We start from the raw sequence: 62,881 nt of genomic DNA, 5'->3' as shown, positions 1-62,881 counted from the left end.
TGACACTCGGCTTGTCCCACTTCAGGCATCTGACACTCGGCTTGTCCCACTTCAGGCATCTGACACTCGGCTTGTCCCACTTCAGGCATCTGACACTCGGCTTGTCCCACTTCAGGCATCTGACACTCGGCTTGTAGTACTTGCTGCCGTATCCAAACCGCTGACATTTGAAACACCTGAATTTGATATAAATACTCTTACTTCATAATAAAAGTAACTAGCGGTGAGCATCTCTACGATCTCATCCTCCGTCATTAAACGGAGCTCAAGCGCGAAGATGGTGCCTTTAGTGGTGTTTCGGGCATAGTGCTAGGAGACTTCTACTCCTTTGCCACAAAATTCAGCTTTTTTAGCAGAGCGCTGGTCTGTGCGCAGGAATTATTTTCGTGGGCAATCCGTATACTGGTGCTTCAATTATTAACCGCATTATTATCAACTGCGGCTTTACGTTTCGGCCACCTATGTTTCGTGCAGTCTTTGGTGTAGAACGTTGCATCGGGTGTTAGGATGTGGGATGAATGAATCGCTCGGAATATGTAATATCTTGAAATATTGGCAATGGTAGTGTGTGTAGTGTCTGCACAGGTTCGGAGCATTTCTGGTTTCATGTGTCTTGGTTTTTAAGCGCAATTGTTCGGTTCACCTTGCTGAGCCTTGTTCTCCTGTGTTCATAAGCACGGCTTGAAAAGTCGAGTGTTGACAGTGCAACTAATGATTGCTTTACAACGTTGTTTTAAACAGCACTTCGTGGTATCTGGAAGGCCTTTAACTCAGCACTACAGTTTCGAACTTAAAATCCCTCGCAAAGCATCGCAAGCATGCATGGCATCCTTGATTGCTCGCCAAGCCGTTCGCTTCTTACGCTGCGAGCTGTCGCGGGTTCAAGCTTGCACTCCATGCAGTGCTCGTAATGCCTATATGATACCAGGATTATGGCGGGATGATTATGTGCAGAAGCGCACTTTCTGGACGGAATTGCAAGTGCCGCTTGGACGCATACAAGCTGACTGTATTTGTATCGCATAGTTATTCACAAATTTGGCATTGCACGCACTCACCGATTTGTGTCTTCAAAATTAGGTTAAGCCTCATCCACTACCTATGGATTACGGATGAAAAACACTTTTTGTTGTCACGATGTAACGTGACATTTTGTAGCCCTGATACGTTCTGTGGGTGATATGCAGGTTGTTTCCTAAAAGAAGTCGCGTTTTATTTCCCGCAAAGTCTCTACGGAAAACATGGTCTACACTTCAGACATCATGTGAACAAAAACCGTCGACTATTTTATCATTGCAGACTGCATTTTGCATGCTGTCTTGATTGAACACAGACCAAAAATCAAGAGTGCACGTTTACCCTCCTGACAGAAACGATCAACCTTACCGAAAGAGAATTCAAAGATCACTGATGTGTTTCTCCAACTAGAAAAGCTGCTTAAGCTAAAGAAACCAATTATTAATGTCGAGACTGCGGCGAGCCGACTTGCTGGTCAGTCCGGATGTCCCACCACTGAATTGGAAGGGTTCGAAAAAATATCTGGTGGCATCAGGGGTTTCTCTTTCTAAAATCAGCTGTGGGAAGGGGCTGAGTTGATAAGGTTGACCTGATTAATCCCTAAAATGATACGTGGTCCCCAATTTTGGCTACTTTGGTTTGCGTCCCAGATGTCAAAATGAGAAACAACTTGAGGTTGTTTCGTTTGGTTTTAATGGAGCGGATCGCCGTGGACCAGACAGTCGTCCAGCCAGTCGCTCGCCCGCAGCAGGTCCACCTGTGGGGCATCCTGGACCACCACGGGCTCACCTGGAGTACTTGCCACCGTTCGACGGGTGTGGAATCACTGGTGACCACCGCTGTCACTGATCGTGTTTTGGCATCTACTTGGCAGATGTACGGCATAAATCGCGATTGTGCTACAAAAAATTGCCACTTTTGAGGGAAACACGAATTAACTTTTACCTACGCCACACCGTGCCCTTAAAAGTTGCCACATTTCGCAGCAAATTGTTTTTTGCCCCATTGCAGGTGTTATATATGCAGCACAAGACAAAACAAACAAAACATTTGAAGGCTTGACATGATAAAAACATCAGGCTGCTACAGCATGCTGTGAGGCACGAGACGGAGGAGCAGCCAAAAAGGGGCTCCCCTTAGCCCGGATTTCCTTCTATTTCACCATAGATGGCTCCTGACAGTAAGTCAGTCAGCGTGACGCTTACCCACCGAGCTTTTGGTCACTCCCTTAAGAAAATCCTTGCTTCGCCTCTGGTACAAAATGAACATGATACATGTAATTAGGTGTCCAGGCACCCAGTGCACAAATAGTTAGACCATTCCTCCACATTTCTTGGCTAAGCATTCTCTTTTTGCTCATATGCCTTGAGGAGCTCAGGGAGGCACTGTGGGGAGGGTGCAAGTAAACATAGGAGTTCCCCCCCCAAAAGTATATGAAGTATGCCCCTGTATGACACAACCAGTGAGCTTAAAGCCTCAAACCGCCGGACGGCAACTTACAAGCGCCTCAACCGTCCCCAACCGCGCCTACGCGCTGCGCCCAGCTTGGTGCTCTGGCCCCGGCCCGGCCGCGACAGGGCGGTCGCATGCTCGGGCCGGTCGAGCCGTCACTGGTCACGCAGAAGTGAGCTGGCCGTTCACCGTAATGGGATTAGGACGTGCACCATCCGTGCCGAACGTGGCCACGCCCTGGTCTGGCTACGACGTGCACCATCCGCGCCGAACGCGGCCACGCCCTGGTCTGGCTACAACCTGCTGCCGACATGTCAGGGCGGTGCGATATCGAACGGACGGCTCGATTCCGGGGCTCCCGCACGCGCCTTCCCCCTAATGCGCCGTATACGCGCGGATTATGCGTGCGAAGGGAGACGTCCTGGCTCGTGTAGGCTTTTGAAAGTGCGACGTCACCGTTGCTGGAACTTGTGGAAGGCAGCCAATGCCGTATGCAATGTTGTGCATGTTTATTTCTCCGGCGTGGATCATTCAAAGAGATTGTGTCTGTTAATACAGCTTGGGTCAGGAGGGGGACCCGTTGCAGCATGCTTTTCCGATGAATTTGGTGCATTTCCTTTGCAAGGAGTGTTCAATTTGCGCTGCAATGTTTCATCTAGTACACACGCTGTTTGAGGCGAGCACGTGGTATGTGCATTTTCATTTCGACAGCGCTTTGTTCCTTAGCACTACGACGGAAGAAAAGCGCGAGCTCAGAATATCAGCTGCGTGAGATTTCTTGTGATCGAAAAGCTGGTTTTTACCAGCAGGTACTGCGGATCACTCTAGACAAATCTTCCTGTTATCATATTTTGATCGTTAGTCGTGAAATCTGCTCTCTTAGTCGAGGAAGAGCGGCTTCTACGAGACAATGAATTCATGTAATTGGGATTTTGTCTGTATATATATATATATATATATATATATATATATATATATAGCCAAGATCAAGATATAAATATATACATATATTAATCAACCAGTAGAAGCGCGTGTTTGCAAATGCTTCAGCAGTTGTAGGTGTTTGACTTGTTCTTGGACAATGTATCGCCTGTTAAAAAATTGTTGTGAAGATCTGCAGCATGATCATTCGCATTGCTTGTGCTACTAATTTAGCCGTTGTCTTTCGTTTGGGAGCAGTTTGGCGAAGCCCAGCAGCAGTGGGGTAACGGGTAGGTAATTTCCGCAATGGCGATAGAGAGCTGATTGCAGTGAAATATGTGTCAAGGAATTTTCCCCGCGATACACGAGCATGGCTCTTACATCTCTGGCGTGCTTTGGCTGTACAGTTAGAGGCAATTGCTGGAGGCGGATGTGGGTGTGTGCATGTGTGGGTGGGTGTGTAGGTGTGGGTGTGGGTGTGGGTGTGGGTGTGGGTGTGTGGATGAGTTTGCTGGTGTCCTGTGACACGCATGGTGGTATTCGGAATTATATTAAGTTTATGTGGCTCAGTAAAGGAGAGAGTGTACGCCTGGCTTTGAACGGATGGCCAGAACGTTTAGAAAACCAAAACATTTGTTGCATTGCTTGCAGGCATTGCATGCCAATTCAGATGCCCTGTGGACGCTGCACTAATCCCTGTAAACAGCTGGAGCTGCAGCGAAATGAATCACGCCCCGTGTATGGTGTGATGGGTTGAGCGCAGATCTCAAGTCCTGCATTGCTTACTAATGTTGCCAAAATTCTAACCGGGTCTGAGTTCCCTAAATTCAGGTCATTGGGGAGTGTAAATAGTAAAATTTTAATTCATGTAAGCTCTTAAATTGCATGTCCACATTTTAAACGTATGTGCTGAATAAATGTGTTTTTGGCTTCAGCCGTGGCAAAGGCAGAGGGGCGCAGATAGCACATGCTCCCTCCCCCTCGGTCCTGAGGTTTTGAGGGCCCCTTCGAGCCCATGGGACTGGCAATTAATGGTCTATTTGAGGACCGGAAGGACCCGAGGGACTGAACGGAGGTCGCATTAAGAGCCCTCGGGCCCTCAAATGTTTATCAGAGAGCCCTTTACGCCGATCGGAAGCCCGCTGAGTCGATGAGGGCTTCTGTCAGTTAAACACTGCCGGTACTGAGCGATCGCCTTCGTTTCGGTCGTGGCCTGAGGACCCAGTTTCCAAGGACAGACAAGTCAGGGGCCCCAGCTTACATAAGGCAGGGCCCCTCTGTCAGTGGGGGCCCCTATGTCAGTGGGGCCCTGTGTCAATGGGGGCCCCTGTATTAATGAGCAGCCCCTGTGTCAGCCAGGGCCGCAGAGTATGGTTAGCAGGGACCCTGCATTAGCAAGAGGCTCGATTCAGCCAGGGACAGTGTTCGAGGGGACCAGAAGAGGGGCCAGAAGGGCCTTTGGGACCGAAAATGAGGGACCCGATTTGAGGGTCCGAATCGCCCCAATAGCGCAAACGGCCGGCTGGAGGTCATAATAAGAGGCCCAGGCATGCGGGCCGGGTCCTTAAAGGCCTGTCAGAGAACCATGTGTGCCGACCGGGCCCCCCGAGTCGCTGAGGGCCTCTGTGTTTGTCAGGCATCACCAGAAGCGAACAGTCTCCGTGTATCATTGGGTCTTGAGGCCCACTTCCTAACCTGGGACAAGGCCGGGGCCCGCGATTTACGTTGGTCGGGGCTATGGATCGATAAGGGGTCATTTCATGTCTGTCAGAGGCCCGGAATACTAAAGGATGAAATAATTGCTTGGACACTTTTCTTCGTCTAGTGGGTGAGTATTAAAACAAAAACTAATGGGTTAGTGTCGATGGTAACGCACCAGAACCAGATGATGGCGGAGTGTTTAAACCATCCAGTTAAAGGCGTTTTGGCTTCTTTTTCAAAGTGATAAGTCTGGGCTGCGGCGTGGTTTCGCAAAATGTGTTTTGGGAGCTAATCAGCGAAAAATAGTTCGACCTCCCCTCAAAATGCGTTAGATATTTTCATTCCCAGTTAAGGCCCACTTTCCTCTCAAAGTTGAGAGGCTTCAGCGCCCAAATAAGCAGGAAACGACACCCTTAATGATGGGCAGCAAGCTGTCATATGCTTAAAGAGGTTATTCTGCCTCGTTATATGTTTACTTGTGTTAAAATTCTTCTTTGAGCGCAAAACGCATTTTTGCCATCCAAATCCGCGAAAAAACACAAGAAACGATCCTGACTGATTATTTCCAGAAAATACTTAAACCCGCCAAGTCTCCACGCGGATTTGTCCTGAACTAGACGTTAAATAGGCACTTTAATGCTCTTTTAACATCGTGAATTATTTTCACTTTATTTAGTTGAAAAAGTTATACTTCTTGCAAAATAAAAACCATGCTCTCCTCTTCTCTCTAAAAAAATGCTGACCTGGGCATTAAGCACAGGGTGCTCTCTAGACCGTTTAAAAAAAAAATGTAGCACCGTCAATTAATTATTGGATAGCGCTTCGTCATGGATACCTTACCGTTATCAAAATCATGTCGCTACGTTGTTTTTTAGCATTTCGTTCCCCGAATATGCATGATTTTGTTATTTCCTGTTTAACGTGATCTATCCGTCGCTTTCAGAACCAGCTTCTATCAGAATGGCAGAAGGAAAGCCAATGGAAGGCTGTGGTCAGTGCGTCAAGTACCTTCTATTTATTTCCAACTTTCTAATCCTGGTGAGTGCTACGTGCGCGCATTTCGTCAGTCTGGTGCAAGATTGCCTGATATTGTGGCGAATACGAGCCGTTGGCCTCAGTGCCCGACCCCGCCACGCACCAGGGCATCGAGGTTTAAGTGCCTTTAAGGCACTCTTCAATTTTGAAGATCGGCAGTGCAGCGTAGTGTTTAAAGTAAAGCCAGAACTCGTGCTTTCAAATCAAGTGTTTATTAATCGTTATGTGTGACCTCAAAACAGGTGGAGAGACCATCCAGTGAAAGTCGGAGGATCGACAACACATCGAGAGTGAAATGGAGCGCAGGCAGAACAGGAATGTCGCAAAATGCATGTGGTTTCAGGTCATTGACCCTCTGTCGGTCGCCTTTGGCCCGCTGTTCACCACAGGATTTACTGTGGTGGCCTCGGGCAAGGAAATGTATTCTATGTTTCCTGCCTGCTGCGATGGTGAATGGGATTCACGAGGTCTGTTCTTGGACACAGATGGTATTTGCGTCTCGCGAGATGTTTCAGGTTGTTTTACTTTGATTTAACGTGTACAGCGAGAATTGTCCATTAGGAAGAATCTACGTTACGTTTAATAATTTTGCTATTTAACCAGTCTCGAGTTGTGCGTTGCGGGCTTTGTAAAGTATGCTTAGACATCTGCTTAATGTATGCTTAATATTTAGAGGCAACTACCATATGAGAGGGGAGGGAGATGGACAGAAGAGAGGCAAATAGGGGCTATCCATTTTTCCTATTCATGATCTTGGTACTCACCGTCCGAAGTCATGTGCCGCGGCGGGTGACGGCAGGCAGCTGGATGTGGGACAGCTCGGTGTGCCGTGCACCAGCAGCCGCTGAAGGGTCTGACTTTCCCTGCCGCCGACAGCTGGATGTGGGACAGCTCGGTGTGCCGTGCACCAGCTGCCGCTGAAGGGTCTGACTTTCCCTGCCGCCGACAGCTGGATGTGGGACAGCTCGGTGTGCCGTGCACCAGCTGCCGCTGAAGGGTCTGACTTTCCCTGCCGCCGACAGCTGGATGTGGGACAGCTCGGTGTGCCGTGCACCAGCTGCCGCTGAAGGGTCTGACTTTCCCTGCCGCCGACAGCTGGATGTGGGACAGCTCGGTGTGCCGTGCACCAGCTGCCGCTGAAGGGTCTGACTTTCCTCGCCGCTCGGACAGCTTGGCGGGGCGGCCATGCTGGCGGTCGGCATCTGGACGGTGGTGGACAAGTCCGAGTTTGAGAAGCTGTTCGGCACCGACCTGTACGCCTCGTCAGCCTACATCTTCATCCCCAGCGGTGTTGTGGTAGTGCTCATCTCGTTGCTCGGCTGCGTCGGCGCCGTCAAGGAGGTCCGCTGCATGCTGTTTTCGGTAAGCAGGTCCTCAAACGCTGGCTGCTGCGGATTGTCGATGATCCGAAGCACAATTGCTGGCCTTGTAAAATATAAAAGCTGGAGCATTTTACCATTCCGAGCATCTGGTTTTAGTGACGAGGCTTTTTGAAGCAGACTTGATGGCCAGACAGTTTCGGTGTTGTTGCATCAGCAATATATCAATGCCGAGTGGCACTACTGAAAGTTTTCGCTTGGAGGGGGACGGTAAAACGCATCAGCACTCATTCTCCGCGGTTAGCCCGTGACAACCTGCTGAATACTCGCCGTTGTCCGCAGTACTTCACGATCCTGCTCGTGATGTTCGTGGTGCTGTTAGTGGGCGGCATCGTCAGTTACGTGTTTAAGCAACGCGTGCAGGATACGATTGAAGCACAGATGATGGTTTCCCTGGACGAGTACGAGACGAAGCCGGCCATCAAGGACGCCTGGGATGCGGCACAGACAACGGTATGTCAGGTGTGGAGGACGTGCCTGGTCTGACCTGGTTCATAATGGAACCCGGCCGTTCTGCTGTGTCGCGATCTTGGATGTCTGGAATCTCCATGGCTGCTCGTGCGCAGTATTATTTCTGAACAAAGAAGCAAACATTGCTTGGCCTTGGCTGCCTCCCAAAGAAATAAATCTTCGGTGAAATGTATGGATTCTAACAGATTTTAATCGCTTCAAACTAAAAGCACCCTATATGCAACAGGGATTAGGGGCTCTTGTTCGCCACAGGGTTGATATGCTTTTAACTGATATCCATGTTATCCCGGTTGTGACTGCTACATGGGAAGTACCGCACGTGTGTGGCCGTGCGTGCGGTGGTGCGCTCCCTGACGCACTCTGTGCTGTTCTTTTGACCAGCTGGCGTGCTGCGGCTTGTCGGGACCGCGCAGCTGGAGCGGTCACCTCAGCACGCTGCCCGACTCGTGCTGTTCCGGCCCGGCGGCCACCTCCTGCTCTGTGGCGCAGGCGCACCAGCTCGGCTGCCGCGACCGGCTGCAGCAGTTCGCGCTCGATCACGCCTCCATCCTGGGCGGCGTCGGCGTCGGCATCGCTTTTGTCATGCTGCTCGGCATGGTCCTCTCGCTGGTGCTTTTTAAGATGATCAAGTGAAGGCTGGTGCTGTCGCACAGGCGGGAGCTTAGAGGGGGGGGGGGGGGGGTGCAGGAACGGTCGAGTCTGCTGGAGGATCTCCTAGGCCTTCGCGGAGATAGTCTGGCTTCCTGGAGAATCCCACTCGCTCGTGGCGAGGACGTTTTCACCTCTCAGTGTCCGATTGCAAGCTGCGCGAAACTTGCTCTCATTTGCCATGATCTCTTTGAGTAGGTTTAGTGGCTTAATGTTTCAAGTCTGTCGTGTTTTAGATGTTGATATGTTGTTTTGTGGACTCGCCCAACAAAACCCACCCAGATGTCGGCGGCCCGGGCCTTGTGTGGACGGCATTCTGGTCGGAGAACTGCTGGTCCCGTTCGGGATGAGTTGCCCTGCTGTCACGCGGGCAGAGGTTTGAATACAAGTGACGGTGATGCTTTTAAAACATTACTGCGTGCACCTCACGAGCATCGTTCATATAGGAAGACGGCTGCCAGTTTCAGGCTCGCCGGTGTAGATCGTGCAACGTAGCTTGCAAGCGCGATCAGAGCACGACGCCTTCCTGGTCACTGTGGAGAGAGGGGTCCATTTACCGCGTTCTCATCTTATCGATTTGTCCCGCATCGTCACTGCGATAATTGTTTTTATATCTGGACCTGCGCCTGGTCTAAAATGAGAGAGCATGATTAGCACCATTTTGACAGTCTTGGCCTCATTTCGACATTTCAACGACGGCTTGGCGATAGTACGATCGGCTTCTGTGTTTGGAGTCTATATTGAACAGCCGTATGATGGAGATCAAACAGGCCAGTGTTGTGGTCGCGCTGTGGGGGTGGGTGTGGGTGTGGGTGTGGGTGTGGGTGTGGGGGTGGGGGTGGGGGTGGGTGGGTGGGTGTGGGTGTGGACCTGTACGGCGCTGTTCAAACACGCACATCCGATGGGTTGGTAACCAAGCCATGTGATGTGTTTCCGGGGCTGAAGGATGCGATGCCTCATGAGGTGCCATCGCTGCCATGGCGTAGCATGTGAACATATCCTGTCAAGAAGTGCTGGGTCAATAGTCTGCAGTCTGGACATTATGTATCAAAAGTTTGGACATCATATCGGGTGTAACGTGTATCTGGGCAGTTTATTCTAAATCATATCGGCATATATTATGCGCAGCTGATCTGGCCAGTGTGTGGATGCTCTTGCCACTCGTCCGTCATTTATTACCCCATGGTAAGCGTCAGGTTGCATGCCATCTCATTTTGCCACAATGCAAATTGAAAGGATCTTAAGGTCCATGAAGATTTGCTCCATGTGTTTCATGTGTCAATTACTGTCATTCTCGCCATTACCTTAGTCATATTTTTGCGACGTAAGTAATGTAGGTAAGCAGGCAATTTGGTGCAGCGTGGTTATCGTGCAGGCAAGAGATGTTTCAATTTCCATTCCCTTCAGATTGCTCTTTGTGATGTGGTGTAAAGCACTTGCACTGTTTTTCATGAATACATAACAGGACATCCAACACTGTCTTTTGACCCCTCGCCCTGATTGGCCGTTTTTCGTACCGCGGAATGTTAAGATAACGCGGTCTGATACGGAGCCTGATGGGGCGCTGGCGCTGGCGCTGGCGCCTGGCGGTCTGATACGGGGCCTGATGGGGTGCTGGCGCTGGCGCTGGCGCCTGGCAGTCCGATACGGGACCTGATTGGGTGCTGGCGCTGGCGCTGGCGCCTGGCAGTCCGATACCAAGCACGTCGGGGTGCTGGCGCTGGCGCTGGCGCCTGGCAGTCCGATACCAAGCACGTCGAATAATATGTATACATTATTTTATATTATATTCTATGCGATCGTCCACAAAACCCGACTCAAAAATTGAACGCGGGTATTGTGCTGGCAGCTGATAGTACCAGTCATACCGAATGCACTTATTTACAAACGTTCAGCTTAATTATACATATTTTTCCGGGCTGCCATATCATGTCCCATCACTCCACGTGCAGGCGTGAGGCCGCTATGTAATTTCTCGGGTGCTAAAAAATTTCGTCTTGTGCCAACGTAATAAGTTTGGGGATGCTTTAAGGCCTTGTATAGTAAGTTGCAAAATTTTAGGCTGTGTAAAAATTATGCCCACTTCACCCCCAATTCTGAATCTATTTTTCCTGTTGTTGAGGACGAAGTGACTCCCTTTGTGCTACATGCAGGGGCGCAGCCATGGCCTTGGAAAAAGGAGATTACACCGAGTCGACAAAGAGCCCCCTTGATGTGAAACGTCCCCGTCCCCAAAAAGTCGCGTGATATGGCCCAGTTGTTGATGTAGGGGCATGGTTTTCTTCGCTTCACTTTGTGTTTACCTTGTTTTACTGGGGCGGATGCCAAACGGCATCATGATATCTACTCTGTATGCTGAAGCCAATCAGCTGAAGAGCTCAGGTGAACGATTGCATGGGGTACATCAGCATCGCTCTTCATTTTACAAGGATTCAATTGACTCTTTTTAAACTAACACCATTCAGGAGATTTTCCAGAACAACTTTGACATGGTTATGCAGCTATTGTAGACCCAATGAACGCAGATTGTAAATCGAAATGAGTAAAATATATCTTACGTGGCCATCCAATGTTTACCTGGAAAAGCTCAACGTTCAGCTAGAATAGATAAGAGAGATGATTATAACACAAAGTTTCGAAAATACGTGCTCACAACTCGCAGCGACAAAAACGTCGACGCCCGGCGTTGCAGTCTCCGTACGCAGCGGCTTATGTTAAGTGGTGGCCAATGAGTAGATGAAAATGATCATCTGACGCATCTGAAATAGGAACCATTGAACGAGTTAGGCCATCAATTCGTGTTTTTAGAGGACAGTCCTGGTGTAGACTTCACCTATGCGATTTTAGGTTGATGTCATTTAGATTACATTTTGGAGATCATCTGAAAAAAATGAAATCAAAATCAGATGAGGGCGATGTGCTGGCAATTGATAGTCCGATACCATCGAGTGCAACGAGTCACAGTCTTCCAGTTTTATTATAGGCAGCATGCATGTTCGTCGTCGACGACGATTCGATGACGCATGCATATCGATTCGTCGTTAGCGACATTCGTGTCACACATTAATGGTGATTTGTCGTCAACGACAATCTTGTTGTCTTTAAACGCCGATCGAGGATCGATCACAACGAGGATCCTGTCACTCATAACTGGTTAGTCGTCGTCAGCGACGATCCTCTCACGCATAAAGCCGTTTTTGTCGCTAATCACGGCCATCCTCACTCGAAATGTCGTCACCGTTACCGTCCTCGTCGTCGTCGTTGTCGTGATTACCATGTCGTCGTTATGTCGTCATGCCGTCATGTCGTCATGTCGTCATGCGCTCCACGTCTGTGTGTTCCCGATCTGAGCGCCTGCCGCTCCAGGCTCGCTCCGCCGGTTCGCCTCCGTCCGCCGCACCGGTCTGTGCTCTGTGTCCGTATTCGCTTGACTCGCTGCGGTTCTGGTCGACAGCCTGACGTTCCGCCTGGCGTGCGGGAGTATCCGTCTGTCGGTGCCCTTGCCCCGTCTGGCCCCGCCGGCGGTCAGTGCCCCGACTGCCGGCGCCAGTATCCCGTCTGGCGGCGCCAGTGCCCCGTCCGCTGGCGCCGGTATCCCGTCTGCCGGCGGTCAGTGCCCCGACTGCCGGCGCCAGTATCCCGTCTGGCGGCGCCAGTGCCCCGACTGCCGGCGCCAGTGCCCCGTCTGGCGGCGCCAGTATCCCGTCTGCCGGCGCCAGTGCCCCGACTGCCGGCGCCAGTGCCCCGACTGCCGGCGCCAGTATCCCGTCTGCCGGCGCCAGTGCCCCGTCTGGCGGCGCCAGTATCCCGTCTGGCGGCGCCAGTGCCCCGACTGCCGGCGCCAGTATGCCCCGACTGCCGGCGCCCAGTATCCCCGTACTGCCGGCGCCAGTATACCGTCTGCCGCCCGACTTGCCCGACTGCCGGCGCCATGTCCCGTCTGGCGGCGCCAGTGCCCCGACTGCCGGCGCCAGTGCACCCCGACTGCCGACGCCAGTATGCCGTCTGGCGGCGCCAGTGCCCCGACTGCCGGCGCCAGTGTCCCGTCTGCCGGCTCCAGTGCCCCGCTCGCTGGCGACCAATGGACCCGTCTGGCTGTGTCCAGTCCTGCCTACCTGTGTCTGCGTCTCGTCTGCCCGTCCAAGTGCTCGCCTTTTCATTGCAGTGCTCCACCCGCCCGCGGTGGCACCCTGCATGCCTGTGCCAGCCTGCTGCGTCTGCGTGTGTCGATGCCTCCTCGGCTGCCGTTGTCGGAGGCCCCCGGCCCACCTGAGCGGTGTCTGGCGCTGCAGGGCGACGTTCGGCCACTATTACCGCGGCATGTTCGAGTCGATGGTGGAGGCCATGCGGGTGGCAGTCTGCGCCGGCCTGTCCCAACAGCAGCGGTTTGATCTCTGGGCGGCCGCCGTGCGCGTCTTCAACCAGCTGGTCGGCTGCCTCAAGGTGTTCAGCAGCCGGAGCGTCCTCGGGGTGTGTCTGAAGGTGAGCAGTCTGGACTGGGCTGCGCTGCTCACAGGGTGCTGGACTCGGCTGCGCTGCTCACACAATAGTGGTGTCTGAGCATACAGTCGCGCTTGAACTGCTGCCGAGGGGCTAAGCATTGGTGCTCTTACAGCTGGTGACCCCACTGCAAACATGGAAAGCTTGTTCGAGTTCTGGTGGCGTTGCTGGTGTTCGGCCAAGCGACTTAGTGTGGTCCTCTCGTAAGCTTGTCTGATAGTTAAGCTTTGTAAGCACCTTATTTGGCTGGCGCATGACGAATCCCGTAATTAACTGCCACCCGTGTCACTATTGGATGCCCACTCAGCTGCTGCCCTTTGGGTTGCGCTACTGAGAGGATGGGAGGTCTTTGGGATGGATCAGCTCTCATGTGAATGACCCATGTGCAGCATCCGCTGACAGTTTTTCATGTGCTGATGCCGCTTTTGTTTGCTGCGACGGGACCACCCAGCTCACGTGACTTCCCTTTCTCTGCAGCAGGACCACCCAGCTCACGTGACTTCCCTTTCTCTGCAGCGGGACCACCTAACTCACGTGACTTCCCTTTCTCTGCAGCGGGACCACCTAGTTCACGTGAGTTCCTTTTCTCTTCAGCAGGACCACCTAGCTCACGTGAGTTCCCTTTCTCTTCAGCACTCCCGACGGCTAATGGACAGGCTCTGAATCGACATCCTCAGTTCGCATCCTTATGATATGACGCTCCAAAGAGCATGGTATTCCAGAGACGAAATGGAGTAAATCAATATTTGTTGCACTGGTGGACCACAGCATGACGCTTGATTAGATTAACAGTTTTTTTTCTACAAAGTACTGCCTTTTAGCTAAGTACACCCAGGTCACACCTTTGGGTGGCATTTTGCCTAAAAATGGCGAATGAGCCACAGCCAATGCTCCCATCACAGCGTAAAATTACGACGGAAAGCTGGTTCAAAGACTATTTTTGCGCTGGAAATCAAAGCTCACCTAATTGTCTAATATGTTCAGATAAAGCAGTGCCTATATTAGTCATCTCAATCGTCAAAAGTAGTTTTCAAATGGGCCCACGTACACCGGAGAAACTGATGCTGGAATCCTACTGAAATGCATGCTGATGGAACAGGAAAATGCACCGACAAAAAATAACTCATTTGTAGTTAAAGTTTCAGGATTTTACGACAACGCTCAAAGGTATCGTTTCATATGCAGAAGCAGCGCGCGCGCGTCCTTTTTCACGCGCGTAAGCGAGTGGCGCGTTTAGGGTGTCAATCGACACCCCCGAGTCGTCCCGGGATGTCAGTATCAGGGACAAATATCAGTTTGGCTTTAACGATTTGTTTAGAGGCTTGTGGTTCCGGTTTTCCAATGAAGCTAGGCACGTTAGATCTGGCCTTCATGGTTCGGAGTGGCATTTGAGATTGTCGTGTTTTGCTCTCAGGCGGCAGGAAGTTCCTACACACACACACACACATAGCCATTGCCTAGTGTTGGGATTTGATGTCGTTAACCCTTGCGTAACTCACATTGAAGTAAACTTCTGACATGCTATTACCACTCAGACTGCAGCTACCACCCTCATTCCTTGCCAATAGTAAATAATATATGGCATGCCATTGTCATTGAGATTGCAGTTGCCAGCCTCATTCCATGATGACATAATCTACTAATACTTGCAGCATCATTGTCATCAAATGTGATTCCGTACGACTTGTCATGCAGGCAGGAGCATTTTTTATGCAGCTCATTCTTGCTTTCAAAGTATCACCAAAAGGATGCGTTAGGGCCTCGGCATTGTATTATGATATGCCGCTTACACCAGATCAGATACAAAATAAAACAACTCAGATGCACCGAGTGGACCGCTCGAGAGGCTCGAGAGGTCGGTCAGGGCGCTGTTCCATGGCTGGGTTCAGTGGCTGGTGGGTGTTCACCTCGCTGCGGGATGTACGCCGTGCCGAGCAGCGGCCAGGCCGGTGAGACACGGCCTTCGTCCGCCTTTAAACAACTGCTTCGGTCCGGCAGCATGCCCCGAGGGCGCGGCCTCGCTCCATGTCAGTGGAGCAGCTCTCTGGTCCATCCGTCCCGCAGAAGCCGGAAAGCCCCAGGAGTGCGCCAGTGGTGCCACCTGGGGTGCCTGACGGAAGCGCGCGGTCAAGACTGTCCCGCAAGGGTGTCGAAAAAATGAAACCTTTTGCAGCGTAAATAGTGTGTGTTACTAGCCTGCTGCTAACAAGGAAAGTCCAGGCTGCACACCAAAAATGTTAAAAAGGAGAAGATACAGTGAATGATGATAAAAGTAAGCAAGCCATAGATGTAGTGGTTCCAGTTCTGTTCAGCTCATTTAGTTCTATAGATGTAGTAGTTTTCAGGGTGCGGGATATGATGAAGGTTTGGGCTTGACTCTTCTTTGGGTCGCCTGAAATACAAAGTCAGATTGTGGGCGTGAGAGAAATCACATGATCCAAATATTCCTATATGTAGCCCAGCAATTAAGGCTCTTTGCTTCCTGATTGACAACTGATGTTCATGGCAGAAAATGTATGTTTTCACGTCTTGTTTGCAGGCGGAAAGAATGTAGATAAAAGGGATTCAGGGATGTTAAAAATTCAAAATGCGGTACTCGCCAACCATGAATTTGACAATCTTAACGCTGCTAGCTTTTAAAAGTAATGTCTGACCTGGACGAAAAACAAAGCCTACTGTAGCCTGACATAACTTAGCCTGACTGACTGATCATTAAGAATGCGTCACAAGCTAGGTTAGCCTGATCATTGTCACGTCATGCGGCACCATTTTCATAAGATTTGTGTCATCGGAATGCTGGTGAATATATTTGTGTGTGTGTTGCCAGGAGTGTCAGTTGCCAGGGTGAGTCAGAGAGCGTCAGTTTGACGCCCACCATTTATCTGACTGGGATTGCTTGTGGCTGGTGGCAGCAGCCTCGCTCGAAATCAGCTGATACAATTTGGTGGAGAGGGATGTGTCCATGCATTGTGGCTTACTAACACTCGCTCGGGTGGTGGTCAAATTGACCTCCCCCCCCCCGAAGGTTTTTCCACAACAGTTTCCGAACGGCTCGGCGTAGTCATGCCAAATTTTGCATAGCTGTAGACATTTGAATAGCAGATCGTTTGGCATCAAAAATTCAAATTTACCTTGTAAGGTCGCTGATCTATGGTGGGTCAAAGTCAGGCCATGGTTTTAGCGAAGTCAATTTCTAGGGAATCGTTTAATCTGATGCAACAACGAAGTGTTAGACGAAGCCCTACATCTCTGAGATGCTTTACTAGGCAGCACAACAGTTCAATGAGCAAATTACATCGACCTAAGATCAGGCATAAGGTCAGACCAAGGTCAAAGCCAACATGTTTCATACTCTAGAGCTTGTTGGATGGGGTAGCTCAGGTGCTCATTTCGAATTTATTGATAGCAGGAACCGCTTATACATCTTCCATGGACTTCTTAGAGGTCGGAATTGGCCATTGACCTAAAATTATCCAGGTCAACATTTTGTTTTTCGGAACATACTGCCTAGCTTAATCTTTGTCGCTTATTTAAATACAGAACTCAGAGCAGCTTGTATGATTTTGGTCGCCATGACCTTCAAAAGGTCAAAAAAGGTCACTGGCCCTAAATGAGCATGTGACCGTTTGCTTAGAAACAGTTATCTAGGTTATGGGGACACTTAGGGGACTTTGGAGCATGTGGACTTTTGCTTAGAAACGGTTATCTAGGTTCTGGGGGCACTTTGGAGAGCAATCTGGAATTTGACCTTGCTTAACTTTATTTGAACCAAAGGTCATAACCTAGGACCCTGAAACTTTGAACCAAGTGAGTTCATGTACAGGTCAACACAACCTGTAAATTTGGTGTCTCTAGCTCTCCTAGTTCCCGAGGTCTCAGGGGGGTCAAATTGACCCTCCGCCCCACCCGAGCGAAGGGTTTCCATCCGGCCATCCGAGCGCGTGTTAAGCCTTTGCCAAAAGATGCAGCTTTCGTGCAAGTTCCAGACTAGCAAATGAGGTCATAGCCAAGATAGCAAGCCGTGACTAGGAACACTCATTTCTCAGAGCCTTCTCATCAGAAAGTTTATACTTAATTGTAAAGCAGCCTTTCAGGGACTAGGGTATCTGGCCAGGATCGGCGCAGGGCCCCACTGACGCAACAGGTCGGCTCGCCCACATGGAGTTCACAATAACTGATACACGGGCCCCATTTTCACTAACTGGGACCGAAGTGGGGTGGAGGGTCCCATTTAATAATGGGCCCTGGGTGAAATGGGGTGGAGGGTCACCTTCAATATTGGAGCCCCTGACTGATACATAAGCATTTTAACGGTCTCATTGTGGATGTGGATGTCTTCACATGATCCACTCACTTAATGTACCTAAAGGCAGCGTATGGTCTTTTCACGCTTGGGATCCTGGCTTTTTTAAAGTGCATCCAATAAAATTACATGTTTTGATCATATGTGCACAGCAGAGCTCGCAGTTTGTGCCGGGGCGTCATGATTTTTGGCCGCGGCCACTCAGTTACGCAGTTGCGGATCAACGAATAAGGCTGCTCGCAGCCTTCCACCTAAAATCCGATTGCACTTATGCGTGCTTCACAACGCTGCCCTCCAGCCCTCCAGCAAGCCCGCCAGCGTATCACTCAACGCTGGTGGGGATCGTCCGAAACCAAATGGAAACCCAAATCGAGCGAGTGTGTTGTGTTGACACATGATAAACAGATATCGCTTCCATTGAAAGCACCAGGTCGCAATCTTTCAGTTTCAAGAGAGTGGTCCGTATCTGAATGGGGTTTTAAAATGAATTAAACATCTTGAGATTCAGTCGGTGCGGTACGCAGCCCTGCCCTTCTTAAGACCGTAGCCCCTCTAGTCTCTGAGCTATACGCCCACGAAGATGTGCAGACTATTTCGAGTAGACTATTTCAAAATCCCTCCGACATCTATCACGCAATAGCAACGTCATCCAAATCCCGTCATTTCATTAGCCATGCGGTGATCAAGACCACGCAAAGTTTAATTATTGAGCCGGTCATATCTGGCGTTTGTGAGCACGACTTCCAAACATAACGGTCGTCAACTGGCTCTCATTCCATGTTGTGCAAGGAACGATGGCGTAGTCAAACAACGGCGTAATAACACGCGCCCGGGTGGCCGGCTAGATACCCTTCGCTCGGGTGGAGCGGGGTTTCAATTTAAACCCCCGCTGAGATCTCGGAAACTAAGAAAACTAGAGACACCAAAGTGACAGGGTGTCTTGACCTGTACGTGAACTCACCTAGGTCAAAGTTTGAGCTTCCTAGGTTATGGCCTTCAGGTCGAATAAGGCCAAACAAGGTCAAATTCCAGATTTAAGTGCCCCAGAACCCAGGTAACTGTTTGTAAGCAAAAGGCCAAAAGCACGTTGAGGTCAGTGACCTTTCTTGACCTTTTGAAGGTCATGACGACCAAAATCATACAAGACTGCTGTGAGTTTTGCATTTCAAAGCGACAAAGATTACGCTAGGCAGTATGTTCCTAAAACAAATTGTCAACCCAGGTCATCTTAGGTCAATGACCTTTTCTGAACTCTAAGAAGTCAATGGAAGATGTAGAATGCGGTTCCTGCTGTCGATAAATTCGAAATGAGCGTCACAAACTATCCCATGCAGCAAGCCCTAGAGTAATAAATCAGGTTGGTTGTGACCTTGGTCTGACCTTCATACCTAACCTTAGGTCTACTTAATTTCTTCATTCAGTATTTGTGGTGCCTAAGAAGGCATCTCAGGGTGTGTGGCTTCGTCGAACCCTCCATTATTGTATCAGATTGAACGATTCCCTAGAAATTGCCTTCGCTGAAACCATTGCCTGACTTTGACCTGCCATAGCTCAGCGACCTTACAAGGTTCATCTAAATTGTTGATGTCAAACAATCCGCTATTCAATTTTCTACAGCTAAGCAAAATTTGGCGCGGCTACGTCGCGCCGTTCGGAAACCATTCTGGAAAAATCTTTGGGAGGTCAATTTGACCCCCTCTCACCCGAGTGCGTGTTAAGGGGCACATTTAGTAAACAGAGAAACTGCGTTGTGTAGAGCAGCCTTTTCCAATTAAAACTATACCAATAGCTACAAGTTAGCTTGTTTCGCCATATTTCACGTTCGCTTTATCATCTTCATATGTGGAGCATTCCCCTTAAAATTTGAATATTTTCCATGACGCCATAGTATGGCAATGACACCATGTGCAGGCAGACCGCCATCACCTCTGCGCTTTCACGGAATGATTTGAACAATGGAGGTTATGTCTGCCAATGCAAGATTTACAGCGCTACCTGACTGCCCTCTAAGACCTATAGGCTTAATTAAGTATGTTTGGTGCGACAGTTGCAACACAAAAGTCCTAATTAAGACTATCCGGGGATCCTGGACACGATTTTTCAGTTATTTTAACGCAGTTGTTAAACCTCACTGTGCTCTCGTGCTCTCTGCGCTTCCCAAACGGATCGGTACAGCTGGGGTGGTTTAAGCGTTCCACTGTCATCAGGCATACTACCAACATATCCACGCGCTCCAGCCGCACAACAGGCAACTACCCAAGACCCCAACAATGGGCCTTCGTCAGACTTCTGAGTCACCCCACATAAACAAGAGACATCTCTGCCCCGGCAGTACGCGCTCACCTTCCTCATCCCGTCGGGAGGGGGGAGGGGGGCGGGGGGGGGAGAGCCGGCCGCGCGACCAGTCTTCGTGCGTTACGTATGATTCCTCGGCGCATGTGCATTGACCATGCCTTTCCAGGCGGACAGCCACCTTCATGGAATCCTGGGACCGAACTACGCCCGTTAACAGGCAAGTGAGGAACAGATCGATATCACAAAAATTATAATTTGTGCCTTGCAAAAGTTCGTAGCGCCCCGATCACGAACTTTTGTGAAATGCTGCCCTCAAGAGTGGCATGCAAATATTTTGGTCAGCTCTTTGGCCATTTTAAGGTACAAGTTTGTCAGGCTATATTTCAAGCGAGTGGTGGAGCCGAAGCAGCCTTGGAACCACGCAACTCAAAATTGCCGTAGGCTTTATCTCCGAAACGATGCAACTGAGAGCTTTAAAGACACTACAGGCGACTTCAGCCCTAACGAAAACCCCGATACCAAATTTAATCGAAATCCAGGGATGAGGGCGTAGGGCACGTGTCGATTTATCGTGAAACGCCTCAGTTTAGGTTAGGTTCGGTCAGTTTAGTTTAGGTTAACTCCCGAAAAATTGTTGGCCTTGTTTGGTAAATGACGCCATTGTTACCAAGGTGAAAAACAAAACCAAAGCTATTACGCTATCATTGAGCGTTGTCATTGCGTGGTCGCAACGGCGCCTGGTTAGTGGATGCTAATAAGCGATACGGTGGATGCGATGTAGTGGATGCTAACAAGCGAGGTGCCAATATCGTTCTGCTTTAATTATTACGCGACAGTATGGGAAGATGATGCATGGTACTCTGAAGCAAAAGTGTAGAGATCTTATAAAACATCGTAATTTATTATCCTGGGAAATTTCGCCCCTAGGTAATGGCTGCGATCACTACCGCCTGCCGCGACGCTGATCTGGTGAACTGACCAGTTCGCTAGATCTGGTTCGCCATATCGCTTTAGGATCCCAGTCAACAGAATCTAGAGCAAAACTCATATAATATTGATATCAGAAGATGTGCAATGCATTTTTAAACACCTTTGTTATCTTCATTTACCTCGATATATTATATGATGAAAATAAAACGCGTTTTATCCCACACCTGTCAGCCGGTCAGTTCGCTAAGTCAGCGGTGCGGCAGGCAGGGCGGTCAGTTCGCTAAGTCAGCGGTGCGGCAGGCAGGGCGGTCAGTTCGCCAAGTCAGCGGTGCGGCAGGCGGGGCGGTCAGTTCGCTAAGTCAGCGGTGCGGCAGGCAGGGCGGTCAGTTCGCTAAGTCAGCGGCGCGGCAGGCAGGGCGCTAGGTCTGCGCTGGCGGTGCATGGTCTCTTACCCCTAAGCCGCTGTTCCTCTCGGCAAAGGAAGCTCCAGATAGATACTTGACATGTGTTGCTGTAATGTCCGCCGTTAACCGCACAACGTGCAGTTCGGGGATCCACAAACAACGAACTTCCTTGATCGGCAGGGCTTTCTTACTGCGCCCCCGGGGCCGCCATCGATGGTAGATCTTTAGAAGAACCATTCAGCGTTAAAGGAAGTGGCGTTTAGCTACGTCCTTCAAGCCGGTGAGCTTCTTACGGCACGAACACATCCAATGGCAGCGTGCAGCCTTGCACTGAACGCAGTAAACCCAAACCGCAGCCGCGTAGCGAACATTCGAAGCCAGCTGCTTCAAATGGCACGACGATTTAAAACGCCGCGTAGCAGACTGATTACGTTTGTCCCGAGGTGCCGTGGCCAGTCACGATTCTTACGACTCGTAATAAGGCTTCTTAGTTGGTGTCTTATACAACTCAGCATGCGAAGTGAATCTTAGCCGAAAAATGTAAAAATCACTGATCTGAGGGACGTTGGAAAAGCGCTGTGCCATCGCTGACCTGTGACGTCAGCACTGATATAGTGTAGTTTGAAGTATACTCGTCACTAGCCAAAAAACATCCTGATTAAAGCTACTGTGTTTGTAAGCATATTGTTGCTCAACTTCATCACCCAGCGTAGTCAAAATTTGGACAAATACTCCGCACAGCTCACGTTGCAAGCGTGAGCGAGCATAGACCAATATTCAGCTTTGAGTTTCGTCTAGTTCCGATGGTCTGTTGTATTTTGATCTGTGTTTTGCAATTATGCCACAAAATAGTTCGCGAAAGCGTCCACTTTTGTCCTGGGTCAGATCGTGTACATCGGTAGCTTTTCTTCACTCTCTACCGATGCAAGATTGACATTGCCAGCTGGTGGCGCTTTCACAATAACACTGTGACGGCAAGGTCGCACCGCGAACAAGTCAAATTAATTCCAATTGGACGCCATATCGGTGTAAATCACCCCCGCAGACGGCCCGTGACCAATGAGTGATAGCCTGTCGGGTGATCATCCGGAAAAAAAATCGAGAAAAAATCGGGCGAGGCGTTGTGCTGGTGGATGATAATCATATATTTGCCCTATCCAATGCAATAAGTCATGGTATTCCAGTTTTATGGGAAGTTTTGTTGTCAGGCCGTCGTATTATGGCCACCATTCTATTTGCATGCAAGCCGCAGTCCGCTCTGCGCTGTAAGGGGTAATTTGAACAGCAGAGATCACGTTTGCCGGTACAAGTTTGACATCGGCGGCGCATAGTGCTCCCACAATACGACTGCTTCGGCAAGATTGAATGTTCTGGACAAAAGTAGAAGTATTTCCAATTGGGCGCCGTACCTGTGCAAATTACCGCTGAGGTCGGCCCGGGAGCATTGAGTGATACGCTGTGAGGTATCGTCCAAAAAAGTTAAGAAAATATCGGCGATTGTGTTGTGCGAGCACCTGATGGTCACATGCTAGTCGTATGGAATGCTTCAAGTCATCATCTTCTAGTTTCAGTATAAGCATTCATCCGGGCCGCCGAATAACGGCCATGACACTATGTGAAGGCACGCTACCCTTAGCTCTGCGCTGTCGAGGTGTGATTTGGAAAAGGTCATGTCTGTCCATGCAACATTTACATTGCTGGCGGATGCACCGGTGGCGTGCACTCGATAGGGCTGCTATCTGGTGGCCAGGTCAGATGCTTGCTTCACTTTCTTCAGCTGTGGAACATTCCCTTTAAGCAGGATTAAAAACAGTGGACTGCCGCGACTGTTGCTGGATTAAAAACAGTGGGCTGCCGCGACTGTTACTGAATTCTCTTCAACCAGGTCACAGTTGAGCGCAATAGGATTCAAGTTTGCCAACGAGGGAAAGGCGATCAGATCGTAATTATTGCTGTCCCTCCGGCCGACGTCTGATTTCAAAGCAAGCTGTGATCAATGATTCGAATAATGTTAGGGTGGGAATGCCTGCAATGCCCTGATAATGTCGTTTCGTACCCGTCAGTTTCATATTTGGTCACGCAGCTTTATTTTCCAGTTGAGCAATGTAACAACACACGGAATGATAACGGTGTGCCCCAGTCCAACATAAAGCAGCACGAGTAAACAATAGACAACACGTTGGGTGGCTACCCAGCCTTTCTGTGTATCACCCACTCCAGCACTCGCGTCTACGTTGGCTTACCAGAAACACTTCTGCCGTTTGACTAGTAAGTATTTCTCCCGTCCTGTGCCGTCGCCATTCCTCCACGCTGTCATGAGGGCGGACCGTGTACGCACCAGTCTTCATATGCCCAAACAAAGATACCTGGGCCGCGTTCCCTATCACCAAACATCGTCCACATGGTGCAACCCATGGCGTCAGAGGTAAGTGCGTCACATCAGTTCCTACGGCTTGGAGGATAGTCGCTTGTGTATGACGTGGGTGCTCGCGGCTTCATAGGTACCAACCCAGGTAGCACTTTGTGGGTAGCACTTCGGTAGCACTTTGTGGGCAGCACAACCGGGGTAGCACTTTGCCGATGGGAAATGCGGCCCTGACATCACTCGTCTGGTCCGCACCGACCGGCGACCCGCATACGGCCGGGCTACCTCGATGCCGCCGTCCTACCCAGTGACCTCCGCTCTTGTGGTACGGTCCTCAAGGTCAGCTGCCGCAGCTAGTCGAGCCGGCAGCCACTCACAGCCGGCCGGCGCGCCCTTGAACGCCACGACGCTCGGCGCTGCGCAGCACGCAGCCGTTTCCTCGCGACGGCCGCTGACGGGCCGTCTCGCGCGCCGCGGCGGCACCGAGGCACGCGCCCTGTCGCCGGCCGCCACCCCCGCCTTCTCACGCCACCCGACGTTCACCCGCCTCACACTGCGGTCACGTGACTGCTGCCGACGGCGCACGGTGCAGGGATCTGAAGGGGCCCAAGTCCGGATACGGGTCACATGACGCTATGACCGTCCTGGCTCTGCAGCGTTTTGGTGTGATCACGTTCACGTCTGTCCACGTGTTTAACCCGCGCACGTGACTCAGCTGCTGACGCAGACAGTCCACGTTCAGGCTAGTCAAGTGACCGCCCGCCGCCCATGCCCGCGTGGGTGTAGAACCGGTCGCGTGCTTACACCGGTCACGTGGCCCGACTGCCGACCAGACTCTGCAGGGTGTAGAACCGGTCCATATCCTGCAGACTGACGCTCGTCACATGCTGAAAGCAGCAGGGCTGCGAGATGTCCTCCTTGCGCGGCCGCGCGTGCCGCTCGGCGCGCTTGCTCTTCCGCTTCTTCTGCGTCGGCGGCGAGCCGTCGCCTTTGGCGCCAGCGCACAGTGCGTCCAGCTGTGAGCGGAACGCGTTGGCCGCCTCGATGTCGTCAAAGCTGAGGCCCATGCGCTGGCGCTGGTCGCTGGACAGGTGCATGGTATGGAAGCTGGGGTCGGGCGCTGCATATGCCGACTGGTCATCCACCACGTCGCGCCAAAGCATGAAGCCGGTGCCCTTCTCGGCCAGCACGAGCTGCAGCTGGCGGTGGCAGCGGCTGCGCGTCTCGCCAGAGTCCGACACCAGCGTCGGGATGCCGGTGTACTTGAGCTCCCACGTGTTGGACTCGGAGCTGAGGTACATGTTGGCCAGCGCCCGGCAGACGATCACCTGCGGAGCACGCAGCGACGCGAGGTTACCATCGGGGCCACGAGAGCACAGCCTCAGGTTGCCGACCCCGCAGCGACGAGAGGTTACCATCGGGCCCACGAGAACACAGCCTCAGGTTGCCGACCCCGCAGCGACGCGAGGTTACCATCGGGGCCACGAGAGCACAGCCTCAGGTTGCCGACCCCGCAGCGACGAGAGGTTACCATCGGGGCCACGAGAGCACAGCCTCAGGTTGCCGACGGGCGTCGATGGGATGGCCGTTAGAACACTGCTGTCATCTAGTAATCATTGCCAACAGACTCATTCCAAGTCGCTCAAGTGCTGAATGACTTCCAGGCTTTGAATGCGACACCGATGCGTATACTAGGCCACCGCGGATTATACTCACAAATAACACATTACATACGGGCATACTCATCCAGTGAATGGCGTGCGTCACTTAACACGATTGTATGACTCATTGTCAATGGCATGTGCCAAAATTCTGCAGTAACTTACAGTGTACATAGATATCACTGTAGGTGAGATGCCAGCGAGTCGGTGGCTGTCGCAACAGCGCCCATAAATAATCTAGAGCAGCCAAAGCTGCATGGCATCGGCAGAGTCCCTCCCAGGTCTCCTTTGTCCAGATCTGGGCGACCTCACTGAACAGCGATAAGGAGAAAAGCCAGCAATCGCGGAGGAGAGAAGGGAATTTCAGAAGTTGGTGGCATTCGAAGTCCATCGTTTTTACAACGCCAAAGGACAACGAGAAGTCCAATTCCAAGACAACAGGCCCCCCCCCCCCCCCACCCCTACCCTCCAACCCGTGGTGCGTCTCGGAACGACATTGAAATGCAAGATGCTGTATCTAAGGTTTGATAAGTAGTCTCTGCCTGTGAATCACTTCGGACAGACAGTCGTGTAGGCGTTATTGCGACCTGGGCCGAATGTTTATACCACGGGTCTGTGCGACAGTCCGAATCGATGATGAAATGCCGCTCCGCGAAGCAGATGTTTTGGTTTCACTCCGCTCTGGGTCGTCTCCACAAGCCTTGCACGACGTACAAATAGCGCCCGGAATGGCTTGCTAATCCCGAAAACGCTGCCAATTCGCCATCAGTATCGTGTCAACATGTTAACTTCTTGCCGTGATTCTTGCCGTTATTGTGGAGCCTGGCTCAGCCCAGCCCTTCGCCATCTTCCCGCCACTAAAAGGCGTCGGTGTGCGGAGTGGAGCCGCACATATAGCAGCCCGCCACCGCTCAGTACGAGCACGGCCGAGTACTAGGCCAGACTGTGCTCCTTTTGGTGGTCATGGCGGTCGGCCCAAGGTCCTAGATTCACGTGCTCACAAAAGTAGAGAATCCACCTCACCATTCCGCTTCGTCGTGAATCCCTTATTCTGATGAAATAGCTGATCATCTGCAAACCCTGCCTTGCACACGTGTGTTTGTCTCTTAATTCTCTAAGAATTGTCTTCCTCGTGCTACCGAGAAAGTGAGCAAAATCTTTCGCAGAGGTGGCGCTACGGGCTTCGAGTGGTGAACATGGTTTTTAGGGGGCATTCTGAACAAATTGGAACCTCTCCTAGGGGCTCTCTCAGTGGGCCTCCCGGGTAGTGATATATTTAAGGGAATTTTAAGGGGTAAAGGTGAGCTTGCCTTACCTTACCTTACCAAGCTCCCTTACCAAGTTGCTAGTTGCCTTAAAAGTTGACCTAAAAGCTCTCTTAACGAGCTGTTACTTGCAAATCCAGATAAGCATCCATGTACATGCATGTCAAGAATTTAACAAATACACAATAGAGCCTTCTGTTTAATACCGGGGCCTTCTTAACCAACCACAGAGCCCCCCTATTCCAAACCAAGGTCTTCCCGAGCAAAAGTACACTGCTGAACAGAAAAGTGGGCCTCATAACCTAGGGCATGGCCTGATTACATTAATTCATGCCTAATTTGAATTGCTATTTTCAATACCTAATTCATCATTATCATCAATACAATTAAATACCCAATTCATCAATTTATCAGTAATAAATTATTATACGCCCAATTCAGCATCCCTTTGTTCAGTTATGGGTGCCCCATTCATCTGGATCTAGGTTGTCTACGCATAATTATAAAGCCGTTGGTTTCGTTAGCAAACTTTTCTTAAAATTGGGATGTTAAAAACAAGCTTTGGCCCCTGCCTGCCGCCAATGGGAGGAGAAACTGCCTCCTCCCCCCCCCCCCCCCTCCCTCACCTACCGCTGCGCAGCCCCGTCTCTCAGCCAGCTCGACTTCAGCGCGGTCCCACTGTTTAGAGCACTGATTGGTTACCCGCTTGGTCAGCGGAGCGGTGGTTCCAAGGTCGCCAGTGCTGCTTGGTCACGACGGACCGAATCGCTGGCAGCTGGCAGCGCTCCGACGTCTCGGCCGGTCTGGCCGCTCCGATGACCACGACGGCGAAAGGTCACGCGCAACACTGGAGAAAGCCCAAACACGAGCGAGGGGCACACAGCTACTTGTGCTAGGCGGCATCCATGATTATCAACGCGAGAGGGAGGACGCTACTCAATCGTGCATAATAAGCTATCAGACACTCCGGATATACGCGCTCACAAATGCAAAATGGTCTGTACAAATTTAGACCCCGCGTTCAGGTTCGAACGCAGCTTTTCACTAAGCCAGCTGCATGCTGAATATAATTTCGGAGTCTGGTGAGCAGGAAAGCTGTTGTGGTTTGAAATATCGGAGACATTACCTTGGACACGGGCGGCGCCACAGATTGAAATTTGGGGGAAGAATTTTCCAGGGGTTTTCCTGGCCCAAATGGGGTCTTCTCACAGTGGGGTCTCCTGGGCAGTGCCGTATTCAAGGGAGCAGGTCATTGAGGGCATGACCCCTATTATGACACTGTTGCATGCATCATATCCATGCCAAAATTCGACAACTTAAAATATCCAGAATGGAGACCTCCTACTTATCAATCAAAAGACCCCACTCTCCTAAAACAGGGCCACCTGTTCCAGGAAAGGGTCTCCTGATGCATAGATGGGTCTCCTAATCCATATCGGGATGTTCCCGATTCTCAAAGGGGGCCTCGAAATCTATCCCAACGGGCGTCATTATCCCAAAACGCGCTTTCCTGATCCAGAACCATGAACATCCGACGCATGAAAAGAGCCTCCTGTTCTAGACATGGGGCTTCCTGAATAAAAAGGGTGTCTCTTAGCCCAGAACAAGGGTCTCCTAGTTCGCAACGAGTGTGTGTATGCGTGTCGTTGGTGGCTTTATGGCGCACTTAGCTGCTGAGGCGTCGCCTGCCTCTCACCCTGGTAGGAAGGGCGGGCACCGCGGGGAATCGAACCCCGTACCTCTGGTTTCCCAGACGCGCAGTGGTTAACGCAGACGCAGACGCAGACGCATTAACCACTACACTACCGGCACCCCAGTCCGTAACGAGGCCTCCCGAGTCAGCAGAGTCCTTTGCGTAACGTTGGGCCTACTTATCTATAGCATCAGCTAATGTATTCATCAAGGTGACCTCATGATCCAGAAACAACTATGAAAAGTTCTTCTGGGCCCGATTTACTACTCTCTAGCTCAGTTTCTCCATTGTTGGGTGCAACGCCATTAGTTTCGGAGAACGGGCATTTCAAAGATTTGGAGGCGGCAACAACAGACTTTTTCCCGCCATGCCTGCAGACAGAAGGAGCTGTCTCCTCCGCCGCCCCCCCCCCCCCCCCCCCCCCTGCTGCGCCGCCCCTAACCATGAACAGCGTCATGCAGAGCCCGACAGCTGACTGGCGGATACACGCATGAAGACGAAAGAAACACAGCTGTAACAATCATTTATGGCATCACAAAAGAACAGCATCGATAGCTTGAACATGCGACGACAACTCGGCAGGAATATAACAGCCAATCTGCTTTATTTTCATTACAAACCTGTTTTAGGAAGTTGTCATTTGCTTTGAATGCAACTGTGTGATCTCAAGCTAGGCCAGAGCAACGATTGAATAGATAAAGCCAAGGGCATTTCTGACAGGTCAGCTAAGAATGATATCTATCTCAATCAAGAATTAGAAGAATAGTCAAATGTTGTACAAGTAGTTTGTTGGTAATCAGAAACCGAGGATTTGTCAGCCGTTCTCCAAACATAAACGCATTGTCAATGACCAATTTTTGAATCCGCTAGTCACGTCTCGAAAATAAAAGCTGCGCATGCCAAGGATTGCCATCTGGCTGGACACAAAAACGGATTGCCCCGCGTTGGGGACGTCCAGCGTTCACGCTCGCTGGCCGTGCTGATTCGGGTGTTGTGACTTTTCGCCAAACTTTGTTTAGCCGAAGTTAGATCGGTGCGAGCGATACGGTAGTAAATCTGGTATACTGTGATCCGTTTCGGCACAAGAACTTCAATTGAAGAAACATCAGCACAGTTTTAGATGTGCTAATCAAAGACGTGAATAATCCCCGCTTTAGCAACGGTATCAGCCCTTCTGTGACTGCCGGACCAGACCGTACAGGAAGCCACACGGCCTACCTGTGCAAGCTCGTAATCGACCTCCAATGCCACACTGCACGGCCTACCTGTGCAAGCTCGCAATCGAGCTCCAATGGCACACTACACGGCCTACCTGTACGAGTTCGCAATCGAGCTCCGATGGCAAACTGCACGGCCTACCTGTGCAAGCTCGCAATCGAGCTCCAATGGCACACTACACGGCCTACCTGTACGAGCTCGCAATCGAGCTCCGATGGCAAACTGCACGGCAAACAGGATATTGTGGCGTGAGCTAACGACCAATGAATCAATATGTGTTGCGTTTCAGATATATCAGATTCTGGAGGGCCGACAGCTGAGATCCATCACAACATCGACTGCAAAAAAAAACGTATGTCTCTCTGTCTCTCTGTCACCATACCATACAAGTAAAAGCGCAACTTTATCAAGGTGTGCGACCATGAGGCTGGCTTCGTGTGGCCCTGGCGATTACAACGATTACATTGGTAGTGACATTTTGTTGTCTCGTCACATGGTAAGGGGCCTGTTACAGTATCGTGGGCACAGCTAAGCGTATCACAGCACAAGGGAACCTAAGGTGCACTCAGGGCAGTGAAATGGTGGTGGAGAACACGTTGAAATCTATATCTCGGAGGAACAGGTCAGCAGAATCATGTTCATCTAGGCATCTGGGCAGAAGGTGGCGAGCGTTGCCAATCATTCCACCGAGTGGTTTGTAAAAGGCAACTAGGTGAAGGGCAGTCAGGGCTTTTGCAAGTTCTCACCAGTGACACCGACGACTATGAGGGCTCGCCACCTGTCAGCCAAGGCGGGACTTGTGAAAATAGGAAGGCAATACGAGGCAGTGAGCACACCGAAGCCAAATGTGTGGGTGAAATAGTGAATTCATCACATCAGTTGGCTTCCAGGTGAGCAAACCATTTAATTGCCTTATTACGTCTTGTTGCGTGGTACGCTCATGCGAGGTCATTGTGGTATGCTATCGCAGACGGTTCATGGCCATACGCTATTCCTCACACGTGCAGCTTACGCGCTAAATGATGTGGTCACATGTGTTGCGTGGCAGACATAAATATGAAAACGCATTTTTTTTCTGCGGAAGTCATTTGCATAGCCCGATCGGACCGGCTCGCCACTCACAGCGATAAGTCTGCGGGAAGCGCGCCGCCGCGGTGGAATTAGGCCCCGCGGCCGACGAAACCGGACCTAGTTCAGCCCAGCCAGCAGCTGGACCCAGCGCGCTGCAGTGATGGTCCGCTGGGCAGCCCAGCTGACGAATGCCACCAACGCTGGCAATTGGAGCAACGTTGCTTTGGTAAGATATGGAAAGTGAATTCGCCATCTAATGTGAGGGTGGTGGTAGTTGCTCAACGTTGTAACGCATTAAGACCTCAATGGGGAGCTAGTTATTTGTTACTGTGAGAGTACAAAAGTGTAGTAAAATTTAAATGACCCACAGGCCTGACTACTGTTAGCAAATGCCCATCAATAGACATAAATTTCAGTTATTCGTTCCATTGAAAATACTTCAAGCCATGCTATTGAATTAGTGTATCAAAACCATTCATCGCAGTTCCCGAAAAGGGAACTTAACGGTGTAACCAGGAAACACTTGACGAGTAAAGCCAACTAAGATGAAAACACATGCAGAGCATTCACAGCCCTGCAGATGTCAACTTAAGTCCTGAAACGGCAGAGCTAAGGGGGTGCGGAAGCAAGTGCGACTTATAAATGGCTGGCACAAGAATGAAGACCATTTGGAACACAGTGCCATCGCTATACTAGTACAAACCAAGGCTTCTAGAGCAAAAGGTTACGAAGACGTGACGTCACCAAGTGACTAAGTTTGGTAGCCCCCAGTATCGTTTTTGGTTGATGCTAAGAAAAGGTTGGTAGATAATAGCCACATGGTTAAAAACAGAGACTTCGCCAACGAACGGGATGGCAATACTGTTCTGCACCTTTATTTTCATGTTATTTCAATCGACATGACAATTTGCGTTTCAAACCTTCACAAATCAGTACTAAGATCTTACTTCAAAAAAGACTCCACTAAATCAAGTTTTCTAGTTCCAGGACCCGCACCATATTTGTCGTATCCACTGCGCCTGAATTTTTATACGTAATACGCTTTGTAAAAAGAATATTTATATGTAAAGAAATAAATATCATATGTAACGTTTACACTTAACTCATTAATGAGCAATGATTGGCCATGCGTCTTTCTACTGCAGTACCTATATGAAGTGAAATGTCAAAAAAGGCAAAGTGAGGAAGGCAGGTGCCAAGAATTTCGCTGTTGCTGTGCAGTCATATTCCTAAGTATTGGTTACCCTGCAGATATATGATGTTGGATGGGTTAGAAAAAAATTGGTGTGCAAAGAATAATACTCCGACCGCCCTACTATGTCCCTATCAAAATACGTCGGAGTTGAGACATGGGGCACTACTCATACGCTTTGACTGGTAGAAATTGCAAAACTTGCCAGAAATCGTCCTATTTTACAGGAAAATCTGTTATCTTGGCCTGAAATGACACGTCCAGTACATAAACCTCCCGGGGTTCACCACTCACTATTCCCAAAAGAGCAGGCCAACCCTGCATTCACCCTGTCAGCGCTCCCCCTAGTGCTTCAGGATGTGCATGCCAACTTCTCAATGGGCGTCCCAGGGTGCTGCGAGCCCGTCTGGCCCGCCGTATCTCATCCCCACCCCATGTTGTTGTTGTTTTTGCATGTTGTAATCTCTTGCACAGACTGTTTCTACGCACTTCCAGCTTGAGTCCTTCGGGATAAGTCACTGGTGAATGGGTTACCCTATCTGTCTGTCGGGAGCAGGTTGGAAGCGCATTTCAGCAATAGTTTTGTAGCTGTGGCGCAAACCAACGGCATTTCCCAACTGAAAATACTTAATTGAACGTGCTAGGTCGAAAAAATCGGTCTTTGGAAAAAGCCATGTTCAACACAGCCGGCAAAGAACAACGTTTTCACGCCGCCGTAGTGTTGGTGTCATGTAGTAGTCGCATGATGATGTCACAGCATCGCTACCCAGAATGCAGTAATGCGGGGATTGGTACAAACGACGCCGCATGGCACGTGCCTATCCCCTCAGACGTGCTAATCCCTAAGACATCTCCTGATTCGGCGTAGTACTCAAGAGCAGACTCGTGGTAATTCAACTTGGGCTTAGTAGACACCGAATTTGAGCAAAAGCAAATGGAGATCAGTCTCAGCCTGATCCAAAGAGACTGTCGAAGTTGCAACTGAATCTGAATCTGAGCTCGGCACCGTTATATTTCAAAGCTATAATTTCGAACACGATTTGAGTTTTAGCTACTCGAACTAAAATGATCAGTCTTCAAGTACGCAATGGTGTCTACAAAAGTACGTATATATATATATATATATATATATATATATATATATATATATATATATATACATATATACATATATACATATATATACATATATACATATATATGTACATATATACATACATATATACATATATACACATATATACATATAAACACAATATAATACCAAATACCAAAAAAAAGTTATTTTAATTCAATATCGAGGTCAAAACGCGTGCAATGGATGTCGCATAGGCTACTGAATTTTTTAGCTCAATTTCACCGCATGCTGGAGAGGTATCCTAAAAAACCTTTACAGCCTTGAGGGGTCGCATCGACCCCTTCCCCTATCAGGATGAGGATTGATACACCTTCAAGTGTGGCAACGTCGATTCCCCCGCCCCGCCTAAGGCTTTTTCTGTAAAAACTCCCGACAGTTCGCCAAAGTGACAACGAACTTCGTATATTTATAGACAGTTTTAATACCCGATCTTGTTGGACAAAGAATATCTGCCTTTCAAGGTTGCCGATCTGTAGTGGTTCAGATCAGAGCAGGAAAAGTTTGTCAGCAAAACGAAATTGTAGTAAATATGCCATGCTGATGGCACAAGAAGGTTTGAGACAAATACATGATACTTTAAAAAATGATATTTTATGCAATACACAATTAAAATCAAGGTTTCGACTTAAGTCATTGAGCCTGGATGAGATGTGAAGATGAGATCTAGGTCAAACCTAACAATGTCTTTGCTGGAAAACTTTTCGTTGTTCTGACGCTCGCTATGAGTTCCGGGACAAGATGTTATTAGATTTTTTGCTGATTTTATGAAGGCCAAGAAAAGTAACCGATCTAAAATGACCTGGACCAACATTTTGCTTTGGAGAACTTACCGCGCAGGGTAGATCTCGACACTGATAACGCTAATGGCCTGAAATGACCCTGAGTGACTTTTTGCTTGGAAAACGTATGTCGGTTAAGCTGGTTGAGTGGAAAAATCTGACAGCACTTCGGGCACTCAACTGGAGTTTGATTTTGCTTTACCTTACTTAAACCAAGGGTCACGACCTGGAGAGATAAACGTTCATCACGATTGTGTTTACATGTAGTCCATGATCACATGGGCCCCGTGCTATATCACCGACCTGCTAAAATAGAGCCCCCCCCCCCCCTCCCATCCCGTCACCCAAACCAAAGCTCACCAGTGATCACATCTAATGAAAAGCACTGGCATCGGCATAATTCCGGTCCACACATTCACACGCGGATTGCACTTTACCGGCACCTGGCTGTAGACTGAGCATGGCGCCGAGGCATTTGGCTGAGCCCATCGCTCTGCGCGTGGTGACCATGTAACACAGCCACGCGACCCAGCAGTGCATTCATTCGTCCGAGAACCTTGGCCATTCACATCAACGCATGTCAAGGGCCAGCGAAATTAAGAAACTGGACAGGAAGTGCTTTGATCCCTCTTTCCTGTATCGCTTTCCTAGATATCATGTCAAATACCGTGACGGCTGCTTTGGGATGCGTCTGCTCCTCTCACCCGACTGTCACTACCATCTCCAGGCTATGGCTCGCACCGGCCGCGACTCACCGACGTTTTGTGGCCGGCGAAGAAGGACTCGACCTGAGCGACGTCAGCCTGGCTGACGGCCAGCGGCTGCTCGTCGTCGTCAGCGTCGCGCGCCAGGCTGCGGTACGAGTCGTAGCGCTCGCTGATGCGCCGCGCCGCCGCCAGCCGACCGGCGCGCACGTCCACGGCCGACTGGTAGATGGGCTCCGGCTTGTGCAGCACGGCCGCCTCCTCGTTCGCTTGGAAGACGAACAGGTGCGGCGTGGACGCGTATTGGGCCGGCACCGCCGTCAGGCTCGCCACGCTGTCACTCTTCGCCGACTTCATTGCCGACGACGGCGGACGCGCACCATGGAGGGCAGAGGGGTGCGCTGCGGACGCCGCCGGTCTGGTGGTACACCGGCGCTCAGCCGAACAGCAGCGACCTTCTGGCAATAAGTCGACTCAGCGAGTGAACACGATGCAGCGATGGGTGGCTTTCCAAGGCGAGCTGGCGGCCGCTAACCACAAGCCCGACTCCTGAAACACAAGAGAGCACAATGCGTGGGTTGCTGGCGAGTTGTAGTGATGAACTGGAGAATTGTAGTGATGAACTGGCGAATTGTAGTGATAAACTGGCGAATTTTAGTGATGAGCCGGCAAATTTTAGTGATGAATACTGTTTCATTAGGACAATGAACCAGACGGTCTGCTGGTTTTCTCCGTTTGGGTTACGACAGCCGACCGAGGGCCTGCTGGTTCTTCCTGCTGGTTCCGAAAAGCTCTATCGCTCGGCGGTCCATGTTTGTCTGCAGCATTCCCGCGCCGGGTCAGGACGGGCGGAGTCCTGTTAAGCACAGCGCGTGACTAAGCATGAAGTGACATTCCCCCCCCCCCACCCCCGCCCCCATCCCCAGTCATCACCGCCCCTTTTGAAGTCAGAGTGCAGCAATCAGCCAGTTAACCATCTGCGCAGTTCCAATCTGGAAGACTAATTACAATGAAATCAGGAGCGAGTGACGTCGTAACTTTCATAGATGGTGGAGATGCTCGGAAATTTCCCCATGACGGCAACTTTTCACTCACTCATCTACGTATCTCGATTTGGTCCCACCATCAGCGGGTCCGTACCCGCGAACTGCAGGTCGCGCCCGCATCTCACCGTCCCCGAATTACCTCATCGCACAGATGACGTCACAAGCTTGCCCGAGTGGGATCTGTCGAATCATGCCGCTTCGCATGATTACAAAGATTCGCATGTATATTTTGTAAGGTTGTGAAAGAAAGCATGCAGCTAGCAGCCAAATGCAATGCTAAGTGACGTGACGCACTCCTTTTGCCGGCCCCATGAAACATTCAGAATGCACAACAGCGATAATGTATTATCACCAGCCACGGTTGAAGATTCCGCGGGGCCACCGAGGCCAGGAACTCCGAGACGAAAACAACTACCATTAGGGCCATGGCATTAGCTATATATTTGGAAGCAACCAAAAACTTGAACCCTCTCGCTACTCTGACGAGAAATATCCGAGGCTGCCATCAGCAGCCTTTTTCAACTATAATGAGCATAAAGCACGATGCCGTTCTCGGCGCGTTGAACTTTCGACCGAATTTCTGCTCTTCAAATGAAGGTCAACATCGGATGTTTGGGTGAGGGTTCACAAGCACTGCCTAGCTTGAACTCTGATCCCAGTAACCCATGCAATCAAAATGTTCAGAATAAACCATAAAAACAGGAGCGACTTAACGAAAGTTTATGATCGATAGATATAAGGGAAGGTAATCCAGTTTGCGAAGGCTATCAAAAGGGCGTGGTAGGTCACTTTTTTCATACGCAGTCAAGCGATGGATATTGATGGATGGGCCCCACTAGTCGGCAAAATCTTCGCGTGAGCGGTATGCACCATATTACACTCTTCGACATCCCTGGACATCCGTGAAAGCAAACGTTTCTTCATCTCCGCCGCGGCGCGCAAATTACATATCCAATGGTGGGACGACGTTTGGCACCCTGGTGCGTGATTCTGTTCAGCTGTTATATAATGCAATACAATTCAGTGATTACAAAAAGAGAGATTTAGAATGCGGCATTGGTACTTAAGAAGTGCTGGGAAACAGTGATGGGAAACAAAAATAGCATGTCTTGAACCCATGTCGTTGTGACTTGATTACCGCACACCGAACAAACGCCCACAGCGTTCATAGCTCACGGCCTTGCCTATCTGCCGGTTGACCGGCCACAGCTTTGCGGCTGGCGCCAGCGCCCGGCGCCTCCACGGAAAGCTAGGGGCCGACCGGCGTGCTGGGCCTGGCTTGATCGGGCTGGAGGGAAGGGGTCGGTCTGTCGCAGCCAGGTCGCCAGCTGCCACCGCAGCAGGTCAGAGCCGGGGTCAGGGCTCGCGTCGGACACCGGACAGCTGCCATCAGAGCAGGTCAGAGCCGGGGTCAGGGCTCGCGTCGGACACCGGACAGCTGCCATCAGAGCAGGTCAGGGCCGGGGTGGAGTCATCAGGGCTGGGGTCAGAGCAGGCTTGTATTGGTCATGGCTCATTCGACGGTACCAGCACTCGGCGCGGTCAGCGGGGAACAGCGGGCTGGAGAGAGCGCAGGAGGCGCCAGGGGCAGCGACGAGCTGAGATATGAGAAATGGTGATAGGTGCTCAGGGACCACTTTAATGCTCCATTGTTAGCTCCATTGTCAACAATGGAGGTAACCGCCGTATGCGTGTACATCTTATACCCGTAGCAGATGTCTGCTCCAGCTTAAGTATGGTACATCGTTAAGATCTCGGCGGAACCAAACAAGGGCAGAGTTCACGGGTCATACTTAATACCAGCGATAGGTCATTGGTAACCGGTGACTTCAGGAAAACTGGTTCGCCAACTATTTTTGGCAATGGGGAACGTTCAGTCTGTGAATTTCAACCACGCTGACTGCTGACAAAAAGCCATGCTTCTGCCGATGTGCACTGGCCAGATGTGCATCAGCATGTGTCCCGGGCGGGCACCGGCAGCTGTACAACGTGCGCGCTCTCCTCAGGGGAGCGTCCGCTGATCCCGAGCGGAAGCCAAACAGAAATGGAACAGCCAACTGTTTGTCATCCAAGGGTGAGGTGAGTCGCGTTTTTTTTCTTTTTTTTTTACTTCCTCGCCATTCATTAGGCCTTCTCATGAGTGAAAGGTCGGTTGGTTGTGACTGGCTCAGGCGGACCTTAAGCCGCCGGCCGAGCAGCGTGCCTGAACAGGTGACGAGAGGGAGCCGACCGAGCGCGGGGGCCGCAGGTCCGGGCCACACGGACAGCAAGGCCGACTGGACCGGCTCACCACTTATAGCGATAAGGCTGAGGAAAATGCAGTGCCGCAGAGGGATCCGGTCTCGCCAAGAAAATCTGATTCAGGTCAATCCTGTCAGACCCGAGGACACCGGAGTCAGTGCGACCTGCGTGGGGTGAGAGGATTCCACTCGCATGAGCATCCCCTGGGCCCAATAGGGATCCACGTAGAGCAGGCGAGACGTTTTCTTACAGGGAAGTTGAATGTGGCCTGGAGGGCGCTTTCAGCAGAGATGGATGCGCACTGAACACTCGACAGCACTCTCAGCTTCAATGCGCATGTCTAAAATCCAGAATAGTGATTATCTGAATGGGGTACCACGCCGTGTACACGTTCAGCTGAAATGCTGACATGTTATCCATGTGTAGGGGTGTAACAAGAGGTTTGGTCAGCTGAATTAGTGACATGCTTTCCATGAGTAGGGGCGCAACAGGGTATTTGGTTAGGAGGCAGGGTTGAAAAAGCCCTCCTCCCCCGCCAGAACAAAATCTCCGGATATGGCCCACTTAATGCCAAGGAGTGATATGTTTCCGTTTCATTTTTAATTCATTTAACTAGAACTGAAAACAGAAGCTGGCGGAAGATGGAGCTATGTTTGTAATTCGAAGACAATAAACTGAAGGAAGCGGGCTTTAACTGACGGCATTGAGTAATTCACTTGCGTGGTTAATTTTATAGTTGCTGAACGGACTCCTTAAACTGATAGAACTCAGAAGCTTTGTCGAGAAATTGAGAGTATATGAACGTGCATTGAGCACTGAAATCAGCGTTACAAATTTGAATCGACGAGGTCAACCCATCTTCGTCTGTGAATGCTCAACCAGCAGTAAGAATCGACAAGCGGGAAAAATTAGGCGACATATTTGGAGCATGCGCACTCGCAAGACTTCCAACCAAACAGAAGACGCCTGGTGTTGCAGTCTTCGCAGTCCGCGGTGTGTCGGTCCTGCGGCTAAAACTAAGCGGCGGCCAATGTACAAACGAAAATGATGACGTATCTTGCAAAAGTACTTCTGAAAAATTAGGACATCAATTGGCACGTTTTAAAGAATCTTAGCGTATCTTTCATCCAGGCAATTCGTAAATGTATTATACAAAATCGGCATTTACGGCACGGCAAACTGGCGCTGGAAACTGGTGGTGGAACTGAAAGAGTACAAACAGAATATTCATTCTTCGTGTTTCTGTAACTGTTATTCCGTTCAGAGGATACTCTTATAATGATAAATGTCGTATTTACGCCACATCGTGATCCCTGAATGGCGCAAACCGACTGAAAGCCTTTCGGAAGCATTATTTCACGACAGTCGTTCTCGCGCGCACCGCGCCGGGCGTCTGGTGCTATTTGCAGCGGCTGATGTTGTGGGGCCACCCAACCTCTATCAAAAATGCTCTTGGATCATTTAATGCTTCATTTTATGCCACAACTTGAATGTCTATTGCCCTACAAATGAAGTCGAGCGCAAAAACCCTCTCTGAACAGCATGTTCTTGTAGATAGTGTGCAGCCAGTTGGCAAAATGACATGTTTGTCAAAAAGCAAGACACCGGATCCTTTCAGGCACACATTACAAAAAAACGACAAGGGATGTGTAAGATAGGTTTTATTTTGCACCTTTCGTATAGGCATCGCCTTTGCATTTGAGATCCAACCCGTTTACCGAGTTCAGAATCTTTCTCGTACGGCAAAACCATCATGAACAGCTTTCACGCAGTTCAGTGTATCAAAGGCGTCTGCTTCCCCCAACCATGCCGTGAGCTCCGGCAGCAGACCTAATCGGGGAAGGTAGTGGGTGCAGTCGCTGCCGGCGGGTTCACGGCCATCAGCCAGTGGAAAGACCAGCGAGTAGTCGCATGGATATATCTGGTAGCAGCTAAAACAATTGTTCAAGGTGCCAGGACAAACCAACATTAATAGCTCATTGATACACTAAGCACTGCATTGGCGATTGTATGGTCTATCAGTCTCTTCGCAGTGCTCTGGTTCTTTCGATGGGTCTGGAACTCGCTGATAAAAAGTTGCCCCGCTCTGCAAATCATGGATGCCCGCGAGTTGTACGCGTAACAGCGAAACTAATCTCACTTGTCGCACCTGACCGCTCAACACACAATATTCTAGCGTTACCCAAGGTGGCCGAACGAAGTTACCGCATATGTTACTGTAGCGATGTGTTTGACATTGGCATGCTGCTGTTGGCAGAGTTGAATGATAATTGTCACAATCAAGTGGGAAAAGCAAGCCGTTCTCCACTTGTGCATACCCTACTCTCCATGCCAAAATGCATGCGTACCTATTATTCCTACCCACCAAACAGAGGTAAAGAGTTTCAATTGGTGTCAAAGGCTGTTTGGAACGAATAGCTCCGCCAGTGAGTCATAGAAAGCGACATCGAGGGATTTGTCAGGCAATGTCTTTAGACGGGCCGTCGTAGGCGTGACGTTGCATTATGAATGAAATGATGCCGGTGGGGCATAGGCTCCCTCATGGTGCGGAGCCTATGCTGAGACCGAACTATCACGTGATCATCGGCTGAACGGTTGATTAAGCCATTTGTCGAAAAAAGAGGAAAACTTGGCATCGCTGTGTCATCCAGCGGCAGGAGCCGGAAGAAATACGCAAGTGAAGTGCTATCTAACGGCAGGAATCAGGACTTACTTTGGACGTCAAGACCGCTGAATGTTTTGAACATTGGATGTTCTGAGTTTGGACGTTTCGAGCTTGAATGCCATGAACTCTGCCAACTTTGTCCGTCCCGGTGGCTCAGTTGGTTAGAGCGCCTGCATTCCGATGCACCCACCCGTGGCGGGGTGGGTTCGAGTCGCTTTAGGGCGCTCGCTATTGGTATGGTATGGCCTGCGGCCGGTGGCAGCCGTCGCGCTAAAGGTCGGTTGACGTCAGAGGGCAGGACGGACCGTGCCGAGCATTACGGCACGTTAAGCTTTCGCCACCAAATTCTGCCGTTGACATGGAATTGCGCGATCGGATGGTACGGGTCAGGGCTCGCGCAACAAGCACTGCTTAAGGTGAGCTCTGATCCCGGAAATCCATTCATTCAAAGGGTTCGGATCAAATCTTTAAAAAAAAATGGGCACAGAATTGGACACATTTTGGATGCTATGCAATTTTGGATGATATGAACAATGAACGTTGCGATCTTGGAAGTTTTGATGGCTCCCCGATCAAAAAGGTGGCTGTGCGGCCGTGTCGGCAGTGCGGCTGGTCACGTAAGGTCACAGTGACGTCAGCGAGCCACACCTGCCCGCACGCAGGAGGTCCGGTCGAAATGTCGGCGGAAGCGGCTGGGCGGTGGGCAAGGATGTGGTTGTGCGCGGCAGGCAGTTCTAGTCCCAGCTCTGCGTATGATCATTCCGGTCACCAAAACAAAGTGATTACGGCCGAGGGTGCGGAATAGATTCAGGTTCAGTTCACAAATGACGCCATGGGGTAGGCTCGCATCCATCACTGGACCGAACGGGCTGCAGCTCGGCCCGCATTGACGACTGGAGCTTAAGTGACGTAGGGTTTGGAATCTCAAGTCAAAGAAAATATGGTGACCACCAGAAGCGCGGTCACAATACATGTAACGCCTGCATTCCAGCGTCCAGTCAAGCGTAGCTTGTGTTGGTGAACAACCAAGCTTAAACTACCGCCGCTGTCAGCCGATACACTTGGATGGGGTACGATCGTGGATGTTCACGGACCAGGTGCGCCGCGGCACCCAGATCTGAGGGCGCGGGCGACCACGGCTAGCTCCGCCGGGCCGAGCTAATCCGGTTCCGTGCGCTTCGCCGTTCCATAATGACGCAGACTGTGTTCAAAAACATTGTTGTAATAGTTGTGACACTCATTTTTTTCAAAATGTTCAACATTAATCTTGTGACAATGCATAGCAAAAATTTACGTCACAATTGAAAATGACCCTCCCTCCCCTCTTCTCCGACACAAAAGACATTCTGAGATGTCCCTAGGCGTATGCGCATTATACCGTGTATGCCTGTTGTGTCAGACATCTTTTTTGTACCAGGATGAGACAAGAAGGTATTTAAAAGCTATTTGACATCGCGTACCGTTATTTGGCCCAAAGAGACGCCTGACCTCTTCTGAAGTTCAAGATAAACTCTTGCTGGAGTATTGTTGAGTCCATCTACTCGGGCTGACAGTGAAGGGCGTGCAGCGAAATCAACACCAGCATGCAAAACTGTTTACATGCATATGCAGCCTTGTTTACATACCAAGCTGGCAGTTCTGAAATGCTCCATGCATACAGACAGTGCCTTCTTTGCAAATGCGTTCTCGGACCAACGGAGAGCCGTTCGCCAAGAGTCTCGACCAAGCGTGGCTGGCTGGCAAGAGTCTCGACCGAGCGTGGCTGGCTGGCAAGAGTCTCGACCAATCGTGGCTGGCTGGCCGGCCTGCAGCGATACATCACCAGCGATAATTACGCCGCGCGCCTCGGTGTCAGCCAATGGAGAAACACGTCCACTCACTCCGCGGGGATACCTGAGAACCTGCCCCCGTCTGTGGTCAGGCGAGGGCAAGCATCGCGTGAAAGCAATTAGGCGACCGGGAAGGCAGGGAAAACTGCCCTTGCGCGCGCTCTCGGTCTGTTCCAACCGAAAGCAGTGCACCTTTCGCCTGACCGGGCCCGTTTGACCTCCGTCGAGACGGCGGGCGGCCCGTTCAGGTGGCGGCCAGTTTGGCAGCGGCCCGCTCGGGTCTGTGGTCCGGTCCGCTTCGGTCCGCTCCGCTCAGGTCCGTGGTCTGGTCCGCTCCGCTCACGTCCATGGTCCGATCCGCTCTGGTCCGTTCCGCTCAGGTCTGTGGTCCAGTCCGCTCTGCTCACGTCCGTGGTCCGGTCCACTCCGCTCACGTCCGTGGTCCGGTCCGCTCCGCTCAGGCCCCTGGTCTGGTCCGGTCTGCTCACGTGGTCCAGTCCGCTCTGCTCACGTCCGTGGTCCAGTCCGCTCCGCCAAGGTTCGTGGTCCGGTCCGGTCCGCTCCGTTCAGGCCCGTGGCGGGTGGCCCCGCGGCGGAGGCCGGTTCCGGGTCGCGCCACCCGCGGATTGAGGAACCGCGCGGGAGTGGCGCGCTCCCTGCACCGGCGCTGCACACGGCTGAGCCTCAGACAACGTGGCCAATTTAATTGGATGTGTTGGTTAGAAAGTGGATGACCGTAGCAGAGGCAATTCCCCATATTCTCCACGCCGGTGAAGAACGGTGGTGATTGAGGCGGAAGTTCTTATTGGTTCACGTTCAGCGTCATGTGTCTCTGGAGTCGGTCCTGTATGAGTATTTACCGTGTGCCCAAAAAATGATCGCTTAATTTGAGCTTGTAGATTAGCCCTCAAATCCCCGAGATATAACCATCCAAACTTACTGGTCCATTGTGACAGACCACTGCAGAGTAGAGAAGGCTACAGATGCGTGGCATGACATAGGACATATAAGTGGTGGCAATTTTGGGATGAAGTCCGTCATACCAATTATTTTTTCGAGTCCTGAATCCCATCATTGGTTTTCGGCGAAATAATTCACGTCCACAAACGTCAGCGCTAACCGACGTGAAAACGATAAAAGCTAACACTGGAGACAAACAAAAATGCAGACGGGTGGATTCGTGGCTCTCCTAAAATAGAGGTCATTTACGTTTCCGGTACCCCACGGTGGGTGTGAGCCCCTTCCAGGTCAGTCGGGCTCCTCAACCAAGGTTGTGATCTGAATTTAAGCCACGGGATCATGTGTGCTAGCAAATACGGTACTTTCCCGTTGCCATGCGTCCAATCATATTCAAAAGTTTGTGAACTCAAGATGTTTCTGGGGCTTTCAATGACAGGCCCCGAATTTTGACTTCTCTCGTGGGCCCCAAGTAGCCTCTAACGGGAAAGAGTGCTCATGGCCCCAATGCTCCATCCTTGCAGGAGCATGTCCGTGTCTGTACTGCACCAGCTTCATGGGCACGGTTTAGACCATCTCTGTTTATACTTCACTTTTCACACACCTCACTGATACTCACCGGAGTATTAGCTGCAGCCTTTGACAACAGCTAGCAACAAACAAACAAACAAAAAAATGGTGGAGGCGGATTTGAAAATAATGCACGAATGCCGATTTCTGGTATATTTCAATCTAGCAGCGTCACCAGCTTACTGCTATTGAAGTGGGGCATAAGTTTCTAACTTTATATCATCGGACGAATAATGGCTTATTCTTCATCGATAAACCAGTCTGTATCACTTTCACTCCATCGCAGATCTCATCACGCATCAATAATAATTTATGTTACGGCCCGATCTGGGCGCACCGCAGCATTATTCGTTACGCAGCAGCAGAGCTCTGCTGCTGCGACAGTCCAGCGACAGCGATCAGATCCTCACTTGTCAGCGACAGTGTCGTATAGCTCCGGTCGTGTCCGCTCCGGTCGTGACGAGCTCCTCCCTCTGCCCGATCGATCAGGGTGTGTGCATGCCTGCATCAGCGGAGATCACACGGTTGCCCACACTACGGAAGGTGCCAGCACACTGCCGAGGTCGGCCCGTCAGGCTGCGTCGCGACGCACTGCTGCCACCTAGCGGCCTGGAAACGTACCCGCGGACGCGCAGCGGGAGGCCGGCCGTCGGCCGTGTAGCGTGGAAGGGAGGGCACGTGCGGGAGGTAGGGTGCAGAGGGGGGGGGGGAGTCATGCGGGAGGCAGGGTGTAGAAAAAATGTACGAGAGGCAGGAGGCAGAGAACAGTCGTATGGTAAGCGGTCCCCAGAGGAGCTGTGTGGAAACGGGGCTCAACCAATATCTATGTGGGGGCGGTTCAGGGAATAGCGTTGTCGGCGCAGCCGGACCAAGAGGGGTGGAAGGCGGGGCACAAAGAGAGGAGACTGCTGCTGCGGAGATGAGTGCTGAGGACCAGCTGAGTGTTACTGGAGAACACCCCAGCCAACACGGGACGTGAACACCACGCGGCAGCAGAACACTGTCGGGCGGCCGAAAAACAAGGGAATCCTTGAATTGTCCGGTTTACATGACGTCATCTTAGATGTCAATCACAGGTCATCACAGTAAAATGACGAGTTTTCCGACCGGGCAGACTCAATGATGAGTTGATAGTTCCCGCATAGGTAGGTTTCCCTACTGGTGATGAATCTGGTTACAGATAGGCGACAGCTGAGCTGATTCATCGACCTTCCATGAATGATTTTTCGAAACCAGGGGATCAACACTAAGCTGAAATAATTCAAAATTTGCTGCATAGACGCACCATTACAGTGCTTACGTGCCAAAGTCAATAAATATGCATTAATTGCAGGAGCACATGAGCAACGCACGTAATACTCCACTAGTGTTGTGTTGTACCGCTCAGTGGCACTTGTTTGCTGTCGTGTGTTGAGACCACAGCAAGATATGCAGGACAACAATCATGCCAACGTGTCAAAAATCACCACAATTTTAAGCTTTTTAAGGAAGACGATCTCTCCGGTAGCTTTACCACACCGCCTTCTGGCACCACTCGTGTTTAAGTTTGTGGTGTATATCCCAGGCTCGGAAGATAAAAGCTTTCGGGCCCGACTTTACGGCACAAGGAAGAGGCCATGCTGTCAGCTCTCCGACTGGACCCTTAAGAGCGCGAGCAGGGCTCCACGTTGTGTGTCATGTGAGGACATCGGGAGAAAGGGTGTGTGTGTCTGACGTCACCGGTAGCGGCCGCCTGAGACTGTTGCGGGATGCAGGCCTCTGTTGCTCCCCGTCCACGCTCCGCTGGCACCGTCGCCTGCGTAACGGGAGAGAGGACTTCCCAACAGCGATGAGGGGTGCCGCACGGCCGCCCTGCCCGCACAGCGTGGCAAGGTGCCGCGTGCCCTCGGGACGCGGCGCTGGTGGCACCGCCGCGTGACGTAGGCTGGCGCCGCAGCAGCTGACCGCCGCCGAGCCAGCTGACTGGCGACCTCCTGACTGCGGCATCCGCCGCGGCTACAGGTTCAGGGTACGCGGGGTGGGCAGCCGTCTCAGAATGGATACACATAAAAGATCAGGCAGCGTGTCGGGGTGGAGACGGAAGCTGACTCCAGTCAGCTCTGACTAGAGTCGGTCGCATCCCACCAGCTTGGGGGCGCAGACGGCCGACCCTCGGCCGGGTGCCGGGGTCATGTGGAAAGAGCCGGGCGCCGGGGTCAGGTGGACGGACCGGGCGCCGAGGCCAGGTGGACGGAGCCGGGTCGAGCGATGGGGTCAGGTGGACGGGCCGGGCGCCGGGGTCAGGTGGACGAGCCGGGTGCCGGTGTCAGGTGGACGGAGCCGGTCCGGGCGCCGGGGTCAGGTGGACGGGCCGGGCGCCGGGGTCAGGTGGACGGAGCCGGGTTGGGCACCGGGGTCAGGTGGACGGAGCCGGATCGGGCGCCGGGGTCAGGTGGACAAGCCGGGCGCCGGGGTTAGGTGGACGAGTCGGGCGCCGAGGTCAGGTGGACGATGCTGGGTCGGGCGCCGGGGTCAGGTGGACGAGCTAGGCGCCGGGGTCAGGTGGACGGAGCCGGGTCGGGCAACGGGTCAGGTGGATGGGCCGGGCGCCGGGGTCAGGTGGACGATGCTGGGTCGGGCGCCGGGGTCAGGTGGACGATGCTGGGTCGGGCGCCGGGGTCAGGTGTACGATGCTGGGTCGGGCGCCGAGGCCAGGTGGACGATGCTGGTTCGGGCGCCGAGGTCAGGTGGACGGGTCGGGCGCCGGGGTCAGGTGGACGGGCCGGGCGCCGGGGTCAGGTGGACGATGCTGGTTCGGGCGCCGAGGTCAGGTGGACGGGCCGGGCGCCGCGGTCAGGTGGACGATGCTGGGTCGGGCGCCGGAGTCAGGTGGACGATGCTGGGTCGGGCGCCGGGGTCAGGCCGGCCGGACGTGGACGCTGGCCGGCCGGGCTCAGCGGAGGGCGGCGCTGGCGTCGGGTGGCTCAGCTCACGTACTGACATTCCAACACGCCGGGGAACGGCCGCCGCCCCGCCCTCATCCGGCTACTGGGCGAGGGCTGGTGGCTGGGCCCAACTGCGGCGCATCAGGGCCCACTAGAGCAGTATACTCCACGCCATGGAAATTGACGGAGTTTCCATTTTTCAACGTATGTCACTGCGACAGTTGCTGGCGTTGTAATTTCACATGGTGATTTAGGGTTACGTCGGAGTGGGTGGAAATGTTAGAAGCAATGCCCTGAATATGGACCCGATTTATGGCACAGTCAGTGCGGTTCTCTCCACAAATTTGAGTATTGATGACAGGCCACAATGAATATACACATAACCATATTACCGTCATATGGCAGTAACAGTTTCTCTTTTTCCACTCCTGGCGTTTAAAGACGTTTCTTTTTCCTCTCCTGCACGCATCAAATAAGATAGATAGCAAAGCATTCTGAAGTAGGCGACGCCACGGACAGAACCCAAAATGCAAGCCAACACGAAGTGTAGAAGTGACATAATGAGCTGACAGAGTTTGTGGAGGTAAACCAATGGATGTTTTACGAATGGTTCACCATCCCATCCGTGATCCGCTAATGGCAGTGTCGTACGGCGTAGTTGCAGCTAACGCAACTTAAAGTCGCATATGGTGGGCATACGAGCCGCAGGCAGCCCAGTTTTGTCAAACGCTCACAGAGATAAGTGTAAACAAGCAAGGCGCACACTGCCTTCTCTCATCAAATTAATTGCCTCAAATTTCTGCCAACGAGTTGGTATCTCTGTTGACAAAAGCTCAAAGAAAAACTTAGAAGACGAGTTTAGAACGTCGGTGCATTGCTGGCGATCGATCGGGGCCTGCGCCCAAACGTAGACATCCCTGCGATTCGCTGAACTCCAAATGCGTTCCAGCGACTTCTCCGCCGCAACTTCTTCTCCGCCGCACACCTCCCAGTCGGATCATACACCAACGTCGAAACACCAAGTCCAGACCATTGCTCAAAAACGCTTCATGAATTTTGATACTGTCAGTTCCATTCCGGCGGAGGCCTTGTTAACGAATTCATCTCTCATCGTCGATGCGAAGACTTTCCGAGCACGCACGGGTCTCGATCTGTCAGAGCAGTCGGCCTGAGCCGATGTTTGGAGGGAGTAACCGAACGTGCGAGCTCTGGCCGGCCTGGACCGATGTTTGGAGGGAGTAAGCGAACGTGCGAGCTCTGGCCGACCTGGACCGATGTTTGGAGGGAGAAGCCGAATGTGCCTACATGATGTGACCCTCCGTGCCGGCAAACCAGTAAAACAAAGTAGCGACTTATAGACGGTGCCGTAACGGAACGTGCGTGACCGCGCACAGCACCGCCGAGCTGTCAGCTGCGAGTCCTTCAGGCCGTGCCGCCCGATGAAGCGGCCCGGCTGATCAGCTCCCGACCGAGGCACCAGAGACCGCCTGAAGGTCAGCTAAGCGACCGACCGGCCGAGGGTTGGGCGGAGGCGGGTCACCTGACGGCAGGGCCCACCGTCCAGCTGCGTCTGCCAGGCAGGTGACCTCTCCGACAGCTGTCTGCCGTCAGGTGCGCTCTCGCCCGGCGGCAGCGGCGGTACGCGGCACTGCAGACGGCTGAGCGGCGGCATGAGGCGCACGGCCGCACGCCGGCAGCGGAGGTACGCGGCACTGCAGACGGCTGAGCGGCGGCATGAAACGCACGGCCGCACGCCGGCAGCGGCGGTACGCGGCACTGCAGACGGCTGAGCGGCGGCATGAAACGCACGGCCGCACGCCGGCAGCGGCGGTACGCGGCACTGCAGACGGCTGAGCGGCGGTATGAAACGCACGGCCGCACGCCGGCAGCGGCGGTACGCGGCACTGCAGACGGCTGAGCGGCGGCATGAAACGCACGGCCGCACGCCGGCAGCGGCGGTACGTGGTACTGCAGACAGCTGAGCGGCGGCATGAGACGCACGGCCGCACGCCGGCGGCGGCGGTACGCGGTACTGCAGACGGCTGAGCGGCGGCATGAAGCGCACGGCCGCACGCCGGCAGCCACGGCCGGACCGACTGACGACCGATCGCGGTTACGTTCACCTGCCACTGCAGCAAATCTTCGACACACGCTGCAATGCCTCACCCGCGCGGCATGCAGAATTCTGATGACGACGCTACGCGTTAACGAAGCTATGCATTCAGGCGAGAATGCATCCAGCATCTTCTTGCACTTCCGCTATACATCCAGCACTTCTGGTAGTTTCAGCACGAAATCGATCAGAGCCGTGTCCTAGGCAATCAGCGTTCCGTAACATCCTGGTCACGGCATGCGTCCCTGGCCAAGCGGGATGAGTTTTCAACGACGACTGGCGAGCCGTCTGCTCTGCACTGTCCGCTCTTCCCAGCGCCGTCAGCCGTGACGCGCCCCGGCGCCGCCTGTCGCCGCGTCACAGGGCATCTGCCTTCAGAGAGGTGAGCCGAACGAGCGTAGTGGCCAGTCCAGATTGTGAGCATTGTTTGCCAGCGATAAGGGCGATTGACTTGAGCGCCGACGCCGTGCGGCCGTCCTGTAAACAACCTCGGCGGCCACCGACCGCTGCTCCACGAGGCTCCATCTGGAGCGGCTCAGGTCCACAACGTCCAGCCTCAGGGGGGCGTCGTTTGAAGATTGATGTTCGGAATAGCGAGATCAGCAGGTCGAGGTTCCGAGGGTCGAATTTCGGAAAATCGAGTTTTAGCAGGATGAGTTACAGAAATTCAAAAGTTCGGAAGAAAGATATCCAGAAGGTTCAGAAGGCCAAGGTCCAGGTGGTCGGAGGACAGAAAGCTGAGGCTCAGAAGGCTAAAGCTTAGATGGCCCATCTGAAAAAATGTTCTTGCTTATACTTAGGCGGTAGGTCATTGGGACATTCCGTTACACGGCTGTCGAGTTGTAGCCTTTTGGGGGACCACTGCTCCCCTCCCCCATGTTCAATCTGCCCCTCCCCCCCCCCATCGGCGAGTTTGCCCCCTCTCAACCTTCTGGAGCCACAGTTCATGTAGGATATTACATATAGAAGCTCGAAATTATAGGCAATTTAATGAAGGCTTCCAGTGACCGTTAACAGTTAAAAAACCAAAGCAAATGAAAACTGCGATGTCAAGTCCAGTTTAGTGCACCTGACTGAGTTAGTCAAACTTTGAAAGCTCTGCAGTTGTTCCGCATTTATTTTAGTTTTTTCTTGTTTCTTCTGCATGCTGCTGACTATGGTCTAGTTTTCTGCTATTGTGGGAGTGCTTTGGTATTGTTCAGCGATGTTTAACTTATACAGACCGCAGTAAGTTGCGTTATTTTGCTACGACGCATTATCGGCAGATGAAAACAGAGCGTGATGAAGTCATAGGTCGTCTATATTCGGGCCTTGAAATGCTCATGAACGTTTGATGGAACTTTATATGAAACTTCACATGCGCGTTGTCGATTTGCATTCTTTTGAGTGGGGCACTGTACCCCTCCCCAATGTTCAATCTTCCCAATCCCCAACCTCCTGGACCTTAAGTATATGTAGCACATGTAGGACATCACAAATAGAAGCTTTACATTATGCAAATTTAAACAAGGCTTCTACTGATTGCCTCAAAAGTAAAAGAGTCGAAGAAGTAAAAAAAAAGCGTTATCATGTCTAGTTGTGTGCACCTTACTGAGTTATTCACGCTTGTAACGCTCCGCGGTCGTACCATACTTACTTGGGTCTATTTGGGTCTCAGTGGGTCTTCACTACTGCTGTGCTGTTTACTCTCAGTGGGTCTTCACTACTGCTGTGCTGTCTACTCTCAGTGGGTCTTCACTACTGCTGTGCTGTCTGCTCTCAGTGGGTCTTCACTACTGCTTCACTACTGCTTCACTACTGCTCCAACGCCAACATCTGGAGTGCCTTGACGTCACGATCACCACCTGTTATCGTCTGCCAGCGCGCCTGAGGGGACGGTGCCCGTGACGTCATCACGCCAGAAAACTGATACGAAAGCCACACGGCTGTGCAGACAGCTTTTCGGGCTGGCAGTGTTAATTAGTCTTTCGTGAAGACCGGATCGGCTTGCAAGTTATCCTATCGCAAGTTGTAATGATGCACGTGTTTTCAGTGACGCCTTCATTGTTGGTGGGTGTGTATTTCGGCTATCTTCTGGCAAGGCACACGCGAATGTAACATTCCTGTATATATTAAATCACCCTGTATTTTTCCAGCTGTTTGTAAGCCCAACAGCACTAATAAAATGTGCTTGAACGGTTAGTAAACAGTCATAAAACAACAAACGGTGGTAGAGCGCACGTGATATTGGCGTGAGACGATGCCTTCCCTGACGCCTGGAGGACCGCACGCTGCTCTATCCACAACCGGCGGCCGGCTTCTCACACCTGTAGACCGCGGGGGTCTCGGGCCTGTCCAAAGGCAAGGCGGCTATGTTTTTTCCCAGTTCGTTCAACGAGTGTGGGCTATCCCTCTCATTCTCTCTCTCTCTCTCTCTCTCTCTCTCTCTCTCTCTCTCTCTCTCTCTCTCTCTCTCTCTCTCTCTCTCTCTCTCTCTCTCTCTCTCTCTCTCTCTCTCTCTCTCTCTCTCTCTCTCTCTCTCTCTCTCTCTCTCTCTCTCTCTCTCTCTCTCTCTCTCTCTCTCTCTCCTTCCCCTCTATCCTCTCTCGTCTGATCTCTCTCTCTCTCTCTCTAGATATCTAACTCTTCTAGCTCTCTCTCTCTCTCTCTCTATCTCTATCTCCTCTCTCTCTCCTCTCTTTCTCTCGTATCTCTCTTTCTGGCAAACACGCCATGGAGGGGTTTGGAACTCTGCATGGCTTGCACGCCGGCAGACCCTGATCTTGCGCTGCCTTCTGGCTGGGCCGCGTCCGACCCAAGCCCGTTTCCATCCGTCGTCAGCGTGTTGAGAGCGCGAGCTCCGCTCACCGCCGGCTGCCGCGCCGCTGACGTCGGCCGCGGAAGCTCGCGCATACGTGCCACCCCGGCGGCAGCGCGGCGCCGTCACGGCCGCCTTTCGAGGAGAGCGATGGGGTCGGCGGGAGGTGGCGGTCGGCGCCGCGGGGCGGCCAGCGGCGTCTCTCACGACACAGCCGCGGCGGCGCTGCTCCCGCCGCCCGACTAACGGGCCGCCGCACTGCCCGGGCCAGCCCTACGGACCACCGGCCTCAGATTGCGTTCGCCTCACATCGAATGACTCTCATGTGGCGTGCTAATTACTGTGGATCGGTCTCACGTGTGATGGGCCACGCACAAGGCAGGCTTCACGAGGAAAGGTCTTCCGTGGCAGGGTCTCCCGTCACCGCAATCACACGTGGCACAGGTGTGACGTGGAGCGGGGGAGGATGTAGCGATTCCACCTGAGACACGCTCACGAAGCAGCGCTATCACCTGAGACACGCTCACGAAGCAGCGCTATCACCTGGCACGGGTTTTGCCCGGGTCGATTCTTATGTGGGGTAGCGTTGGTAGGTAGGTAGGAGTCTGATGTGAGTTGGCGTTGAAGACACCCGTCATATGCAGGACGGCCTCCACATGCCCGGTCGGGACGAGCCCGGTTACCATGCTGTAAAGGTGTGCTTGCAGTGTTTGCAGCAGCAGTACAAGAATGTGCAGTTGCTTTAATTAGAATGTTTGGAGCAGAGATGTGAGACCCAGTGGCACAGGCAGGGGCATACAGGGGGGCACGTACCCCATTCCCCTTATGGTTCTGAGGAACCCTTCAGGCCAGTCGGGATCGACGATTAATAGTCCGATTTGAGGGTCCAAAGTGCCCAAATGCCGGCTGGAGGTCACATTCAGGAGTCCTGGCCCGCGGGGCCGCGCAATCCAATGCCATCCAGATGTCCCTTTGCGCCAGTCGATGCCCCTGAGTGGACAAGGGCTTACATGTCGGTCAGACACCACCAGCACCGCATAGTTGCCTCGGTGTCGGCATGTGCGTGGGGGCTCATCTGCTAGGCAGGGGCAAAGCCGGGTCCAGCGATTTACACTGGTTGGAGCCCCTGCCTCCGTTAGGGTCCCACAGTGCCTAACACGGGACTCTGTGTTGGCAAGCGGCCCCAAGCCGGCCAGCGGCAGTGTTCGAGGAGGCCCGAAGAGAGCCTGGAGGACCCACTGGGACCGACGATCCAGAGCCCGATTTGAAGGCATAAGGGCCCAAAGGGCTGGCTGGCATAAAGAATCTCAGCCCGTAGGGCCATGACCTGAAATATCACTCGGAGGGCCTCTTGCACCGATTAAGAGCCCCTGAGACAATGCGAATGACTATGTCAGCCAGAGACTACCAACATCGAATAGCTGGCCCCGTGTCGGTCTGAGCCCTGAGAGCCATTTCCCCGGCAGGGGCAGGGCCGCACAATTTGCATTGGTCTGGGTTCCTGAAACTGATCGGGGCCGCTGTGTCGGTCAGGGGCCCACAGCGCCTAACAAGGCACATGTGTCATGATCGGGGCCGCTGTGTCGATCAGGGGCCCACAGTGCCTAACAAGGGACATGTGCCAGCAATTGGCCCCGAGTTCGTCCCGATCTTCATTTGGGAAGACAGGAAGATGGACCGAAAGGCCGCGGGGAAGGAAAATCAATGACCCGATTGACCTTGCTTCTTTATTTTGATCGTGGTACAACTTGTGAACGTCGCATGATTGGTAACAAATGAAGCGTGGTTCTGTGGGGAAGTCCTAAGACGTGTGCCTGTTTTTGTCGCGTACATGTTGTTTTACCCCTTTTGAAAGGTGTCACACACAAGCCACCTTGATATAATGGGTTGAGGTCTAACGCTTCAGACTGGCGCCAGCGTACTTCCCGCTGAATGGGACGTAATTTGTATGTGTCCCGTCAGTGCGATAGGTTGGGGATTGCTAGTGCCTGCCCGGCTGCGTCAAACAGCACTGCATCTTCCGACATACTCATCTATCGAAACTTTCCTTGCTCCCGCACACCGACTTCCTCAGGTCCTGATCGCTACATCCTACCGACATGGTCTGATAGGCGACATCCCTCGAAATGAGCTCCGACTTGGGCGTGGAGTTGGCAGTGATGCAGGTGAAGCTCATTGCCGCCGGTGCCCGCTGTTCTGATGCAGGTGAAGCTCATTGCTGCCGGTGCCCGCTGTTCTGATGCAGGTGAAGCTCATTGCCGCCGGTGCCCGCTGTTCTGGTGCAGGTGAAGCTCAATGCCTCTGGTGCCCGCTGTTCTGGTGCAGGTGAAGCTTAATGCCGCTGGTGCCCGCTGTTCTGGTGCAAGTGAAGCTCACTGCCGTCGGTGCCCGCTGTTCTGGTGCAGGTGAAGCTCAATGCCGCTGGTGCCCGCTGTTCTGGTGCAGGTGAAGCTCAATGCCGCTGGTGCCCGCTGTTCTGGTGCAGGTGAAGCTCAATGCTGCTGGTGCCCGCTGCTCCGATGCCACCCGGAGCCTCGGCTCCGTCGCTAGGAAGGGTCCGCATCTCCGTAGACACCTGGACCCGTGAGTTCGTCGCTGCCAGACGCGCGGTTCCGATGAGCCGCGGTCCCGTTGCCGGAATGATCCGCACCTCCGTAGCCACCTGGACCCGCGAGTTCGTTCCTGCCAGACCTGCGGCGAGGTTTTGATGCATTCCCTAGCTTTTCAAGCTTCATGCTGACATGCCACGCATGAATTCATAATAGCTTACATGAACATTGAAATGTATTCGTTTCGTGCCAATGTGTCCTCGATCCAATGCGACACGTTTTTTTTCGCAAAATGTATCTGTTCAATGACCACACTATGTAAGTTGCATGGCCATTTTTAATCGATGCGCTATCAAATTTCTCATCATCATTGTTATCTCTATCTGATGCTTCGGGGAAACAGCCTGGTAGAATTATTATTCTGTTCCGTTCGTGCCATAACCGTGCCTTTTGGAAATATTTCTAGTATAAAACGCAATGCTGTGTGCAACAAAACAGATATTCAACTGATGGGTTTGTAAATGGACAGGCAAAATGTAATATGCTACAAAATGGGTGTCATAGAGTTGCGCGTGATATCCACTTTTGTCACACCTTGAAAGGGTATCTTTCATGGTCAAAGGTGAAGGTCATAAAAATGTGGTATCCTGCCATTGATTTCTTTATCAAAGAAATGCAACGCCAGCCGTATTTTAGTTGAGCGTTTTGTGACCTTGACAACTGACCTTAAAAGGAAATCCGTTCTGAGAGTGACGAAAGTGGATATCACAAGCACCGCTATCGTGCCCATTTTGTTGCATTTTTAAGTAAACGAAAAGATACCAGAGTACCGCGTTTCACGCGGTTGTGACCTTTGGCTTTTAGAGGTAGTTTTTCACGGGTGACGAAAGCGAACATTCTCGGCGTCGATATGATAACCTTTTTATAGTATTTGTCAAGTTAACGAATAATTGCCAGGGCATCACGTTTTGTGGACTTGACATATGACGTGAAGAGTTAGCTTTTCCAATTACGACGAATGCAAGCTCAGCAAGCATAAAAAGACTGCTTGTGTTGCATTCTTTGGCAAACAAATAAATGACCTGACATTGCGTTTTTGTGAGCTTACCCATTGCCATTGATAACAACTTCTCATAGATGCGACGAAAGCAGACATCCTGAGCAGTGCTACAAACCTTGTTTATGATATTTATCACTCAAACGAACAAATGTCAGGGTGTTGCGTTTTATGTGGCCTTGTGAAGTTCAAACTTGAGAGTTATTTTTTTCAAGTGTGACGAAAGCAGACATCACGAGCATCAACATCACATCAATTTTGCTTCATCCTTAAGTTCATGAATAAATGCATGGGTGCCGTGTTTTCAGTGACCTCGATCTTTCACCTTCAGAGTTTTTTCCACGTGTGGCGAAATTGGACCTCACAAAGTATTTATGATATCCATGTTTTATTTCTTTGTTAAACGGACAAATGTCATGGTACTGCTTACCATATGACCCTCAGCTTTCACCTGGCGAGTTTATTTTTGTGTGACGAAAGCAGGTACCACAAAGACCAGTATAATACGCATTTTGTTAGGTTTCTTTGATAAATGAAGGATTCCTTGGTCACGAAGTTTTGACCTTTGGTTGACTTGCAGAAGTCAAAACAAGTAACGTGGATAAAATAGGATTACAGATTCGTGAATAACTTATTTAGCCCATCTGAGGAGAATGCTGTTGGAAATCGAACTCGACACTGAATTACGTATACGAATGCGACGCTTGCCTGATGGCATGGTGGCGCCACCTGGGAGAGCTATGACGCCGTCCCACAGAGAGCGGCACTGTCGGCTCATTTTGCTAGGTGGCCGGATACCGTCTAAACTCACCGAAGTGCTTTTTTGCACCGACCTTTAGTTTTGCGGCCCCACAAAAGAGCAACATGCACCCCCATATGCGGAATGAGCGGCGGGTAGTTAGAATCTTGTCAAGTAAGGGTTGTGGAGGAAGAGCACTTGCCACTCCGTTCCCGACAACTCACTCTGGCGCCTACGCTATGGAATCGGCGGGTATGAGGACGAATGAGGGCATGCCATACGATGTGACGTGCATCCAGGCATGCACAGGTTTCGTGGCATGCAATTTCAATGACGTGTAATGTATAAGCTATTAGACCATAATGCAGAGGCTTGTAGACGAATGCAGATATGCAATTTCTAATTTGTCATCTACAGTTTTCGCTGATAGATGATTAAATGTTAACATAGCAAATTTTGGACGGTGAGAAGCCGTGTCCACCCTAGCCACTTATTACCTGTTTTCGTGTGTTACTGAGTGAGGATCATTGGGGTAGTAGTGCCTTCCTTTGTCGTGGCCCAAGTTCACATCACTTTGGAGGATTTTGGTTGCTTTCCTTCCAGAGAGACACGGATGCTAGAATGGGGGGGGGGGGGGGGGGGCAGTGGGCCCCTGGGTGTCTTGATTCATGGCCGATCGAGAGTCGCTGATGGTAATGCGGGTATACTGGCGCATTTAGTGGATAGTCTCTGTGTTGTTCACAAACAGGGTCTGCATTAAGCCGCTCGTGTCTTTCGGTGCATTGATGACTCACACGAGGGCCCGTAGATCTATAACCTTTAAGATGATTGACCAACATTTTCTACCCCAAACTGCAGTACGTCATTCAGCGGTGGCGGAGCAGATATCATTCGACCGTTGATAAATGACGTCACACCTGTCTTGACTATGCTCCTGGGCGCGCTGCACCTGTGGGATTTATAACTTTGAGGCTTAGGGTCCTCCCGTATGTCTCCGGGCATGCGCCAGCAATGCAATTTTACGTCAGGTGTATTGCATTGTAATGTATTGTATAACACTTTATCAGGGCATTCCACATGCATCGGATGTCCTCAGACCTTTTTCAACAGGTACATAGGCAGTCACAGCGCGACAAGCATAAACATGACACAAACAGAAACATGCAAGGGGCCAAAATATCAGGTACCCCCAATCATGTCATGGACACAGGTGTTGAAAACGTAAAGAGAAGAGTCCGTAATGTCGTTACTGATGTCAAGCTCGGTGTACATCTGCGCAGCTCGATATACGTATGCTCGCTGTCCATGATTGTTTTTGGGGCGAACAAAAGATAAGTGACTAGATTGACGCGTACTGCGTTCGGTGATTGAATGGCTGTAGGAGAGCTGAGAACGTGAAGTCTTTAGCTCCTCATTTGCCAATAGTTTGTGTAAAATGCATGCATCGGGGAAGTAAAAAAAGCGCACTTAGCCAGTCAAGCCGTTGTAGAACATCCCACACATAATCAAGCATACATCGTCCGGGAATCACCGTACCTGTGAAGTTAAACACGTTGCAATCTGGCAGCAGTCGCGCTGTCTGCCATCTGGCAATAGTTGCGCTGTCTGCCATCTGACAACAGTCGCGCTGTCTGTCATCTGGCAACAGTCGCGCTGTCTGCCATCTGGCAACAGTCGCGCTGTCTGCCATCTGGCAACAGTCGCGCTGTCTGTTATCTGGCAACAGTCGCGCTGTCTGTCATCTGGCAACAGTCGCGCTGTCTGCCATCTGGCAACAGTCGCGCTTCTTGCGCTCCCGTACGCCTGGGTGCCGTGACGAACATGAGGGACCTCACGCACGTCAAGGATGCGCGGCAGCAGAACGTCGGCGGGTGACGCGTGTTTCTAATTTAGAACAGCGACAAGGATGCAAAAACAGCGACTAGTGATATGGTCAACGTGAAGCCCCTAGAACAGGGCGCCATCCATGATTACACCCATATTTTTTACACCATCTGAGCATAGGGAAGACTTAGCCGTAAGCATGAAAGTGGATGACACACGGATATGGCTAAGTTGGTACCTGTCTCCTCAAAGTAAAATTCCGTCCTACCAGCGTTAACCATCATGCCATGTTGGAGAAACCACGTGCACATGGTGTCCAGGACTGTCTCCAAAGATCACCGCAGACCTGACAGTCTGACAGTCTACGTCGTCCAGTGTCGGCGATCTGCGTGTCGTCGGCGTAGCGGGCTTCTGTTACACGATAGCCGTTGATTCAAGACGGTATGTGACACATGAGCTCACTGCTGGTTATGTTATACAGCAGAGGGTCGAGACAGTGGCTTTAAAAACTGCCGATAGTGACGTTTAATGGGCTAGACGGCGTTCATCCCACACTCACGTGGGAATTCGGAAGCAGCTGGAGTTTCGTAAGAAGGGTAGAGTGGTCTACCGCATCGAAACAACGGTTTAGGTCTATAAGTGTAAGAAGCATCACTTCGTATCGGTCCATGCCATGCAAGATTCAGTCTGCAGTAGTTAAAGAGCGGTACTGTGTTCGAGTGATGCTCTGTAGTTATTGTGCCGGTCAGCGCTTAAAATGCTTTAAAGCTACAAGTAAGACGTGAACGGCTGGTAAGCGAGTTTTTTTCACATAAGAAATGAAGGCCCTGAGTCCCTGGTTATCGGTATCATGACTTGATAGCTCTGATGTCGAGTTAACGACCTTACTTGCAGATCCAGGAATATATATATATATATATATATATATATATATATTATATATATATGCCAAGAAGTATATCTTAAATGATTTTGTAATGCTACACAACGATTATATTGAGATACTCAATATCTTGAGCTGTTTTCATTCTCAACAGATCAAGGGGCTCTTGACAACGAGCACAGCTCGCAATATTTAGTATCGTTAATGTTATCGTCGTTCATCAAAACACCGTCGTTTAACCAGTACCTTCTGTTTCTTTAAAATTTGTTAATGAAACATGAGAACTTTCAGCTTATAATAATGAGCTTTTTCATAATTTTCATCGCTAGAGCCATTCCAGTGGGTGTATGTAAAGTTCAATTCTGCAGACAGGTCGTTCTTTCTATTAACATGCGCCCGGGTGGCCGGTTGAATACCCTTCGCCCGGATGGGGGTCATTTTGACCCCCCCTAAGATCTGAGGAACTAAGAAGGCTAGAGACACCAGATTTACAGGGTGTGTTGACCTGTACGTAAACTCACTTAGGTAAGAGTTTGAGGTTTCTAGATTATGATCTTCTGGTCAAATGAGGTCAAACAAGGTTAAATTTCAGGTTGGTCTCCAAAAGGTCTCTAGAACCTAGATAACTGTTCTAAGCAAAATGCAACATACTCATTTAAGGTCAGTGACATTGTTTTGACCTGTTGGAGGTCATGGTGACCAGCGTCATACAGGACTATAATGAGTTTTGTACTTGAATAAGCGACTAAGTTTACGCTAGGCAGTATATTGCTAAAAACAAAATGTTGACCTTAGTCATTTTGGGTCAGTGACCTATTGTGATCTTAACGAAGTCCATGGAAGGTGTATAATGCGGTTCCTGTTGTCAATAAATTATAAATGGACGCCAGAAACTACCCCATACAGCAAGCCCTGGAGTAATAAAACACTTTTGGTTTTGACCTTGGTCCGACCTTCATGCCTGGCCTTAGGTCAAAGTTATTTGCTCATTCAATTGTTATGTTACCTAAGAAAGTATCTCAGAGGTGTATGGCATCGTCCAACAATCCGTTGCTGGATCAGATTGGACGGTTCCCTAGAAACTGCCCTCGCTGAAACCATGGCCTGAATTTGACCTGCCATAGGTCAGCAACCTTGCAAGGTACATCTACATTTTTGATGTCAGACGGTCCGCTATTATATGTTCTACGGCTATGCAAATTGGTGCTGCTAAGCCGCGTCGTTCGGAAACCATTCCAGAAAAAACCTCGCGGGGGGCCAATTTGACCCCACCTAGGGCGTGCTAACTGATACGACAGACATTTTTCCAGCTTGCGGGCACGGTTTCCGAGACGATGCCAGTGGCAATAATGCGAGGGTAGGGTTCGACCGATGACTGAAGCTGAGTTTCAAGGGTTAAGTGGTGTGCCACTTCCAAGCCCGATGTTTTTGTCTGGTAGGGAAAATAAGAGCCGCTGAAGCTGGCCAGGTGTAACAGGCACAATATGTACTGCACTCGTGTTGACACGAGAGAGATGGACGCTCATTTTTCTTTTTTTGCGTCGCAATGGGTGGAAATCGGTGATGACCCTGTGCCGGGTCTCGGGCCGATGGAGGGACGAAATAGACATTCAGTTCGTCCGGCGTGGGATTCACAAGCTGGCGGCTGGATGGACACCTGTAGGGTGCCATTACAGGCTGCAGCTGGCGTTACAGTCATCGATGGAGGTGCACCATTTATCCACTGCATGCCTGCAGCTCGAGGGTTCTTTCGAGTGGATCGCTTGACCGCAATGTTTAATTGCTGTGGATCTCAAGATCACCACTGCTTTTGGCACCTCTGTGTTGAATCATCTGCTCCAGTGTCTCGTCACTGACAGGAGGAGGTGATGGGGTGCGCACGCGGAACCGGCGGTACAGGGGCGTGAGCGTTCCAAAAGACGGCTCATTTGAATGGAAAGACATGGTGACTGTCACTCAATACATCGTCACACTTCACAGGTGTCGCCCGGTCCGTGCTGCGCATATCAGCCATGAAGTGCTCGTAGTTCAAGGCGCGTCGAGTGCGCCCTGTTCGGAAAGTGGTTCTGAATCTGGTGTGTGAAGTGACAGTGATGCCAGTGACAGCGCGCTAGTGATGAGAGGGAAAGTAGCACATTTGAACGGTATATGCGGGTGGCGCGTTTTGTCCACATGGCTCACGAGACATTCGGACGACGTGCAGAACAGAAAGGGTTCCACCGCGGCGGATGTGGATTGGTGAAACACAATACGTTGGCCACATCGCTCGAGCTCTTGAAGGCGCTGTGCCCGGCGGGTGGCTAGAGCATCAGAGATCAGGTTTCTTACCAGCATGCTATTATGAGAAGACGTGGCCAGCGATGGCGGCCTGGCGACTGCTGCTAACAGTCGATACTAGCTGCGACGCAGAAGTGGATGAAGCCGGACAGATGCACCCGATGGTCGCTGCTCTCTTTTTGTCGAGTGTGGCTTTGTGACGAAGAGCCTGACTGTTGGATGATTGACACTATGATGGCATGCATATATTATTTAATGAACATGGCAACACTCCCAGCGTATTCCTTTGGCCCGATTTGCCTGTGGTGCCAAAGACACGGTGCCCAGCAGACTCTCCAGGCGATAGGGCCCGGAAAGACACGGTTGTCCCGACTAAGACTAATCAGGCGATAGGGCCGGAAAGACACGGTGTCCGGACAGACCGACCAGGCGATAAGGCCGGAAGACACGGTGTCCGACCAGACCTAATCGGTCGGGCCGATAGGGCCGGAAAGCGTGGTGTCCGACAGACTAATCTGGCGATCGGGCCGGAAGACACGGTGTCCGGCAGACTGACCAGGCGATCGGGTGGAAGACATGGTGTTCGTCAGACTGACCAGGCGATCGGGCCGGAAGACACGGTGTTCGTCAGACTGACCAGGCGATCGGGCCGGAAGACATGGTGTTCGTCAGACTGACCAGGCGATCGGGCCGGAAGACATGGTGTTCGTCAGACTGACCAGGCGATCGGGCCGGAAGACACGGTGTTCGTCAGACTGACAGGCGATCGGGTCGGAAGACATGGTGTTCGTCAGACTGACCAGGCGATCGGGTCGGAAGACATGGTGTTCGTCGTCAGACTGACCAGGCGATCGGGCCGGAAGACACGGTGTCCGACAGACTGACCAGGCGATCGGGTCGGAAGACACGGTGTTCGTCAGCCTGACCAGGCGATCGGGCCGGAAGACACGGTGTTCGTCAGACTGACCAGGCGATCGAGCCGGAAGACATGGTGTTCGTCAGACTGACCAGGCGATCGAGCCGGAAGACATGGTGTTCGTCAGACTGACCAGGCGATCGAGCCGGAAGACATGGTGTTCGTCAGACTGACCAGGCGATCGGGCCGGAAGACACGGTGTCCGAGACTAATCAGGTGACCGGGCCATTTATTTTCACATAAATTGATACATTAACCAACTTTATAAGGAGGATGTGCCGCTGGGGCGACCATGTGAATACAACTCTGCAGCTGACCGCTGCCAGCCGGACTGTGGCAACAAGGTGACGTCCATACCAGCACCAAACACCTACTGCTGGGTAAGGATAACACGCTGCCAAGCTCCCTGTTAACTTTTGCCTGGATTCCGATAAATCCTTAAAAAGGTTGCACATTCTTCTACGAGATCGGTAACGACATGGAATTTAGAGTCTGAAAGTTAATTCCCAGACGAAATATCATTCTGATACTGTTGTTACCTTATAATTCGAAATGATCGCTGAGCTGGTCTGATGTAACTTATTGGTTGCTCCACTAATGATCGCCAGCGGGGCTGCCTGGGTTCCTCAGCTGCCGGCATCGATAACGTGCCACGCGACCCAGATGAGCAGGCGCCAGTGCGCGCGGTCAGGGCCGGACGGCGGCGACCCGGGGGGTCACCAGGTCATCGTAGCCGTGTGAAGGCCCTGCGCGGGTCGGAACCGGACAGTGGAGACCCTGGCCGGGTCACCAGGTCATCGTAGCCGGTGAAGGCCCTGCGCGCGGTCGGGACCGGACAGTGACGACCCTGGCCGGGTCACCAGGTCATCGTAGCCGGTGAAGGCCCTGCGCGCGGTCGGGACCGGACGGCGGCGACCCTGGCCGGGTCACCAGGTCATCGTAGCCGGTGGAGGCCCTGCGCGCGGTCGGGACCGGACAGGACGACCCTGGCCGGGTCACCAGGTATCATCGCCGTGTGGAGGCCCTGCGCGCGGTCAGGACCGGACAGCGGCGACCCTGGCCGGGTCACCAGGTCATCGTCGTCGGTGGAGGCCCTGCGCGCGGTCGGGACCGGACAGCGGCGACCCTGGCCGGGTCACCAGGTCATCGTCGCCGGTGGAACGCCTGCACGATATCTGGCAGAGATCGTCCGGCCGTTATGGATATCTGGCAGAGATCGTCCGGCCGTCATGGATATCTAGCAGAGATCGTCCGGCCGTTATGGATATCTGGCAGAGATCGCCCGGCCGTCATAGATATCTGGCAGAGATCGTCCGGCCGTCATGGATATCTGGCAGAGATCGTCCGGCCGT

The 62,881-nt window shown here is 51.7% G+C and overlaps 2 protein-coding genes across 3 annotated transcripts; one reads left to right on the top strand and one right to left on the bottom strand.

The window, feature by feature from the left end:
* Positions 1 to 6,042: 6,042 nt before the first annotated feature.
* Positions 6,043 to 8,609, top strand: LOC119092569 (tetraspanin-11-like). The gene is made up of 4 exons (XM_037215526.1): positions 6,043 to 6,129; positions 7,297 to 7,488; positions 7,788 to 7,958; positions 8,358 to 8,609. The coding sequence occupies exons 1-4, from the start codon at positions 6,052 to 6,054 to the stop codon at positions 8,607 to 8,609; spliced, it is 693 nt and encodes a 230-aa protein (XP_037071421.1). The 5' UTR covers positions 6,043 to 6,051.
* Positions 8,610 to 23,311: 14,702 nt separating this feature from the next.
* On the bottom strand, positions 23,312 to 43,993 carry LOC119091825 (uncharacterized). Of its 2 annotated transcripts, none has more exons than XM_037214715.1 (3): positions 43,861 to 43,993; positions 34,194 to 34,691; positions 23,312 to 24,749 (listed from the first exon to the last, which is right to left on the bottom strand). In XM_037214715.1, the coding sequence occupies exons 2-3, from the start codon at positions 34,497 to 34,499 to the stop codon at positions 24,231 to 24,233; spliced, it is 825 nt and encodes a 274-aa protein (XP_037070610.1). In that variant the 5' UTR covers positions 34,500 to 34,691; positions 43,861 to 43,993; the 3' UTR covers positions 23,312 to 24,230. The 2 variants fall into 2 exon arrangements, with proteins under 2 accessions (XP_037070610.1, XP_037070611.1); XM_037214716.1 differs by lacking the exon at positions 43,861 to 43,993 and adding an exon at positions 41,720 to 41,889.
* Between the last annotated feature and the right edge of the window lie 18,888 nt (positions 43,994 to 62,881).

The sequence above is a fragment of the Pollicipes pollicipes genome, unplaced genomic scaffold (assembly GCF_011947565.3).
Source record: "Pollicipes pollicipes isolate AB1234 unplaced genomic scaffold, Ppol_2.1 Scaffold_3447;HRSCAF=4054_pilon_pilon_pilon, whole genome shotgun sequence".
In the NCBI taxonomy this organism is placed as follows: Eukaryota; Metazoa; Arthropoda; class Thecostraca; order Pollicipedomorpha; family Pollicipedidae; genus Pollicipes; species Pollicipes pollicipes.
This window is presented reverse-complemented; position numbering and strand designations above follow the sequence as displayed.

Bases quoted from the DNA above. Each gene is read 5' to 3' on its own strand.
- LOC119091825 (XM_037214715.1), bottom strand. From the start codon at position 34,499: ATGAAGTCGGCGAAGAGTGACAGCGTGGCGAGCCTGACGGCGGTGCCG. The intron at 24,750-34,193 runs GTGAGTCGCGGC...CGTGCTCCGCAG, and splicing joins TCGCCGGCCACAAAACGTCG to GTGATCGTCTGCCGGGCGCT.
- LOC119092569 (XM_037215526.1), top strand. From the start codon at position 6,052: ATGGCAGAAGGAAAGCCAATGGAAGGCTGTGGTCAGTGCGTCAAGTAC. The intron at 6,130-7,296 runs GTGAGTGCTACG...CCGCTCGGACAG, and splicing joins TTTCCAACTTTCTAATCCTG to CTTGGCGGGGCGGCCATGCT. The intron at 7,489-7,787 runs GTAAGCAGGTCC...CGTTGTCCGCAG, and splicing joins TCCGCTGCATGCTGTTTTCG to TACTTCACGATCCTGCTCGT.